The 72,089-nt window shown below is 47.7% G+C and overlaps 1 protein-coding gene across 1 annotated transcript; it reads right to left on the bottom strand.

The window, feature by feature from the left end:
• Positions 1 to 38,625: 38,625 nt before the first annotated feature.
• LOC119382231 (speckle-type POZ protein) lies at positions 38,626 to 39,855 on the bottom strand. Its single transcript, XM_037649943.1, has one exon. The coding sequence runs from the start codon at positions 39,853 to 39,855 to the stop codon at positions 38,626 to 38,628; it is 1,230 nt and encodes a 409-aa protein (XP_037505871.1).
• Positions 39,856 to 72,089: the final 32,234 nt, after the last annotated feature.

Genomic DNA, 72,089 nt, shown 5'->3' with positions numbered 1-72,089 from the left:
GTATAACACCTTAATTTGTTCTGAAAAATGTACAGCATGCATAACACCACCACATGGCCGGGAGGATTTCCCTATAAAGCATGGTTATGGCCAGTGTACACAAAAATAAAATAAAAATTAAAATAAAATAATTAAAAAAGAAAACAAACAAATAAGAATTGTGTTGAGCTACAGTTTATCGGACCAATGCAGATGCTGGGCATTTTATTAGCGAACAAGTAGTTTGCTCGTGCGTAGTTTCCCTCGGGAAACTACACACGAGGAGCCGAGTTTTCAACGACTCGGACATTTGAGGGCAATTCCGAGCAAAATGTCCAACGTCGTTGCAGTGGTAGCACCGGAGCATCGGTGAAGCGTCGTGGAGCCGTGCAGCAGCAGAATTCCGGGCCATAGACGCCAGTCCGAGAAGACTGGCGTCCAGTACGGATCGTCAGCTCCTTGCGAGCGTTCTTGTAACTCCGCCTCAAGAGCGAAGGTAAGAGCTGATGGCACGTCTATCGGACGAGCGAGGCTACAAAGAGCTGAACGTTTCTGTTATCAATGGCGTCAGTGAAGGCGTTACCAGCAATAAGGTCCATGGTTTCGGTAGGCCAGCCCGACAAGGCCTTTCGGGACAGGCTGTCGACGTGAGCAACGAGTTCGTGAAGGTCGCGCCGAGCTTGGCGGGCGTGTTTAAGTTGTGTGAGATAGAGTTGAAGAAGATGACGGTCACCAAATCGGGTTTCCAGTGCTGGCACCGGAGCTCCATAGTTTGAGCAGATGACTTGTGAAATGTAATCAAGGTATTCAGCCGCAGCAGCGCGGAGTTGCACAGTGAGCACCTGAGCTTTGTGTTGAAATGTCCAGCCGTTTAACCCTTTGTGTGTTTGCCTCTACTTTTCACATGATCATTTAAAAACCGGTTGTTGCATTTCATATAAGCTACAAAGAAATCATAAAACAAATTTGATCAAAATCAAACCATTAGTTTAACGAAAAAAAAGAGGGTCATATATGTCCCATACATGGCCCACTAGCGGCCCGCTTCGGGCTAGGAAACTATCACGACCTATTGGACCTCAATAAAGTTATTCCATCCATCCATCCATATATGTCCCACTGACTCATGAGAGTGTTTTCAAAAAGTGGGAAAACACTATCCCACTGTCTCATGAAGGCACCATCTCAAGAACGCATCAACGGGTATTTGGGATGGAAACGGCCGAAGCAAGTGGCACACGGTATCACTTCTCAAGTAGTGCTAAGGAAAGTTGCGCGGACCTCATTTTCAGTAGTAGAACACCACCTGCACCCGCGCCTCTTGTGAGCCTTCATAACGCCGTGGTCTTTTCCTGTAAAGCTTACTTTCACCGCATGCACAAGCCAATTTTTTGTCCATTTGCCTGTCCTTGCTTTGGCATCGAAATTTTCGAGTACGGCTGTTGTCCCTGAATATGTGCCTACATTTCAAGGGTATTTCAAGTATTTCCACGCACGAATATTCGCAAATACGCTGAGGGATGAGCGTGGGAATTTCGCAGGGAATTGTGTTTCGATGCGTTTATCGGTCAAGTTATTGCGCAAATTTACAAAAACACGTGATAACTAGAAGCTAAAATTGCCTCTCTGAGAAACCAGCAAAAAAGGAAATTATCCGGCATTTAGATTGGTAGGTTCTTTCTATCTGAAGAGGAGGAAAATTCAGAAGCTATCGTAAAATATTTGTCGAAATTCAACGGCATTTTAACACTACTTGCGCCCATGGAAACTGTGGTAAAAAATTGTTCTTGCGGAACAGCTAACGCAACTAACAGAAGAAGATGCTGTCAATGAGCTACGACGACGCCTCCGAAACCATCCAGTTCTTGCACACTTCGACGACGAAGCGGACACAGGCATTCACACGGACGCAAGTAATTTGGGACTCGGCATCGTGCTGGTTCAGTGGCAAAACGGAGAGGAACGAGTGGTCTCCATATGCTAGCCGCACTCTTTCGAGGACTGAAGCGAACTACTCGGCGACGGAAAAAGAATGTCTGGCAGTAATATGGGCCATAAGAAAATTCCGATAGTACTTATAAGGTAGTCCGTTCCGAGCAGTGAGCGACCATCACTCGTTGTGCTGGCTAGCAAGCCTAAAGGACTCTTCTGGGCGACTTGCTAGATGGAGCCTGAGGTTGCAAGAATACGACATAGCAGTCGTGTGCATGTCTGGTAGCAAGCCAAACGATGCCGATTGCCTGTCACACGCACCGGTCGAATCTGCACCTGTGGAAGATGGAGACGACTTTCCGCTTCTTGCAGCCGTCAATACAACCGACATGGCTAAATATCAACGATCTGACGCCGAGTTACTTTCACTCATCAGGCGCCTGGAAGGACAACCGGTGCGTGTTGCACGAGTTTTTTCGCGGGGTCTGAATTCTTACATGATGAGAAACAACGTCCTGTACAATATAAACTTCGAGCACAGCAGGGAGAAATTCCTACTCGTCGTTCCTTCGCCCTTGGCATCCGAAATGCTCGAAGCCGGCCACGATGACCCATCAGCAGGACACCTCGGAGTGAGTAGAACACTCGTCAAAGTTATTGGACGCTGTACAGCATTGTGTGAGGACATGCCGGGATTGCGAGAGACGCAAAACGCCTCCATTAAAACCCACAGGCCTCCTACAGCCAATAGAACCTCCAGAAGCCCCATTTGAACAAGTAGGAATGGATCTACTTGGCCCATTTCCAACATCGTCATTAGGTAAACAATGGATAGTAGTAGCGACGGATTATTTAACCCGATGTGCCGAGAGGCCTCTCTCAACAGCCATAGAAGTAGCTGAATTCTTCGTCACTAACATAGTACTATGCCATGGTGCCCCAAAGGTTGTTTTCACGGATCGAATAACTGCATTGACAGCCGATTTGACGCAGTCCAATATAAAACTTACTCACACATGTCATAGGAAAACAACTGTTTATCACCCTCAAACGAATGGGCTAACCGAGCGACTCAACAGAACGCTGACTGATATGTTGTCCATTCACGTCGACTTGGAGCACCGTAGATGGGACGAGATACTGCCGTATGCCACATTCGCTTACAATAGTGCTTTGCAGGATACTACTAAGGTGACGCCATTCAAGCTTGTGTATGGTCGAATAGTTACCACGCCCTTAGATGCAATGCTGCTTCTAAGTGACAATGAAGAGCACAAGCCTGAAATCAGCGAGTTCACTCAGAGAGCCGAAGAAACACGGCCGTTGGCACGACACCGCAATAAACAGCATTGATGGAAACCGATACAACCTGTAGCGGATAGATGTCGATTACACATTTGGCGACAGAGTTTCGATATGGACTCCCATACAGACGCCTGGCCTATCCGAAAAGCTTTTGTGTCGTTTTTTCAGCCCTTATCGAGTCCTACGTCGAATTTGCTCCTTAAACTAAGAGGTTACAGAGGAAGGGCAAGTCTGCTCATCAAGATGCCGACGTCGCACAGAAACAGTGCATGTGGTCGGATGAAGCGATGCTATGACAGGCAATGAACATTGTACTATACAGCTCTAGTCAGCACAAATGTTACTTTCCCCAATGGAGATCACGCATCGGACCTTGTCAACAACATTGCCGCTGTACGAATCGGGAAGACGCATTTTGGGAGGAGAGATAATGACGCAAGACACGCATCATGTTCAAAATACGCGCGCAGGTTCATGCGACCTGCAAGAAAACAACGGCCCGATGATAAAACAAGAAAAGGCCGTGACAGCATGCACCTTCTCAGCGCGTGAAGCGATTACAAAGTGACGCCCGCTCTAAGACTGTTCTAAGATTGATTATTCTTGGTCTCCTGCAAGGAACTCTACCAACATCTCTCGTTTAATTTTCGGGCACAAGTTAGCCCATAATAAAAAGTTATTCTCAACCTGCCTGAATTGTGCGTTACATTTTGTATTCCCTGCCTTACGCTACTAGGAAGATGAGCGCCATGATCCGTGCAAGAAGCGTACCTGAATCCAGACCAAGGTAATCAGCCTGACGCAATCGACCAGCTCCGTGATGGGACCGCGCGACACCAGGGCGACCACGCTGTCGACGATCAGGTAGGCAGCGACACCGACCCAGTACTTCAGGCACACAGCCGTCTGCAGCGCTTGTTTCTCCTCCAGGCTCTTGTACGAGTAGTACAGGGGCGCCATGAGACCGATTGCCAGAACGAAGCTCCTACAGAAGCTCAGTCGCATTTTTCCTTCTCTCTCTGCTCTTGTACAGCTGCTTAAATTTTATGGCTCATACCCGCTACCGCAAAGGTGTTGCGGACGAGTGGGGTGACAAAGACGAGAATACATGCACGAGCGCTTGTTTTTGCAGGTGCTACTTGGAAACAAGGAGTCTACATTCATGGAATGCTACCAACTCGCTGCTTTACTTCATCTGCTGTGCAAGATATGCCACCCGTTTGGTGATTAAGGCAAATTAGTGTAAAAATTGAGTTGCACTTGCAAATTTACAAAAGAATGTTAAATTGAATGGCAGAGATGCAATCGATTGGGCGGTAAAGGGGAGCGAAATGCGTCAGCATGACATCGGACTTGTTAGCTTCGAAGGTCTTATTTTAAAGCGAAGCTTTCTAGGCTATCGTCTCCGGGTTCTTTTTTTCTTTTTCTTTCTTTTCTTGATTATCGTTCCTGTCGCTATCTCAAGGTTCAGTTCGGCTGCGATTACCTTCGATAAAGTAGGCGGGTATTGGCTCCAAAGTATTCAGACCTTGCAGTCAAACGAATCCAACAAACATTTAAGCGAAGGAAAGTGAAGGAGACATGTCCTTTACAGCGAAAGCTGTTATGGGGTCACAACAACAGCCGAATTTTGCTGCGTAGTTGTCCGGCGCCGCCGGTGTCCGTACCCGCTATCACGCAAAATGAGAAAAAACGAAATGAGAAAAAATATTCACGATGGGATGCAATTTGAACCCGGACCCTCCTGCGTGCGTTACAAGCTACCACTCTAGCGGCGCCAGCACGACGTCGGCGACGGGAATGACAGGAGGTTAGGCTGTTCTGTACCAAAGCAGGAACAGTTAAAGGGTCCGAAGCGTGTTTGGAAAACTAGCTCTAATCTAGCGGTATTGCAGCACTAGGAATCTAGGAAGTACTAAACTTGCAGCAAACTAACAAACGTACATGTAAAATTGCGCAATCATCTTACAAGAGACAAGTATCACAATATTACAAACAATGGAAGATGTTAACACAGGCTGTACATCTAGATTAACAGCGCACATGAATCGAGTCAACAGTAGTCAAAGATCTGAAAGTTCAAAGGTATAAACAGCGGAAGGCATACGTGAGATGGCCGAAAGCGTTGAGTCCCCGATGACTGGAAGCGAGGTCTCGCAGAGAGGTCGGGCATGACTGCGAGGTGGGCGGAGTTGCAACACTGATGTTTCCGGGAGCTAATGCTCGAAGGCGATCTCAGGCAGGTTGAGCTAACTTGAGATTGAAGTTCCGGTGCTTACGCTGGCGACATTAATTACGCTTCTCAACTAGACAAACGGCTATGTTTAGGGGCACAGCCAGTTCAGAGCTACACTAAATAAAATCACCGACAATTTCGATACTGCCTAATGCGAATTCTGAGCGCAGGTTCATGTTGGGGCGACGCCAACTGTGTTTGAAGTTTTGGCTATCCGCAGTTGCAGCAATGTAGCATTCGTTACATATTGCCACAGGAACTGGTAGCGCTCGAGTGCTACGCACACCACTCTGTGTATTGCAGGCGTCGCGAACCAAGCGAAACGCCGACAGCATTCGAGTGCTACGCACCCCGCTCTTCATTGTAGGCGTCGCGGACCAAGCGAATCACCGACAGTGCACCGAACACAAGCCAGCCCCTTGCGTTCGTCCTGTAGTTGTTCCTCAGACGCTTGGCGCAACCGACTTCAGGGGATAGGCTATGAATCGGAGCTGCTGCTCTAAAGACAGGCTAGGCAGGGAGTTAGAAATCTTGAGCCTCTGGCAACATTACCAATCGAAATCAAGAACAATGAAGGGCATTCTATCTCGATAGTGGATACTGTTAAAACACTAGCGCTGTTAGTTAACGCCAAAGGTTGCAACTCGGAAGCACTGAATAAGCGTAATGCTCAGGTACAAAATATACTCAGGCTTATTGCCAGAGTTGCAAACAGAAGGAGGGGGCTCAAGGACAATAACCTACTCAGAACCTTCCAGGCCTTCTTCATCAGCCATGTCACCTACATAGCAACGTTTCTCAATCGGGGTAAAGTAAGAAGAATAAGAGTGATACACTTATCAGACCTGGCCTCGAAAGGCTACTCATACTCAAATTACCGCTGTCTGCCAGCACGGAGCCGCTCTTAGAGTTTGGTCTTCATAACGCGGATGACGAACGAGCTAATCGAGGCGCACCTAGCTGCGCAGGTCACCAGGCTCTCATCAACCAAGCCTGGAAATATGATTCTAGATGAAGCAAGAATCCTTCCCAGACAAGCACCGCTTGACAGATTTCCTTATGAAGAGAAGCTAACGAAGGAATAACGGTAGAACCCGTACCGCGAAATATCCATTCAATCTACAACGAGGACCGTCGCAACGCACGTGCCAATGCTATCCTTAACCCTTTCACCCCTGGATTTTTTATTTTGGTGGGAGACCTTTTCCGTGCGTGTTTTCCTAATAGTTAGGACCTCAGAAGATCAAAAACGAGAAATTGAGCCAGTGGTGCAAGTTTTATGGATTAATAAACACGGAGTCAAATTAGGTCATCAGGGCTCAGTGGTTGTGAAATGAGGAAAATGGCTTCTTTTTTCCTGCTGCTCACTAGGGTACACAAAATGTGAACCAACGCCTTACTTCTCATTGTGATACTCCTGAAACAGCTTCTGTACGACGTCCCGAAAATGGCGCTTACACGCTTCAGCTGACCCGCCTCGGTATCACGCATGACTCCAGCCAAGCTCCTTCTTCTTGTGGCGGCCAGCTCCGCAAACATGCTACAACTTTGATGTCACTTGCAGGGGGGGGGGGAGGAATCACTGAAGAAATATTCTCCCATGAATGGTTTCATTTCCAAGGTGCTAGGGGAAACATTGTGTGGTTGCGTCAATTGACACCACCAGGGCCGACAGGGATAGAAAGATGACCACCCCTCCCCAAGCCGGGGTTCTCTTTGTTGACACTGCGAAATATGGCAGGGAGAACAGTTTTGTAATATGAGTTGTCGATGCGCGTGGAAAATTGGTGAGTGCAGCATCCATTTGCACGAACAACGCTCAGGTGGCGGAAGAGACTGCGATAGCCTTGGCCATGTATACATGTTCCCAAGGTTCGCACGACTATCTACTCCAACTCACACATGACGGTCAGGTCTTTTTCGGCCGGACTAATATCGGAACAAGCAGCAAGGATTGTTCATAGCACCGAGGATTGTTCATAGCACCTAGATTGCAGCGAGGATCTTTTCACTGCACCGCGAGCAAGGGGAAGGGAGGGCACCACATTTCGTGCTTCCCGGCTCATGTAGAGGGAGTGATTAATCTGGCGGGGTATAATCCCAATGAGCGGGCTCATTGTCTTGTGCGAGGTTTCACACACCGCGCTTCCGACGACCCAGCTCTTCTCCTGGATTGTAGCCCTACAGACCCGTTACGTTCATTCCACGAGATTACCTCGCATTACAGGTTAAGGAGAATGACCTTCCCTCCCCCTAGTACTAACTTGAATATGGCTCAGTCGGTCATGCTCAGGTTATTACAGACGCGAACGTATCCCACCCCTAGAGCCCTTAATCGTCTTGATCCTGACTTTCCGCAGTCCTGCTCTAAATGCGGACACGATTCCTGCTCGCTTGATCATATGCTCTGTCTGTGCCCATTCTATGTGGGCTCCGGTCTGCACAATAAGCTGAAGTGGGATGAAGCTCTTCGAAGTTCGGACATCGCTCTTCAACTACAGGCTGCCCAGAGGGCCCGGGCCGTCGTCGAGAGTCACCGTCTCCCGGTTCCGTCCTGGGTAGAGCCACCGACTTGATGGGGAGCCCCAGGCGTCCCTTCATCCTCTTCCTCAGGACTATTAAATAAAGTTCTTGCCACTGTCACTGCTGAATACTAGCGCTTGTCCAGTACTTCTTTGTCCTCGTTTGGTTCCGCGCTCTGCTACAAGCCAGCCGTTGCGCACGCGCCAGCCCTACATGCGTACGAGCTTCGACTGAGGGGCCGGCGCGCGTGACGGAGGAAGAAAACGAGGTTAGAGGCCAGTGGCTCGTAATATCGACCGACTCCGCGTTCTCTCTCTTTCATCTTCGTTCGTTCTATCGGCTACGCCACCTGCGCCAATGGCGACGCCGCTCAGCGCAGGAACGGGCGCCTAGCTGCTCTGTAAAAACTACTAGAAGGGGTATTTGTTCATCCGCTTCTACACCACGTTGTGCAAGCAACAAGACTCCGTAGCAGCGTGATATCCGGCATATAGATAGCCCTTCGTGTCCCCAGATTCTCTTCCAGGGGAACAAGGGACCTCGAGATGAATCCAATGCCTAGTCATGAGGCCAACATCACGCGCATGCTTCGTTCACACCAACACCGTCAATACTTACTTGCTCCGCCGCGCTTGATCTATGAGCGGTGCAGCATCATGACTCTGAAAGACGCTGTAGGACCAGCTCAGTCTACACTGCTTCGCCCGAACAAGTGCAAAGTAAAGAGGGGAGCCTCCGCACTATGCGCTTGTGAAGAAGGCGAGCCATAGTGATCCTTGATACCATGAAGAAATGGGGTAGCTGTGATTGGTAACTGTCTCTCAGGTAGACAGTTACTCGCCCGCCTGGGTCACCCAGGTCGCCCTGCACCTCTGTAAAAGCAGAGGCCTTCCGTGCCAGTTCAAATAGCTCGTGTACTTCGCGTACATCCCCTACCACGTAACATGCACCCTGAGCGCTACACCGCTATTCAGCGGGCACGGGTGAGATACCTAAATCAGGCGAAGTTGAGGAGGATAGGGTCTATTACGCGGACGCGGCTTGCACGGCAAACGAACACACTGCGGTGGTGGTTAGCGGCACTCATGAGATAGTAAGTGCTGTTTCGACCTCCTCCGCATTGTCAGCCGCCGACTTGAGCGATATCCTGGCGGTTACCTTCCAACACACGTTGAGCTTCGCCGCGGAAACATACTACATATTAACCGATTCGCAAGTGGCATGTGGGGCTTTCCTAACAGGTCGCGGCATTCTCAAAAGCTCACTTCTATTCTCTTACGGACATCAAAAGTTGTTTCAAGCATCAGCCACGTCATACACCTGCCATGGACGCCTGGCCATGTCTCAATGTCGGGTAAAGAACGCTCTCATGCGGCGTCTCGAGAACTCACCCTTCGAGGAGCACCACGCAGTGAGTCGTCTAACGCAGAGCTAGGATACGCACTTCTCACATATCACGAGGTCACACAGCATTACACACGCCAATGACAGCGATACCGACCCCCAGCAGTGCCCTTTACATGAGAGGATGCTGTCGCACATCGGCGGCTGCAGGCCAGAATTTTCCCAAATCTCCACATCACGCATAGCCGACATACCCAACTCGCTATATCGACGCCTGTCCAGGATGTGGCGCCACCCCCACAACCTTTCAGGTCACTGTAGAGTGCACCTCTGCCTATTTCCGTGCCCTCCCACTAATCCTTCGGTCCACGCGTTCCTCATAGCAGTGGGAAGACGACCTTCGCGACGGCACCCGTGAGGTCCGTCGGGCGCTCGTACGGCGGGCCCGGGCTAAAGCAGAGGTTGTCATAGGAGCCCCGCAATAGAGATCCCCCCCGTTTTCTTTGCACTTAGTAAAGAATTGTTTTGATCATCATCATCATCCGGAGTGAGGACGCTTCAAGCCTAACTGAAAGGGGAAGGGGATGGGCAACGAACAGAATAGGAGAAAAATCCGGCAGATCACACGCACTCTGGGAATCGATGTAATGCAAAGCAGCTAACAGAGAGCTGCATACATCGCCTTGTTTGCCTTTGAGACAAATGAAGTCATTCATGTCATGACATCTATTTCACTGTATATCGCATGTTTGTCATGCATTCATGCAGGCACAATCTTTAATATAATGAAACCTATATTCTGGTATATGCAATGCATGTCCTGTCGTTTATGTTCGTCATACAGTGACACCATGCAATACCAGTTTTGGTGTAGGTCAAGCTAGCGAAAAGGCCGCGAGCGCACCATGAGCATGACAAGTAGATAAATCACGCCCTACACGGCCGGCAGGTCATGATTTTCATGCTACCACCTGTCATGTATGCTCGTCGTACAGTCGCGTCACGCAATACTAATTTTCGTTTGTATCAAGCTAGCGAAACGGCTGCAAGCGAATCATGAGCGTGGTATGTAAATCATGTTCTACTTGACATACATGTCATGAGTTCAAGTTCTACCTGCGATTTATGTTCTTCGTACAGTCACGCCACGCAATACCAAATTTGGTGCATGTCAAGATAGCGAAACGACCGCAAGCGCACCATGAGCAGGGCCTGTATGTCATAGCGCACATGACACGCATGTCATGATTTCATGTTACGACCTCTCATTTATGGTTGCCGTAGAGAAATGCTTCGTCGTACCAATTTCGGTATATACCCATTAATTAAAAAGTCGCGAGCGCTCGGAGACCATGTCATGTAAATCATGATCTATATGGCATGACTCTCATAGTTGGCACGATAGGACCTGTCGCTCATGTTGGTCAGACAATCTTGTCAAGCCATACCAATTTTGGTATTTATCAAGTTAACGAAACGGCCGCAAGAGCAGAAAGGTTACGACCTATCATGATACGACCTATCATTTACGTTCGCCATACAGTCATGTTGTTCCATACCAATTGTGTATACGTCCCATTAACGAAACGGCCAGGAGAGCACGAAGTCGTAGGCGGCTACATAGATAGATAGATAGATAGATAGATAGATAGATAGATAGATAGATAGATAGATAGATAGATAGATAGATAGATAGATAGATAGATAGATAGATAGATAGATAGATAGATAGATAGATAGATAGATAGATAGATAGATAGATACTCTCGAAGTTGCAGAAGTTCGCTAAGAAATGCTCCGCATTTAAAAAGCCTCGCTGTTCCCAGGCGCTTAGCCGTGCTCCCTATTGGGCTGCAGAAATCAGCGCCCTATTATTTGCTTCCACAGAACCACTACCAGCACTTGCTGTGGCACGCGGCCTCACAGAGGCCGAACTCGCGGAGCAGCTCGCCTCTGCCTTTGCGTCACCGACTGCTCTGCGCGCATGCCCTCCGCCCGGAGCGGCTACCGGCGAGGGGCGACGACAGCGGAGACCCGCGTTGAGGCACTGGAATGGGTAGCCTCTCTGGCGCGCCTTGCTGCCTGCCCAGGCGTCAGCAGCCGCATGGGTACCAAATATGTGCCTCCAAGAAAGTGCCAGGTGCCCATAGAATTGGCGTAATAGAATTCCCTTCTAAAGCGGAAGGATTTGGTTGCGCTCAGAAATGCGTTAGGACCAATTGGATGCCTCTATGGTACTTAAATATAAGTGGAGCAGACGAAGCGCCGCGCCAAGCAAGGGCGCCTTGAATTCCTACGTAGATTCCAAGAGCTGCCACTTTATTCACTTCAAGCTTCCTTCCCTTGCACAACGTCACCCCCACTACCGTCATGTCACTGCTGGGTCAGGCCTAATGAATGATGCAATACTTCTAGTCCGTCACGTGACTTCCTGGTAAACATGAGCTCAGGATATTGGCAAGTACCCATTTCAGACGTCGACTGGTCGAACACACCCTCTGTTACGCCCGACTGATGATACCGAATTTAACGCGATACCTGTGGAACTTCTTAATGCTCCCGCAGCTTTTGAGCGTTCTACGAAGAGAGAGAGAGAGAATAAACATCGTTATTGGATGCAGATCTGCACCACTTGAAGTCATTCAGGAAGGAATACTAACTAGAGGCACTGACGTCACATTCGTGAAGCCTCAACATCGCAAACACTCGCATCGCCTCTTAGGGAAGGCGCAGTTAAAAATTTCGCGATTTCCGCCGCGTCGTTTGCAAACGCATGAGCGCATCGAGCGAGTCGCGAAACTTTTGCAGCCTTTTTTTTTCGCCGTGCAAGCAGCTCAGTCGAATCACGCATGCTGCTCCTTCTGTGTGTTCTTTAGGAAAGCTACGCAATGCCCATCTGTTGCGTATACGTTGTGCGAATCGCGTGCACTACGGAAAGTACCGGGTGTCACTTTTTATGTGTAGGTACGTTCGCTTCATTGCTGAACACTGATGCATGTTATTTGCATGCGAAGCTCTCGGATGTGCGCTCTGTTGCTTCTTACTCATTGCGTCAGCTCAGAACGCATATATACTTTTGTTTTCAGCGTCTGACGCGTCATACATAACATGCGCCTAAGGCATCGTACCATGTTTTTAGAGGCTGTGTCGTTCATAGGCAAGGGAAGTAAACTTTTACAGCGAAAACTGTTATGAGATCACAACAAGGGCCGTTTTTGGCGCCGTAGTTGTCCGCCGCCGCCGGTGTCCGTAACCGCTATCGCTATAAATAAGAAAAAAAAACGAAATAAGAAAATTGCCAGGATGGAACGAGGTTCGAACCTGGGCCCTCTGCATGGGAGCCCAGTGTCTACTTCGGAGCCATGACGCTGCTTGAAACTGCATTGCAAAAAGACCGTATGCAGGTTTATGTCGCGAAGGAGCCACAATAACACATGTAATGTAGCGTGGTACAAGAGTGAAATAACAACCAAGCGTCACATAACGCGAATTTTGTATCCAGGCGTCGCACAATGCGAATTGCGCAACGAGTGGGTTGTTGAATGCTTCCAACCCATGACAAAGGGCTCTCCCATAATTCTTCACCGTCATCAGCCGCAGCATCAACAAAGTGCACAGAATGCCTTAGAGGTGTTTAGCGGGTACCACGATTCTCTGCAGAATGACGAAAAATGAAATAGTGGCTGCTTCCCTACTTCAAAAAATTATGATCATTCATAGCGTGGTGGGTTCCTCGCAAGTGCACATCTATAGGTTGCCAAGGAAGTCCATAAGGCTCCCATGATGCATTTCCTCAGGGTCGCAATAAAGTTCTTTCCCTGTCTCTCTCTTTCTCACGTTCACCTATGTGATATAGCGCGGTGGAAGAGTAAAATAACGACCGGGCGTCACACGATGTGAATTGCGGGTCGTTCAAAGCTTCTAACCCATTACGAATGGCTCAGCCATTATTCTTCATCGTCATCAACCGTCGCATCAACAAACTGCACGCAATGCCTTACATGTGGTAGCTCGTTTTTCCGCAGAATGACGAATAATGTCGTGGTGGGTGCTTCCCAATTTCACAAAAATTATGATTTGTGGCGTAGTGGGTACGTTGCTAGTGTACTTGTATTAGTATCCACAAGAGAGTTTATAATGGACTCTAGAAATGCCGCTCTTCGAGCTTTCGCTCGAAGGCGCAGGCCTGGCATTTTTCTTGTCGTTGTCGGACTATGTGATGTATGTATTGTGCGGTGTGCGCTCACTGCGGGCTTGTAGTTCTGTGCGCACTGTAATTACAAACCTTACGTGCACGATCTCGTATACAACACAGTGGTGTCCTCTTTTCGACGTGAAGTGACGTCAACTACTAGGATAGCGTTGCGCCGAATAGCTACTACGCTCACTTCATATATACGCGCAAAGAACCGCTAATCGGCCACTATAACGGGAAATCGGACTACGACAAAGGAAAAGAAAGGCCTAACGCCGAGCAGAACGCGTAAGTCGCTGCTAGGCGAGTTCGAATACGATGATGCAGGGGCTGAATGTTTTAGGGGCGAAGCTCCTTAAGGCGGCACCCGTTCGTCCCTCGTAGTCGTAGTCGTAGTGAGTAACCAGTCTTACGCTTTGACCTCCAAGGTGGTGCCGGTGGGAGATTTTTCCTGTGCGTTGTTGAAGAATAAAAAAATCCCAGCGTTAGCTAAAAGCCGACTTCTTCTGTCTCTCATTCCCATTAGCAGCCATTCTTTACCTCCAAGGTAGTGCCTGGTGAGATTTCTCCTGTGCGTGATTAAACAATAAAAATTTTGCTCAAAACGCCGTTGATTGATGAAATAAACCAACGAAAGACGCCAGATGTTTTGTAAAAGCAAAACGAAAGAACGCCAGATGTTTCTAAAGCAAAACGAAAAGACGCCAACTGCTTAACGAAAGACGCGAGATGTTTTCTAAAGCAATGGTTTTCTAAACAATGAAAATTCACAGCGTACATGTAAAATTAAAGTGAGCTGCAAGTCGTCATAACTCATCGAACCTTTAGTAGAAACGCGCCCGATCTCACGTCGGTGATGATGTACTGGGCAGAATTCACGGAAGATTCACGGTTTACCGATGAACCTCCGCAGCTTCGCCCACTCATCATCATTCACTCCGTGGATATGCTGTAATTTTTTTGATTACGGCACGTACCGGTACTTCTTGTAATGTTCCACAAAAACGCTCCACGAAGAATTTCAGCACGCAACGCTCGGGCCTGCCATGCACGAACATCCTGGTAAACGTCAGCTTGCAACATTTTACTGCATGCAAACCGCGCAATACGCGCTAAGTTTACGCCGGGACGACAAATCTGCGGAGAAGCGAACCAGCGCTCCGTGTGTTTGTATTCTCCCTTTTGTCCGATGCCGTCGTCGCGCCTTACACTTCAAATATACTGAACCAACGCGCCCAGTCTGCCATTCTTACAGCGTGGAGAGCACGCCGCGGGGCGTCTCTCCACCACACTTTTCGCAGTGCATTGGGATACAATAGGGCCTCTCCTGAGTTTTCCTTCATCCATGACTCGAAGTGTAACACGTGCTTATTACATGCAGAACAAGTTGTTTTTCCTTGGGGCCTCAACTCACATGCTCAACGGCCTTGATCCGATTTTGACGTGTTCAGACGTCAGCCTATCATGGAAACCACAGAACTACCGATTCGCAGCATGACAGCTCATAATGCCAGGTTACACCGTGTCCAAGGACGGAATTGTTTTCCGATCCAGCCAAACTTCGTGCTGCCGCCGATTTCCCTGAACCAACGTTATACAGTGAAGTTCGTTTTAGAGCGCCTTCTATCTTCGACTTTGTACTTGCGCTTCATTTAGTCTTCACTGTTGTTCCGGCGAGTAGTTATTGGGCGGCCGTCCCCCATTGATGTGTATCTTCCCATTTCTTCATGCGGCAGCTTCCTCTTTCCAATTCCCGATTACCCTCAATGGGAAAATTAAAATAAAATATATTTTGTTCCAGAAAACAAAAATTGTAATGATCAAATTTACCATATAGGAAGAGCTATTTATTTGCTTTAATTGCTTTCGATTCAAGTATAAATAGGATGTTTCATTGGAGCACCACGTGGTGTAAATAGCACCTCAATGTGGACCAAAATGAGAGTTTTCTGAAATTCGTAATTTTTATCTCGTAACATTTACAAAGCTGAGTGGTCTGAAAATATTTTCAAGGCAAAAATTGGTCGAGATTGAGCAGTGTCGGCACCTAGCGGCGAGCGGACGAAACCCCGTAGTGTGGATGGCTCCTTGCGTCGTATGCTAGCCACACCGTGTCCCCATGTGTGCGTACGTCATGCACGTCCTCAGATTACAGCTTATTCCGTTGTGCTAGCACGGTACAAAATGCATACACAATATACATAGTCATTTCGCCTTACGAGACTTGTATGCACTCTTATAAGCGAGTGCATGCACATGTCTGTATGGCGCTAGGTCTAATCATCGTACCGTCCATTCGCAAAAATCATTTCTATGTGGGTACCACTTTGTCGTTCAAGCACATCACATAGTCCTCTTGGCGTCGTCCTAAACGAAAAAAAGGTGCTAAATGTCGAGGTGGGAATGCAGAATTTCAGCGACACCATCTCGTGAAGTGTGGGCACTTCATAGATCCTTGCGATACCGCAAAGCATGAACTAGCGTCTGCAGAGGCCGGTTGGCGTTAAAAAAGACCTGAAGCCACGCATTTCTTTAGCAGTAGGCGTATTCATGCAAACAGAAAACAGAGTCCACAAAGTGCTACTTCATCTAATTACGCAGAAATACAGGCTCTCTTTTTTTTGTAGCCGCTAGAACAAGAAGTAAATACTTGTCTCCGTCGTGCAACGCTATGTATATTGTGGTATAAGCAAAACGCAATTTAAACACGTGCAAACAAAGCAAGAAAGAACATGGATCAAAGTGCAATACACGAATGTGCTTTACACGAATGTGACCGAAGGCCACTACACCATTGATTGGCAGATTGGTTTTCTCTCGCACGTAAAAGGAACGTTAGCCCTGTTTCGTGCATTAATGTGGCAATGGAGGGCGTATACATCGCCATTAGGCTGCATTGAACGCGGTTTATTCGCCGACCATCAACTCAAACCGCCTAAGGCGAAGCGTCGCCGCGTACATTTGTATACTCGCCGCCGACCGCCAATCCACACAATCGCGGCGACGGTGCTGCCACCTATATAGCCCGATCTCTCGGTGAATACCTTCAGTGGGGTAAGTATTGATTAGTCAGATATTCGTTCATAGCGCAATATTGGAAGGAAAGAAATGCCAGGCCTGCGCGGAAAGCGCAGCACAGTCACAGCGAAAGCTCGAAGAGCGGCATTTTTATGGCCCGTTATAAACTCTCTTGTGGCTACTAATACAAGTACACTAGCAACGTACCCACTACGCCACAAATAATAATTTTTGTGAAGTTGGGAAGCACCCACCACGGTAATATACGTCATTCTGCGGAGAAACGAGCTACCACATGTAAGGCATCACGTGCAGTTTGTTGATGCGACGGTTGATGACGATGAAGAATAATGGCTGAGCCATTCGTAATGGGTTTGAAGCTTTAAACGACCCACAATTCACATCGTATGAAGCCCGGTCATTATTTTACTCTCCCACCACGCTATATCACATAGGTGAACGTTAGTTAGAAAGAGAGAGACAGGGAAAGAACTTTATTGAGACCCTGAGGAAATGCATCATGGGAGCCTTATGGGCTTCCTTGGCAACCTATAGACTATTTTACGGACGTGTGTCGCTGCCGCCATGCTGGGCTGTTAACCTTGCCGTGTTTTATCTTGAAGAACTAATTAAGCGAACAGTGTTACGGTGGGCGTATACACATGAAAGCAGTTGGGTTAGTGCATTCGGCGTTTCCTGACTATCAGTTCGCGTCAGGGGATACAGAAATAAGAAAACATTCGTTTAACAGCGCATGATGGCGGCACCCATATGCCTTAGTAACATGGTCTATTGAAGTGCACCCACTACGCTATAAATGATCATAATTTGTTGAAGTAGGGAAGCAGCCACTATTTCATTTTTCATCATTCTGCAGAGAATTGTGGTACCCGCTAAACACCTCTAAGGCATTCTGTGCACTTTGTTGATGCTGCGGCTGATGACGATGAAGAAAAAATCACAGCATATCCACGGAGTGAATGATGATGAGTGGGCGAAGCTGTGGAGGTTCATCGGTGAACCGTGAATCTTCCGTGAATTCTGCCCAGTACATCACCACCGACGTGAGATCGGGCGCGTTTATACTCAAGGTTCGATGAGTTATGACGACTTGCAGCTCACTTTAATTTTACATGTACGCTGTGAATTTTCATTGTTTAGAAAACCATTGCTTTAGAAAACATCTGGCGTGTTTCGTTAAGCAGCTGGCGTCTTTTCGTTTCGCTTTAGAAACATCTGGCATTCTTTCGTTTTGTTTTTACAAAACATCTGGCGTCTTTCCTTGGTTTATTTCATCAATCAACGGTGTTTTGAACAAAATTTTTATTGTTTAATCACGAACAGGAGAAATCTCAACAGGCACTACCTTGGAGGTAAACAATGGCTGCTAATGGGAATGAGAGACAGAAGAAGTCGGCTTTTAGCTAACACTTACACTTCTACTTCTACTAACGTTTCCTATTGGAACATGCCAATGGCTGCTAATGGGGAATGAGAGACAGAAGAATTCGGCTTTTAGTCAAGGCGCACGCTGCGAAATTTTTATTGTTCAACAACGCACAGGAAAAATCTCCCACCGGCACCACCTTGGAGGTCAAAGCGTAAGACTGGTTACGCACTACGACTACTACGACTACGACTACTAGGGACGAACGGGTGCCGCCTTAAGGAGCTTCGCCCCTAAAAACGCCAGGCCTGCGCTGAAACCGCGGGAGCCGATCCCCCGTAGTGGGTTGAGCTATTCCCTTAAGGAACCAACCAACCAACCAACCAACCGCAGCACAGTCACAGCGAAAGCTAGAATAGCGGCGTTTCTAAAGCACTGTTGTAAGCTCTCTTGGGGCTACTAATACAAGTACACTAGCAAGGTACCCACTACGCCATAAATCACAATTTTTGTGAAGTTCGGAAGCACCTACTAAGCCATTCTCCGTCATTCTGCGGAGAAGCGAGGCACCAGCTACACGTCTGTAAGCATTATGTGCACTTTCATAATGATTTTTAAGGCGCAAAGCAGGACAAACACAAGAAAGGGCACGGGACGGAGCGCCACTAACAACTGAAGTTTATTCGCAGAAATTCACAAATAAATATATGTCATCCTCAGCGCGTGCGCAGAAAGTTGTATTGCGATCAATGGGGGCGGGATAAAGCATGTTCAATGAACTTTTTCTCTGATTTGTACAATACTATAGACGTGTCGCTGACGCACATGTCACCTTTTTTATCGATAAAAAATGCTTCCATTAATTCTCTGGCAGTTTGGTCTGAGCTTTTAGCGATAACCCGCACGTCAGTAAATCGCGGTCCGCAAGAGCTTAACGGGCACTGCCTAATGTGCTTAGGCAAATTGGGGCCCTGTTTATTTTGCTCTACATTTCGTTCGTGCTCCCTGATTCGCTCATTTAGGCATCTGCCGGTTTGTCCAATATAGGAGCAGCCGCACGCAAGAGGAATCTCGTACACTACCCCTATATTGGACAAACCGGCAGATGCCAAATGAGCGAATCAGGGAGCACGAACGAAATGTAGAGCAAAATAAAGAGGGCCCCAATTTACCTAAGCACATTAGGCAGTGCCCGTTAAGTTCTTGTGGACCGCGATTTACTGACGTGCGGGTTATCGCTAAAAGCTCAGACCAAACTGCCAGAGAATTAATGGAAGCATTTTTTATCGATAAAAAAGGTGACATGTGCGTCAGCGACACGTCCATAGTATTGTACAAATCAGAGAAAAAGTTCATTGAACATGCTTTATCCCGCCCCCATTGATGGCAATACAACTTTCTGCGCACGCGCTCAGGACGACATATATTTATTTGTGAATTTCTGCGAATAAACTTCAGTTGTTAGTGGCGCTCCGTCCCGTGTCCTTTCTTGTGTTTGTCCTGCTTTGCGCCTTAAAAATCATTATGAACGTTCACCAACTTGCCCAACAAAAAGTTCTCCTAAACCATATGTGCACTTTGTTGATGCGACGACTGATGACGATGAAGAAATATGGATCAACCCTTTGTAATGGGTTGGAAGCTTTAAACGGCTCACCAGTTACGTAATTTGCATTAGGTGGCGTCCGGCCGCTATGTCCCTCTCCCGCCATGCTGCATAACATACGTTGACGCGGGAGAGAAGGGGGGGGGGGGGGCGAAGAACTTTACTGAGACCCCGAAGAAATGGATCATGCGCTTATGGGCTTCCTTGGCAACTAATACAAGTGCGCTTGCGAGGAACCCACTATGCTATAAATCATTGTAATTTTTGAGAAGTAGGAAAGCAGGCATTATGCCATTTTTCGTCATTCCACGGAGAGCCGTGGTACCAGCTAAACGCATGTAAGGCATTATGCGCTTTGTTGATGCTGTGCCTGATGACGATGAAGCATTATGGCGGAGCCCTTTGTAATGGGTTGGAAGCATTCAACAATCCACTCTTTGCGCAATTCGCATTGTGTGACGCCTGGTTACAAAATTCGCGTTATGTGACGCTTGGTTGTTATTTCGCTCTTCTACCACGCTACATTACATGTGTTAATTAATGTGGTTCCTTCGCGACATGAAGCCTGCATACGGTCTTTTTGCAACGCAGTTTCAAGCACCGGCATGGCCCGAGGTAGAACACTGGGATTCCACGCAGAGGTCTCAGGTTCAAACCTCGTTCCATCCTGGAAGTTTTTTCTTATTTCGTTTTTTTCTTCTTATTTAGAGCGATATTGGTTACGGACACCGGCGGTGGCGGCGGCGGACAACTACGGCGCCAAAAACAGCCCTTGTTGTGATCTCATAACAGCTTTCGCTGTAAAAATCGTAGCTTGCACGGGAGGCGCAATGCTAAAGAGGCTCAATGCTCCGAATATCCGAGGCGTCAAAATTTTGGGCAAAAGCCATCTTCAAGTTCTTTCTTGGATTGTGAAATGAGGTTTTTGCGTGGTCTACTGTAATCTACAGAGCGTGACAGTGTGTTTAGCGTTGTTACCACATGAGGGAATGAGCATTTATATTGACTGCGATGACGAAAAATAGTTAGTCGAAAGTTCGCGCTCGTTATATGCTGCGCATATGCTGCGAAAGTTTGCGCAGCATATGGCATATGTAATGATTCTTTCGCCTGACCACTACCACCAAGCCCCTTCTGATGCCCCCGCATCAAGTGAGTGGTATGATAGGCAAACATTATTTGTACACACTTACGTAGAAGAAAATCTGTCTTCTCATGCGATATGTGTGCGGGATAGACATGTGGGCCGGACCCAAAACCACCGGCGGCGGCGCGGCGCGCGGGGGGAGGGGGGTAAGGGGGAGGGCGAAGCCGTGATTGCGATAAGTACACGCCGTAATGTCACATGAACGAGGGCTAGCACCTATCTCTTTTTGCGCCGATTCCACTTAACTATAAAAAACGCTGATGTATGGCAGTACGGCCGCTCCCGGGAGAGAAGCGGTTTTCGGTCAGTTTGTCGAATCAGTGGTCCGAGCGCGAAGCAGTGAGATCACAGCGCTCACAGCGCGTAGAAGGTATACGAGCCGTTCGCTGGGGGATGTCTCCCGAAATAGCGCGCGTACCAGCGCTCTCGACCGCGCCCTTATAGTCAAAGGTCATAGTTGCTACTCGAGTTACGCAGTCCCTCTCCCCAGACGTCCCTTTCCTGCTCCTTCGCCCAGCAAGCGACGGGCAGGGCGTTTCCTTCTGCTTGAGGAGCGATCCACGGCAGGCCTCGCACGCGGGTTGATGTTATTCCGTGTGACGGAGATGGCCAGCTTGTTTCATCTCTGCTTTAGCCATGTTCCTTGCCAACGCTTGCGAGCTTTTACTCGCGTGTAGAACATACAATGCGCGGAGCGATGTTATCGATTTAGAGTTTATACGGAACATGACGGCGACGGTGAAAACCTGTCCTGAGTGTCCATACAATTGCTAACGCAATAAAAAATATACTAATAGCCGTTGAAGTGGGGTCGCCTTTTTCCTGGAAAGCTGCATCGTCTCCGCTGTAAAGAGCGCGTCCGTTGGAAGAATCACATAATCTTGCGCCTTTTCCATTGGTTTGGTTCTCGCGTTCAATACCCTTCTTACAGGGGACATCTCCTCGCCACCTATTTCTTCATAAAGCACGCGTACAATATCAGCACTAAGCGTTAAGCCTATCATGATTTCGCGCTGCTCGGCTACAGTCTGTTATCTCTGCATGCGCGGTCGCAAACGCACAAAATAGAGCGAAATCAGTTATTCCCGCACGATAGTCGTAAAGCAAGAGCGCGTGGGCGGCTGCATAGCAAGGCAGTATGGGAGATAATTGACAACTGTTTTTTCTTGTATATGGACCAGTCGAGAGTATGTCCCCTGATGATGTCACGTGAATCACTGTTCTGGCATCAAGAAGTGCACCAAAAGACAACAAACGCCAAGAGAGAATAACGCGCTCGTTGTTTTTGTGTCTTGTAGTATTAACAGGGGCTGTTAGCGGCCCTTTAAAAAACCAGGGCGTGCAAACACGGACACAGCAGAGTAGTCAAGACACCGGAAACGCCGCTAACAACTGAAAAATCACACAGCGGCGGAACCGAAGGTAGACGCAAATATTTATCTGCGCATTCCCACGTAAGAGGCCATACCTATCAATCAAGTGCGAGTAATTGTCTACGTGAGAGATAGCTGTTCCCTCTCTCGATTTTTCTCTTATGTCCTTGTTTCCACGTCATGTCTTCTTAACATGAATACCTACCAACTAGTTCAGCTATATTCTAAGTTTGCCATTATCTTTATTTCTTTATCGATTTTCTCGAGTAAGAATGAAAGGAAAAAGTGTACTAACGCACCGAGATATATATATATATATATATATATATATATATATATATATATATATATATATATATATATATATATATATATATACACAATATTAATGAGAACTAACAGACAATAATGCCAAGGAAAGTATAGGGGATGTTTTTAGTAATAAATGTAAGGTAACTGTGAAGAAAGAAAAGTGGACGAAAAGATAGCTTGCCGCGGGCAGGGACCGAACCTGCGACCTTCGAATAACGCGTCCGATGCTCTACCAACTGAGCTACCGCGGCGGCCATCCCCCCGTCCACTTTATAGGGTATATGTGCACATTTAAACGTGGGAGCGTATACCTTTTCTGTTTTATTTATTTATGCACAGTTTACTAGCTCCCAGATTCCAAGGATATGCTATCCAGCGAGTTGGGTCGCCGCCCTTTAAGGCCGGAGGACGCGGCAGCGTTAATGTCAGGCAATACTCGTGATATTTCTGGAGAAGAAAAAGATACCACTACTACTTCTGGGGAAATGTCCATGCCGAAATGCCGAAATGTCCGCCGTCCCTTTCGGCAGAGCGCATTCAGTGATTCGAAAAAGCGGTGAGCCGTGATGTCACCTCGCTCTTGGCCACATCGCTGCCCCGAACCAGCCAGCAGCGTAAGAAGAGAGTGGACGAAATGCACAGATACAGGAACTTTTCAAGTCTGAATTTGCATATAAATGTGTCTCAGATGTTTGAGAACGATGCAGGGAATGCGTACCGACCTTACAGCTGCGTTAGACGAGCGACCGCATTAAACCTAAATCGATGGCTAACACGATCAAAAGACATGTCCACCGAAACTCGGATCTCTGAGGGCTGCGTTCGTTACATTGAAGCGCATTCCGTCCCTATCATTTGTGTCGAGAGTGTTTGAAAGCTTCGTAATGTCATGATGGCGCAGCAGAACAAGAACCGGAAACAGGGGACAGTTCATTACATGGACAGTTCATGGACAGTTCATTACATGGACAGTTCATTACATGGACACATCGAGAAGAGCTCCTCCGGCGAATTCCTGTATTTGATTTTCAGATTCCTCATTCGAATATAAAGAAAAAAAAATTACACGATCTCCCGCTAAAGGGGACCATGAGGCGATACGAAGCCGGAGCACATGCACGATCGCGTTCCGTTCGCGTTCGTTGCGCGTGCCACCGACCTCGGTCAGATTGTTATCGAACCAAAGTCGGTCGCACGCGTTGCAGCTGTGCCCGAAGCTCCGGTGAAGGAATTCGCGCTGGAACCGGGCGTCGGCACCGTCGAAGCCCGGGCGTTGAAGTTGTCTAGCGAGGCGTTCTGCACGGACGTTGGACTCGCTTCGTCTGTCCACAGCCGAGGCGTTGGCTCGACGCTGACGCTTGGTTTCGACGTCGGCGTTCCGTACGGCGGGGTTTGCTTGCCCGCGCTGCCGTTGCGTTTCGGCATGTCGAGCCCGCGTTTCATCTGTCGCAGTTTCCCGCCGACGTTGCTGTTTGCGCTGCGCTTCCTTAGCTCGGAGCTCAAGGTGCGCTTGCCGACGTTTACGTTGCGCTTCGGCGCGTCGAGCCTTCCGCTGCTCCGCGATCTCGGCGTTAAGGTATTACTGCAACTGGTAACGACGCTGACGTTGGAACTCACGACTCCGGCGCAGTGACTGAGCGTGTGTACGATCTAACGCGAGCCTTTTATCTAAACGAGGAGAGAGAGGGGGAGGGAGGAGAGTGGGAGTGGAGAGGTGGTGTGTGGAGAGGCCTTGCGCATGCGCAGCATGGGTTTTCACGCCGCACACCGTTTGAGCTGCGCCACAAGATGCTTCGCATCTAAAGGACTAACGGCGGCGCGCCGCAATTATTGCGCGGCGGCGGCGTGGTCTATCTTGGGGCTTCGGCGGCGGCGCGAGTGGCGTGACCAAAAAATGATGGCTGATCCCTCCGTCATAGGAATTGGTAAACACGAAAGTGAAACGTGCCGTCACAGAAGTAGTTGATTGTTTATAGTGCATTGGTATATGAGAGATTCTACAATGTCTCCTGTTGTTTGGCAGATATAGCGCCGCTTGACGTGTATGAACTCACGTTGACGCCTAGTGGCACATCTCCGTACCGACGACTAACTAACGCCCATGATCATGATTTAAACCTTGCAGTAACTGAAGTAGTCAAGATACACGTGGATACCGCATATACTGAATCCCGCGCAAATATGGCATCAACAAGCACATGATAAACACCGATACTCGATATGCACTGCTTCAAAGCGTCGTGGAATGCGAAGAGAAACGCTACGCGCGTCGTGTTTTCCGTCTAGCCTGGCCGTTAATTCTCACATTGCGAGCGGCCAACGCGGTGCGACAGCCAAGGTAGTATTCTAGTGCACTCTAGCCAAGGCATGCTATCCAGGGGAGCGTCGGAGAGCTATTTTTCGGTACGGATGGATGCTATGAGAGAGGCCTGTGCTAAAGCCCACCACGTCGCGGTATGTTAAAGCGTTGACGAAAGTACACTTCTATTGGAAACGCGCCGATTGAGGCGGTCGTAGCAACGGCGCGTTTTTTTAAAATGCAAATGAATTTCATAGTCGGGCTATTCAGGCGTCGATGTCCGCGCGCCTCTCCCGCTCTCACTTCCTCTCCCATAGCAACAGCTGTGGGAGCGCACGCTTATCCTCGCACCTAGCAACCGGAACAGGTGGTGCGGGCGGAGTAGCGGAGAGTGAGTGGAGAGGAGGAGCGCGCTCTGGCGTGTGAGAGCGTTCCCATCGCGGGAGCTCGGCGGAGCTCCTGCTTGTGTGGAGAGAGTGTAGGATAGGGTAGGTGCAGTTAGAGTACACTCTAGTGCAGTGCTTCGCCGCTCCTTCTCTCGCCGTTCGCTCTCCTCCCTGCGCCACCGCCTCAATGCAGTGCGTTCGAAACGCGTTTGTAGCGTTTGTGCTGCCTTGGCACAGCCTGAATACAGCGCGTTCTAAACGCGTTTGTGCTGAATTGAAGGCGGTGGCAACATCTCTGAGGTGATTACGAACGCACGTAGGAAGCGTTCGTTGAAAGAGGCGCCCGAAAGGAAGACACTTGAGCGCGTCGACGTGTCCAGCTTTACGGCAATAAAATTACTACGCCGTGTACTCTCGGCGCAAGAAATGCATTCGCATTTCCTCACGATTCCCTTCGGGGAGGTGGGGGTATTTTTTCGATCCTGCTGGCACACATGTCACCGCCCCGTTATAAAAGGGACGCTCATAGCATCCATCCATCCATCCATCCATCCATCCATCCATCCATCCATCCATCCATCCATCCATCCATCCATCCATCCATCCATCCATCCAATAGCAGTGTGAGAGGAAAGTGTGAAAGATAAAATGCACGTTCATGTGGCCTACGTTATGTGTTTGGCGGTAGCTCAGTGGGCTCAACGTCCGCCAGCCATCGTCACGGACCGATAGGCCATGGGTTCGACTCCCGTCAGTAGACCTTTTTCTTATGCGTAGGTTTTTTAACACGAAAGTGTTTTATGCCGGGGTCCACCACGGCTCCGCTGACGTATTTCCGTCACGGATATGACGTTGTAAAATATAAAGACTAACAGTGGGCAAAGAAAAAAAACCAGAAGAAGAAAGTTCCGTCACCGGGAATCGAACTCACGACCGCTCTTTCCGGAGCGCGCAGCGCGAAACGATTCGGCCACGGACGGCACGTTCTTCACAATGCTAACGGCGAGCTATTTATATACACCGTTTGCGGATGGCTGTACTCAGAAATTTGTGTTAGTGTGTCTTCGTTATCACTAACGAGATGGCGCGACGGGCTCGAAGAGCGTAGAAGAGCGCGCTTGAAAGGTCGTCGCAGTTGCGACGAGCGCCCGCGTCTACAGGGCGTGGTCGCCTGTACTCAGAGATCTGTGTTACAGTGTTTTCGTTATCACTGGCGAGCTGGCGCGACGGGCTCGAAGAGCGTAGAAGAGCGCTCTTGAAAGGTTGTCGCCGCTGCGACGAGCGACCGCGTCTACAGGGCGAGGTCGCTTGTGCGGGCGCTTAGCTCGTGATCGCGGTGGTTTGTACGTCTCGCGTTGAGAGCACGAAGGTCGCTTGGCCCACTGCAGCGGCTGCTTTTGCGAAAGGAGCGCGGTGCTCACGCAGAAATAAGTTACAGATGTGACAGTTAGTTCGCTCTCATCCAGGGCCCGTATTCTCAAAAGGCGACAATCGCAAAAGTATCGCCTTTGGTGCGCGCTGATTGGCTATTGAGCAAACCGGAAAAGTTAGGGCGCCATTTGGTAATTCCGCCGACGTCAATGTTGCGTCATGGTGCTCGACGGTGCTCTCGACATATTTGCAATAAACGAAGGCACCGTTATCCGTCGGTTCGTGGTGAAGTCTAGCATTTCAGTGACGTAGGCGGTAGCTTCTAGTATTCAATCCTCGGTGGATATACGCAGCATTCTTTACGCTGAAGCTTTCATCGAGCATTACCTTGGGGTGTTATCAGCACTCGTTCTATGCCAGCGCGTCTTTTTTCGTGGTTTGAACGTCCCAGGAACATGAACCGTGCGTTGCTCGCGTGGCTTATCGCGAGCCGGCAACATGTTGAGATCTTGAGACGATGTCGCTGCGGCGGCACGCTACAGCTGAACTCTCCGAGTACGCCGTGTTAAACTCTCAACGAAAATACGTTTCACGCAAAGTTGCATTCTTTAAATATTATACTGTGCATTAACTAATCGAACAAAAAAACGTTGAAAGCACCTTCAACACGTCTTATACTTCAAGTAGCCACAGCCAAGCCGGCCAAGCCTGGCCACTGCGTAGAAGCAGCAGCACACGCTCGAAAACGCCGCACTCGGTTTGCTCTGCACTCGTACGGTGCGCTCACTCCTGTGTTGTAAGACATTCGTATACCAACGGCCAGTTGCAACAATGACGTCACAGGCAAGTGTTTTTTTCACTTATTGAACGCATCAAATTCTACGTCACCAAACGCGATACTATCGCCTTTTGCGATCGTTTGAGAATACGGGCCCTGTGTATGTTCATTCCGTGCGTCCTTTCTGCTTGAGCAGCGCGTTGCAAGTTTCGAGTTGCTTGCCGTTATTCGCGTGACATTACAATTTGTTACTGTAGCATTCATTCCATCGCCCTTGGGGCGAAAGAATGCGTAACAAACGCTCAACTACGTCTGTGAAGACACGTTTCACTTTCGTGTTATACCGATTCCTATGACAGAGGGATCATCCATGTTTTTCTTTGCCATTTGGTGGCATTCATTTTGCTGACGTATTGGTGGACCCAGGCATAACACACTTGCGTGTTAAAACAGTCGGCGGCGGCGGCGGGGCGCGGCGGCGCACCCCTCTAGTGCGGGAGCACATGCCACCAGGCGCTGCGCTGTTGGGAGGAATACTCACGCGATGAATACTCGGGGATGAGACGCCTCCGTTCAATTTAATTTGTGCTGCAGACAGGCTTCTTAGAATAAAGCACTGGACTACTCGAAGCTTAGTTTCTGGAATGCGCCGATTCGGTAAAGCTTCCTTCTGCGTTGGCTGCCGTGGTAAAGTGACATTAGAATTTATGCCTTGCTGGAGAAGTGTCAAATGTCTTAGATTTGCACTCGTTGTTCGATTAACCTAACGTAGTGTTATAGTTTTAACAGCGAAACTGTTTAGCAGATTGTTGCTTGCGAGTCGTTCGCAGAAAAGTATCATTGCACTACCGGGGATGTGCCACTGTGCGGCTACCTGTGAACGAGTACACCGAGAGAGAGAGAGAGACAGGAGATAAAGATTCTGGTCCAAGAAAATTCTTCACGAGGCGGGATTCGAACCCGCGTACCCTCGATCCGAAGGCGGTTGTCCTAGCCACTGGGCTATCCAGGAACGCTAGCAGAGCATAGCATAGCCTTGTATTGTATAGTGTAGCAAGGGGGTGGGAAAGGGAAGTGAGCGTGAGGAGGAGAGTTGTGATGGCGAGGAGGAGGGAAAAAACGAGAGGAGAAAGTAAAGCACAGCACAGAAAGGTGAGAAAGAGAAATACAGAGGAAGAAATGCAGAAAGAAAAAGAAAGAGAGACAGAGAACATCAATGAGAGAGAGAGAGAAAGAAGTAGAGAGAGAAAAAAATTACACCATCTCCCACTAAAGGGAACCATGTGGAGATGCGAAGCAGCGCATGGGTCGACTTAAAGTTCCGTGATTGCTGAGAGAGTGTAAGGAGGAGAGGCCACAGCGTCTTACCCAGCCCCTTACACAGGCCTGAACGCGCTAGCGTGTGCCAGCGCGTTCTGACTATGATACAATGCATTGGTTCATCGCGCGTCTGCAGAATCTCGTTCCGCGACGCCATCACATGATTGTTGAGAGAGTGTAAGGGGGAGAGGCCATAGCGTCTTACCCAGCCCCTTACACAGGCTCGAACGCGCTAGCGCGTTGCTGTATTGCCCTGTCCACAACACTAAGAAATATGTCAGTGAGGATTGGCGCTACACTTGATCCAATGCAGACCCCCGATTTCTGCACATAAAGTTCTTCCCCGACACCCACAGCGGTGGAGTCCAAATATAAAGCTATAAGTTCCAGAAACCATTCAACCGACACATTGCTTCTCCGAACAAACTCAGCCTCATCATTAAATTCTGTGATGCAGGCCTTGACGCTGCGTAGAACCGCTTTTTGCGGCAGGGAATAGAACAGGTCCTCCACATCAATGCTGGCCGCGGCACAGCATCCAGGGTTCTCTTCATTTAAGAACGTAACCAGCATGCGTGAATCCGGGATCCTGAATGGATCCTTCACCTCTAGTCGTGCTAAGTGTTCCTGGAGGAATCCAGATATCACGCGCAGCCACGTGCATCTTTCAGAGACTATAGCTCTAAGAGGGATCTGAGACTTGTGCGTCTTCACGGCGTAAAAAACTTCAAGCGTCATCTTTGGGGACTACTTTACGTCTTTGGTGACGTCCTTAAGGCCTACGTCCTCTAGGTAGTCCAAAGCCCGCTGTCTCAGATCTTTCGTGCTTCTGTCTATTCTTCTGAAATTCTCTGCTATTGCTTGTTTGTTTTCATAGCATACATGTCATCCGTCATGACCACAAAGTACCCTTCTTTGTCTGAAATTAATACCCTCAGATCACTTCTAACGAAGTAATCAACAAGTTGGCGCTGACTCACTTGATCTTGGCGGCTTCTTTTTGTCCGTGCCACTGCTTCAACACATTCATCGGACGCAGTGAGCCTTTTGTCTTCTGAAACTTCTTGGAGACTGCCCTCGAAAAAACAAACTTATCGACGGGTGACGGGGACAACTCAAAGGCAAACTTGGGCCCCTTCCGAAGGTTCTTCATGTGTTTTTCCGGTATGTCAAGGTTCCCCAGAACAAGAACATTTTCATTCCGTCCAGGTTGTTTTTTCTTCCTTCTCGGTAGGCTCCGAATTATTTCCTTCCACACGAATTCCGTTGTCTGGTCGCTCATCTTGCACCACGTCCTGAAATGTTCGTTACCACGTTCTTCCCCTTGCTGTGTAAAAGACGCGATCTGTAAGCAGTCTTCGAAGTGCCTCGCATTGCGCCACCACTCTGAAGTGAGGATGGTGCACACCCGCTTTGCATCTCCTGTAGACGGTTGCATTGGTCCGAAGGCTGCCCATGGTCCAGGGGGAACGGTGCCCTGTTTCTTGAACCGCGTTGCAGTTGTTTGCGCTACAAACGCAGACAGCGATGAGTGGCACGAAGGTTGCTGGAATTGACAGACTGGGAATAAAACACGGAAAGATGCCCTCGGTACTAGAAATATGTGTAACAAGCGTAGAAAGCTGGGCGAGTTGGTAAGGTTTCATATTCTTGCAAACTGCGCGGCAGACGGGACACAAAGAAGGAACGAAAGAGACAGACGAGCGTAGACTCACAACTGATTTTATTGTAAACGTAGTCGACCTATATAGTGTACAGGAAAAGACGTGTCACAGTCAAAGTTTATCAGCGTACTGCAACGCCACACCAAAAACCCACACAAAAAATTCTAAAAGGTGCACGTGCAAGGCCACGTAAGTCAACAGTAGCAAGTAGAACTGAGATATGCGTACTCCTTATCCGACAGGCTCGCAACTCACAACTTACACACATTAAACATCGCATTAATATGCTGAAATATAGCTAAGCGTTTTCGGAATCGCCGGAAAGTGTCTCGTTCTGAACACAATTCAGGAAGGCTGCCCACCACTCACACAGACCGAGGCTAATTATAGCAGCAGGCAAGATGAATTCATATGAGTATAAAATATATCTTCCGTTGTAGTGTAACGATGTTGAGATGCTTCTGCGCGCAAACAGTTCTGCGAACGCAGCTTTGCTGAGAGAGGGGGAGAGAGATAAGCAAACAGCGAACTCTGGTAGTGTGGGCTTCTTCGCCATCCGAGTTTATTTTGCGCTGTACAAGACAATCGAAGATTAACTAAGACCAACTGGCTGTCAATTCAGGCTCCTTAGTCCAGAAAACCGGGGACCTTGGCGATCTTCTTGGTCCGGTAGAACAAGTTACGAGGAACGTTTGAAGGCTGGGCTTCTCAATGTGCTGGAGTCCACTGACTTCGCATTTACGCAAGCCGCCGCGATCACTGAAAGCAACAGGCAAAGCGGGTTGATTGGAGACTAAAGCGGAGACCTTGTTTAGCTCTTCCAGTTTGGCCTCAATAAAGCACCATGCGCTTATGCACTCTCATCGACCCACAGCAGCTTGCATATAGAGCAGCGGTGATGCTATTCCTTTTCGATGAAAGAAAATGCATATCCTGAGACAGGAACAGCGTTTTCTCGGTCCATAAAGTGTTTACTGGTCCCTAACCCCCGTATTTGTGTCGTCGATGATATAAATTTCAGGCCAGCTAAAGCAGAATAAAAACATGACAGAGTGTTCTAACACTTTAGTGCCCTTGCTCAGCCGTAGCCACTTTAAGGATGCTGGAGCGCAAGGCGCGAAAGCGTCGCATAGGCGGCCTGCACCGCAAAGATCCTACAGTGCATGGTCGTGAGAAGCGGAAGACAATTTTCACAGCAGAAGCGTAACACAAATTTCTTTATTTAATGAGGTGATTGAGGTGTTGAAAGAAAACTTTGCCACAGTGGTTCGTTTCCCAGTCTGCAGGCGACAATCACCACTGTCGAAAGTGGGGGGGGAGGGGGGTCTGCGCAGCGCTTGCCCCTCCCTCCCGGCAGATACGCGTATGGCGTAAGGAAAGAGCCGAAACTCTACTAGAGACCCGTGTACAGCTGTCGAACAAGAACATCGGTATGAATACCGAAGAAATGATCCGCTTGTTTCGCCATGCTGACCCCGATATATGCGAGGTGAACATTCCATTCCTGATGCTGGGAGTTAAGCAAGAACTGTTTGCCAGACTTGCACGCAACCCATCAAAGATAGTCATGGAATTCGTTTCGGAGGCCACAACGGTCGATAAGGCACTTTAAATGCGCGCCAGATATTCAAACCGGCGCATTTCCACGATGTCTAAACGTCTACTAAACGACCTGATTGTTGGTAACATCGATATTTTGTCCTGCTGTTCTGATGTTATCCATGATTCTTTCTCTTTTGTGTCACACTCGAGCCGAGTAATCCATCGTCAGTGGGTGGTTCGCCTTGAATTGAAGAAAGTGAAGACCGCCTGGAAATGCCTTGAAATCCCGACCGCTGGAGGCCATCTAACATTGCTGTTGCAAGCGAACAGTCCTTCATTTATGTTATGGAGTTCATTGACGAGTTTTCTTTTTATGTTGCATGATATGTATAATGTATATCTAGTATAGTATGCAACCTGCTAGAAAAACTGTATTGTCACTCTGCTGCTCCTGTATATTTTTTGTTTGTTTTCTAGAGCTTTTGGGGCTGGTCAAGCAGTTATGAGCCGCTTTTTCCCCATTCGCCCTCTGCTACTCTGTGTTGGTTTTGTGGTAAATCATGCGTACATACTGTAGTGAACTCAGACACAGAGACAGCACCCGTTCCTGGGCCGGCTGTTCTATTCTCCACCTCTTCTTCCCCTGCTTCTACCCGCTCTACAGCCCACGCGCCAGAGCCCCGGTGTCGTTCTTGGTCATCACACTCGGCCATGACTGCGAGCGTGGTGGGCTGCCACAGTGTCTCTGGTGGGTGGCACTGACTGTCTGGGAGTGGCCGTACTCGGCCACGCTGAAACTTCACTAGGAAATTTGCCAAAGATAATTTCGGCGGCCGGCACTGGCTATGTCGCTGTGGTCGTTCGCTATGCCGCTGTAGACACTGGGGCTTGACTTGAACCTTTGCGGAACGACATGGACTGTGTCGCGGTTATCTGCAACTTCGGCCACGCTGCGATCTTGCAGTGAAATCTGTCTCATTCTCCCTTGGTGGACCTAGTTGGCAGTTTCGGGGTGGTTGAAGTTTTCTGACATGATGCGGCTTGGCGAGGAGTTTTCTCGGCGACGGTTCTGGCGGGCGGTTCTGACTGTATCGGCATGGTCGCACGTCCATCGCGCAACGCGGGCCTTTGCGCCACATTTTGGACAACATGGTTGGAAATAGCGTATCTGGTGACGCAATATGCAGCACCGAACGCGGCCGCCTGCGCATTTTCCAGCTGGTCGAGGGACGTTTGGGTGTCCTACAAGACGTCTGCATCAACGTGGGGTCAGGTATCTGCGGTGACCTGCGACGTGGCTTGTGCTTTTGCAGCGTTGTCACTTTGGAGCTCCCTGACGTTCTCAAGCTTGCAAGTCTTGAAGCCACGTTCGGTGCATTCGGGACGTCCTCGTCAGCAGCCGTTCCAGGAGCCTTGTGCTGCGTGGGCAGGTCCTCGATGAGAATGGTCTGAGACGTGTCAGAGAGCTTGGTGTTGTCCGGGGAAACGTGTCTTGGCAAGTTGCTAACGCTCTCACGTTCGGCCAATGAATGTGTCGCACGTAGATCCGCTTCCGTCTGGGCAGAGAGGACGTTGGCAGAATCCGCGGACAGGTATGTCTTATCAGGTGGTGGTACGTCCAGAACGACGTGGGCTGGTGCCTCGAAGTACTCAGGTGATGGCCAGCATGGGGGCAGCTTTTCTGATCGATAGGGATGCGAAATGCTCTCGGCCATTGGCGGGGATGTTCTGGCGTCCGATACCGAGGCAGAGTCCTTGACCTGCGGAGGAGGAGCAGGGCTGCTCCGGTAAGCGTCAATATCTACGACGCGCACCGTCGATGGACTGCCAGCCAACACTGCAGCCTCAAGGTAGTGGCCCTCCAGAACTCCGCCCTCGGTGGAGGTCTTGGACGCACCGAAGGTACCGGGCATCAGGCCGAAAGCAGCAATCAGGTCTGCACTCCATCCTGCCCAGGACTGCTGCCTCACGCCTTCGTACCTGTGCCACGCCGCGGCACCTTCTCGAAGGCGGTCTACCGCCATGAACCATTTCTGCGCCTCCGTCCAGGCTTCTCGAGCTCTTAGGGCGTTGACGGTCGCCACCCATTTTTCGGCGTCGTCGTGGAAGCCGTGGAACTCCGGTAGTACGAAGGTAGCCTGGGGTGGTGATACGGCAGGCGCGAAACGGTAGAGTGTGTGCGCGAAGTCACCAAGTTGGATAGAGAGCTGGCTGAGGCTAGACCGGAGCTCTCTACGTTGCTCAGGTGAGCTGGCCTCGAGGTCTAGCGAGGTGGCTACATCCAACATGGCGTTGATGGCTGTCAGTGCCGGAATGATGGGAGGAAACAGCGCAGAGCTCGACGCTGTCAAGGCGTTGGTGGTGACGCGAATTCGCGCAATGGTACGCCGCAGGTGCGCGGCGCTCTCCGGTGGCTCGCGTACGGAGCCAGTAATGCCCGACCAGTAGGCGGTGGTGGCTGGGCCCACGACGGCGGGCTGCTGGTCCGGAGGAGCTCGTACCGCATCCCAAAGCGGCTCAGGTGCCGATGGAGCCCTGAATGAGAGGGTGTCGCCACGGGAAGCGTGAGCGGCATTCCCGGGCAACGGTAGGCCGTGCATTGTCGTGGCGGCGCCGACGTAAGCGTGCCCTTGAGCCACCGGGGAGGCCTGGACACCGTCCTGGGATTGTTTGATGGGTAGCTGTAGCAGTGGTCGGGCCATGGCGTCCATGACCGAGGAAGCGTGGACGGCGTTCCTAGGATGGAGAGCCGCGCTGCCGACGACGCGCGATGACAGGTGGCTTCAGGTGCAAGGTTCGGCTTGCGTTGTAGGCTGGGCCATTGTAGTGAACTCAGACACAGAGACAGCACCCGTTTGCTTGCTTGCTTGATCCTTTCCTACTGGCTCTTACCCACAAAGGGGGATTGGCCGTGAAACCGGCGGTAAACATTACATGGAAATTTAGAATTTAGACAAGAGTAATTGAATTAATCGGACTACAAGCGAGAATTGAAAATAAAATAAGAATCTTTGGGTTATGTGCCAATAGAACGAGGAAAGAACCTTAATATCGAAAATAATCAATTAGAGAAAAGAATTATAAAATACCAAATTACAATAGGAAATAACTTAATAAGGAACTCTTCTTGTGTCTCGAAGAAATTCGCAGACAGCTATGCAAACGTTCCTGTTGCTGTGGCCCAGAGAAGACGCCCCAAGGGAAAGAATATTTGCAGAATCTAGAGGAATGTTCAAATTTCTGAATAAATATTCGAAATGTTTTTTCCTGTGACTGGAGAAACGACGGCAATGTATTAAAAAGTGATCAATGTTTTCAGGCTCTTGACATAAAAAGCAAAGAGGCGACGGAACCAGACCAGCCCTGTGTAAATAAAAATTTAGAGGAGGAATACGGCATCGAAGTTTAGTAAGGACCACCTCCAATTTACGAGAGGGACACCATTTATTGTTCCAAGGAAAAGAAAGGTGACCATATTCTTGCTGTGGTAATCTTGCTTTCATGGAATCCTGATGTAATGCGTTCCTGGGCCGGCTGTTCTATTCTGCACCTCTTCTTCCCCTACTTCTACCCGCTCTACAGCCCACGCGCCAGAGCCCCGGTGTCGTTTTGGTCATCACAATACATACTTACAGGGAGGTTCAAGCGCTGCAATCCCACCACCTACGCGAGATCATCAGAGCGATCGCTTGGGAGGCATTCTCGGTGCCTCAAGTGGACCCGCGCCCGCCACCGACGCGATACGGCCCGCTTGCTTACCAGCGTTATGCGCCAAAGAAAACCGAGGTTTGGCGCGCCCCAGACAACCACCACTGCGAGAAAGCCGGTCACACCTACCGCCACTGCCAGTACTGCGAGATGCGACTACGCGGCTTCGCCTTCAACGCACCGCGTCCACTGCGTGGTGTGCCGATTACCTGGTCGCCCGTGAATGGAGATCTCGACGTCTGTCGCGTTCACCATCACCAGGACGACGCTACTTCTTATGGCTACGCCTGCATACAGCGGCCCTCCCGGGGCCGTTCTGCGAGCCAATATCTGGAAAACTAAGGGCAGCAAGCGATGGACGTGCGGTTGCTGTACCACGATACACCGAAGATCCTCCGCCGCCGACGACGCCACCGCGACAAAATCTTAAGAACACGCCGCAGGCCAAACGGAGCCCTGACGACGATGCTTCACGGTTCTGACTACTCCACGTAGATCACGGCCGACGTAGCCGTGATCTGACACCGCGGCCTAACCACAATGCAAGGCGACGAACTAGCGAGCTCGACGTTCTTATCGACGGCCACAACGTCACCGTTCTCGTCGACACCCGTGCCGACTAATCCGTCGTCAGTGGGCCGTTCGCCTCGAAGTTGAAGTTAAGACCGCCTGGAAAGGCCTTGAAATCCAGACCGCTGGAGGCCATCTAATACCACCGTCGGGAGTAACCATCCATATTCGGACTAACATGCGAGGGAAACTTACTAAAAATATTATGCGAGCTTCGTAATCTTGCAACAGCAGCATTGCTCCAGGGATGCCATACTTGGCATGCATTTCTTAGAACTACGGCGCCGTAATCGACTTCACAACCAAGTCGACAATTATTATATAACAGAAGCGCAAAAAGGACAAGGACAAGAACTGCGGACATGCCTACTAGCGCGAAAAACACACGAAGGACGAAGTAAAGATGGCAGACAGGACGCAGCGCTAAGTTCCGCAGTTAATATGCACCAACTAGCCGAACTAGCGTCTCTAAGGACGAGAAAGTGCACAACACGAGTGCTTACTCACGCTTACTCACGAACGCTTACTCAAGCTTCTAGTTGTGAGTAAGCGTTCGTGTTGTGCTCTTTCTTGTCCTCTTTGCGCTGTTATTATATAAGAATGAATCAGCACGAACTAGCTCGCCTTTCCGTTTTGCTTCAACTTTAGACTATCACGAGACAAAGTGACACCGCCGGCTACCCTTATCACCGTGCCTTGAACGTGCTCGAGGGTGAAGTCACTATTCCGCCTAGTTTCAGCGTCATAATTCCCGTCGGCACCAAAAAATCTGAAGGCATCGAAGGCATCATCAAGAGCAGTCAGCGTTTGCTGCTAGGCCGTAGCATTTGCATTCCAAGAGGCATTGCACAGTTGCATGAAGGAAAAGGAAGCGCGTTGCTAACGAACTTCAGCTATGAATGCAGACACCTGAGTTGGGGCACGATGTTTGCATACATTGAAGACATCGTGGCCATCAGGGCTGCGTTTGTCCCTTCCGATTCTGAGAAAGCTACAACGATGACCCCTGTCGCGACAGAGAAGAGGCCGACACCCGTGTTGCCCTGGTTGAATACTTCTTCCTTCTTTTATTGCGTGCTCGCGAGCAGCCCCGCCTTACGCCCGCTTCTTCGCGCGTATTGTGCGCGGCATGACGTTTCCCGCCAACGTTTTCCCGCGGTAGATTCAACAACCCCAATACCTCAACTATCCTTGAACGTCAACCGAAGTCTTTCCGCTCGCCAGCAGCAACAGCTCCGATGCCTTCTGCAGCAATACAAGAAGCGTTTCTCGTCGTCGTGAAAGGTTTGACAAACGCCACTTGCTAAGCACCGCATCATGACGCAAAAAATTGCTCTACCTTATGGTTCCAGCTATCATATTTATTGCCATGGCTCACTACGTCGTCGTCACTTTAAAATAATGAACCCTCTTTGCACCCCTCCGGCTGTCTACACCGCAGGTAAGTGCCGGTAAAACGAAGCTGTTATATAACTCCCTATTGAGTGATAGCGGTAATCTACCGTTCAAGATTTTAGAATGCTTGCCGAATGTTCTCCATCCCATCCTTAATCTTCTAGTTACTTCAGTCTCATGGCTTGATTTCGCGGTTACTACCTGTCCTAAGAAAACGTATTCTTTTACAAATTCCTGCGCCTCGCTGCCTAGTGCAAAGGGTTGCTCTCGCCGGCAACTGTAGAACATTGCTTTAGTTTTCTGCGTATTAATTTTCAGATCTACACTCCTGCTTTCCTTGTCCAATTACGCAATCATGACTTGCAGATCGTACCCTGAGTGACTGAGCAAGGCAATGCCATCAGTGAATCGCAGGTTACTAAGGTACTCTCCATTAACTCTTATTCCTAACTGTTCTCAATGCAGGCCTCCGAAAACCTCATGTATGCACGCAGTGAATAGAAATGGAGAGATCGCGTCCCTCCTGCTATCACCCTTCTTTATTGATATTTTATCGGTTTCTTTATGGAGGGCTATGCTGGCTGTGGAGCCGCTGTGGATTTCGTCCAGTATTTTTATGCATGGTTTGTTTACACCCTGATTCCCTAGTACCTGCATGAGTGCCGAGATTTCGACCGAGTAAAATGCTTTCTCGTAATTTATAAAAGCTATAGATAAGAGTGCGTTGTATCCGCGCATTTCTTTATCAACTCATTGGTAGTGTGCATATGGTGTATTGTCGAGCAGCCGGTGCGAAATCCTGTTTGGTCCTTTGGTTGATCGATTTAAAAATGTGTAAATGGTAACATCATAATTCGAAAGTAACATGATAAGAACATTGCAGTAGATTCGCTCGCAAGAAGAAATGATGCTCGACGCCGTAAAGCAGGTATGCAATACACTGCAGCATCTGTAAGTCTTTTCCTTCCCTGTATTTACTCAGTGTAGAAAAATAAATGCCTCCAAGAATTGCAAGACAACGTGCGACATTCTATTTCCAATGCACCGCTGCAATAACCATTCCAGAAATTTAGCGCTCGCTTGCTATGACAGTCCTTCTGTTAAAGTATACGTACACATTGGCCTAACGTCCTTTATTATGGGTTCTGATACGCACTTCTGCGCAAATTACTTCTGGCACGGGGCTACTGCTGGCAAATTTGGCGGACACGTAGACGAAGTCAGCTGTGGCCAGTTTACAAGCTCCTGGAGCGCTTCGCGGGAGGCTGGGTTTTGTTGGTCAGCGATGGCGAAATTTCTTCAAGCAGTTCGGCGTGACTCTTGCAGAGGGTATCCCATCCGGGAGTCTCCACTACAGCGTTGATGTTCGAGCGGATGAAGTCGAGGGCGGAGCTGCGCAGCGTGACGGCGTTGCACTGTTCAGCTAAAATAAGCGTGTCCGCCGCCGACTCTGCGGATAGGAGGAAGATTAAAGCCAGCTGGCACGCTTCCTTTAGAACGTTTATGTCGTACAAGCTGGCCGCTTTCAGGAGAGCCTTGGGTTTCACAAGAGGGTCTGGCACGCGCCCGGTGTAGAGGAAACTCAGGATAACGGCGAAAACTTCCGGCTCGACGTCCTTCACGATTACCTCTCGGGGTGCAGCTTCCTCTAATGGATGCTCGAGCATAAGTCGAAAAGCCAGTGACCGCGCCGCCAGGATGCCTCTATGGGCCTGGAATGTTTCGTCGCCCACCTTAAATGTCACGTCCGCATAATTTTTGCTTTCTAAGAGCCATTCGAGATCCTGAGACAAACGGCACTCGAGAGGCGTGGTCGAAGCAATCGCGCTGCTCGTACCAGGCGTGCAGGTAGAACTCTCCAAGGCAGTTATTTCGCACTTAACCGTTAGTGTGTCATTGGGCAGAAGGTTCCCTGCATTCTGCTTCAGAGACATCCTGCCGACGAATTTTGCAAATCCCCAGTTGTCGCCGCGGCGCGAAAAGGTTCGCGTTCTAGTCTGCCGGGTGTTGGTCTCATCCTTTCTAACGTCGACAATGGAGAACCTTGCCTTGGCGGAGACACACCTGGTGTTGTAGGACACGAGATACAGGGCCACGTAATCTTCGCAGCTTTCACTGACACCCCTCGGATAGAGCCGGAGGCGCCACGTGGTGGGCTTGTACTCACCCGCTGAAAATGTTGAACTGAGCAGTGCTTGCGCCGTGGACTGGCGGCAGAGGCTGAAATTTGTGATTGTCCACAGGAAGGATATCTTCACCATCTTTTGGTCAGTAAAGCAGGACCTCTGCTCGACGGGATTGGTGATCACGCTCTTTCCAAGCCGGGACGGCACCGGGACGTCTCCAGAATCCATGGAAGATGTAGCCCTCTCAGAAGTCGCGCCCGCCACGGCTTGAGGGGTGTCTTCGTTGGACGCCCCTAGACTGCGGTACTCATCGTGACAATGACAATGATGATGATCCATCCAAGGCACTGGCACATGCCCACAACAGGTGAAAAAGGCCGTGGCAATTATGATGTGGATAATAGTTATCCTAGTGATAGAAAAAACTGAGCTAGATTATCACATTAGCCGAGACATCTACCAGGTGAAGAGAGAAAATAAACAGTTGCACGCGTTGAACTCAGAGATCATTGCCGCGTGAAGTTTGAGAGTAGAGCGCTTTAAAGCAGTACTGAAACAAATTTTAAATGTTTTCGGGTTGTGGCTCTCTAATAAAAACGCGGATCTCGAGAACCCTTAAAACAGTGCGGAAGTGCTTGGGAATGCATTCAGAACATTTTTAACACCGCTAACTTAAAAAAGCAATGTTTGTTTCGGTATCGAGGGGGTGGCTTCACAGCGACGTGTCAACCTAAGTCTGACGTCACTGGAAGACTGCAACTCGCGGCGTACAAGCAATAGCTGTAAATTTTCTCTCAGTCGCACGTAGTTCCCGTAAACGACGAGTTGTCGTGATAATGTTCATTGCGGTGGGGCGGGCTTGCAGTTGCTGGGCGACGAAAACTTTAAAATCAAAGTAAAACATTTTAAACGTGTTGTCTGGATCCGGTGTTTGGAGAGCGTTGATGGTGCACAACATGGAAACAAACAAAATGTGCCTTTGAAGTGCCTCAAAATCGTGCAAGTACTCCTTTGAGCTTTTGGTTGCGCCGGGTAGTGCGAACAGCAATTATCATCATAATGAACCTGCTCGCGCTTGCTTCGTCCTTTTCAACTTCTGTTTCGCTCCCGCAGCACCTGCGTCGATTTCTCCGGCGTGGCCTGTAATAACCCTGGTGGGTGAGAGGAGAGAACGAGTACACAGCGAGAGAGAGAAAGAAACAAGGAGAGAAAACGAAAGATATAAAGAAAGAGAAAATTATGGCGCAAGAAGATTTCTGATAAGACGGCGGGATTCTAAGCCGCGTGCCCACAATCCGAAGGCGAGCGTCTTAACCGCTCCACTATAGAGGCACGCTAGCAAAGCATAGCATAGACTTGTATAATATAGCAAGGTGGCAAGAAATAGATGTGAAGGTGAGGAGAGAAGGAAGGGGAGAGATTAAAGATAGCATATAGAGAGAGAAAGGTAAAAATCCCGCCATCTCCCTTTAAAAGGAACCCTGAGTAGTATGCGAAGCAGCCGTGAGTTCACTTACATTTCTGTAAATGTTTTATTTTCTTCATCACTCTTCGTGGTCCTTCTATTCGAGGTTGCCCTGATGTTGTTACTCGTCATATATGACTTTAAGCTCAGGAAAACGTTTTCCCTTGAGTATAACGGACTTATGGTCCCTAAAGTATAAAGTTAATGGCTCTTGCTGCAAAGGTTGCAGCTTGAAGTTTGAGAATGCGATGTCAACGCGCCCGTTTCGCTTCGGCTTCGCGAGCCCGCCACACCGGATCGGCTGGGGCACTGGCTACGTCGACGCGACGTGGGGGAGACAGGCATCGCTCATAAGCTGCTTCGCACCTAAGGGTACCTTGCAGGATTTATGGCGTAGTGGGTACCTTGCATGCATGACGATGATTTATGACATAGTGTGTACCTTGCATGATTTATGGCGTAGTGGGTACCTTGCATGAATGACAATGATTTATGGCGAAGTGGGTACATTGCATGATTTATGGCGTAGTTGGTACTTTGCATGATTTATACCAGAGCACGCGCCGCAGTGGAGCGAGCGCTCTATCGCGCGTCCATATGTTAGGCAAACATTCCTTTCTGCACACCATGCGCGTGCTCTCCGCTCGTGCGAGAACTTCGTTCTCTTCTTTCTTCCATACACCTAGTGGCACGCGGTGCACTGGTCACGCCGGGAGGACAGGCGTCGTTTATAAGCTGCTTCGCATCTAAAAAAACAGAAAGAAAAAGTGAGATAGAGACAGATATAGGGAGAGAAATATAGACAGCAAAAGGAAGCGATAAATAGAGAGAGAAAAAAAGAAGGGCAAGAAGGAAAAAGATAGAAAGAGCGAGAAAGACAAAGAAGTATATATAGAGAAAGAAAAAATAGAAATAAACAAAGAAAGAACGACATCGAATAAACAGAGAGATGAAAGCAGAGGAAAGAAAGACAGGAAGAAAGAAACGGAAAAATAAAAAGAAACAAATAAGGCAGCCCAGCTCCGCACTCCCTTGAGGCTTGGCTCCACTAGTGCGAAGCGACACGTAATAAATAGTCGTATGACAAAAATCAGATAACATCTGGTCACGTGACTAAATTCACGTAACATCCAGTCTTGTGTATAAAACTACGTAGCATGTAGCTAGCCAGGTGACTTGAATCGAGTACCTACTCGCATGGCTAAAGATCATGTAGCATCACGCAAGATATAGTCACCTGAGATGTCCTCCCCATAAAGCACGTAATAACAAGCCACGTGATATGTTCCTACCAAAAATCCCGTAAAGCTCGTCACGTGACATGTACATTCAAATTTATGCATACTTAGTGCTATTAGCAAAAAGTTAGCCTCTAAGCAAAAGCTTGGCAGTACATCAAAACTTAGCTAGGTCAAACACTAGCTCCGCGGATGGTTCCAGCCTTGCGCCGTTAGTACAAACAAGCTGCGCATTGTTATCTCTGGGCTAGCTGGTGCTTTGCGTATGGGAAATAGGGAATAATGGTGAGAATGCTAGCACCAGCACCTTGCTTCTATCGCTCTCATTTGTCCCATCGGTGAGTCTCTATCAGCCCTTTGCATTCTTGCAGATGTAGATGTCCTTTAAGGTGAAAGATATCCCTCGTGAAATGCGAAGTGACCGTCGGCGTACGTGGCGCCAGCACAAAGAGTACAAATCATGCTTCGCCAAAATTTGGGAAGTAATCACGATGTCACCACATGACATCATCGCTTGGTCAAGAATGGGCGAATCCCGTAGGAAGTACAACGCCACGTGTCGAGCAGAAATCTTTAAGGGGCGGGAGAGGTTCATTACGATCGGCTGAGACGATGGCTTTCGCCTAAGAGTAGTCATAGGCTGAATGCATGAGGGACCGTGTGAAGCTTCGTTGATGTCTTTACCATAATTGTATCAGTGATCAGAACGAACACCATAGCGGCATGTACGATGGCCTTTCAGTGTACGGATTTGAGTGCTTCACTGATTTTCACTGCAGTGTTAGAAGCGGGGTTTGCGCTGCTTTGGACCGAGGTTTTACTGCAGCGCTGTTATGGCCGAGGTTTGCTGTGTGTCGCAGATAGAAAGTTATCATGATGAAGCGGCACACGCTCTCTTCATCATCTTCTTCATTGTCGTCGTCTTCATCCTCTTCTGCTTCGCTCACAGAACACGTGCGCCGACTTTTCCGGCGTGGGCTCCAATAACTCTGATGGGTGAGAGGGCGAGTACACTGAGAGAGAAGGAAGGAAGAAAGACGGAGAGAAAAAATAAGATACAAAGAGTACTACTTGGCGAGATGGGATTCAAGCCCGTGTACCCACGACCCGAAGGCGAGCGTACAGCAAGGGGTGGGAAAAGGAAGCAACGTAGCCTTGTATGAGGGAATGAAGTTTACGTCTAAGGGCTTGTTTTTTTTACTTTGTTAGAAACATTGATAATGAGAACTAAGAGACAATAATGCCTAGGAAAGTATAGGGGATGTTATTTGTAGTAATTCGGGTGTAAATGTAAAGAAAGTAAAGTGGACGAAGAGATAACTTGCCGCCGGCAGCAGCCGAACATGCGACCTTCGAATAACGCGTCCGATGCTCTACCAACTGATCTACAGCGGTGGTCATCCCCCCGTCCACTTTATGGGGCATATATGTGCATTTTTAAAGTGTTGGGAGTGTTAGTTAGCGCCGCTAGTATGACGGCAAGTGTGGAACACTATTTTTATGCCTGCTGGCGTCACGAAGCACGTGGTCTTTTTACGGGCTGGCAGCTGACCAATAATCCCTCGCATGCTACATGTAAGCTATGAAGTCTGCCAGAACGAGATCCTCGCTATGAATGAAAAGAAGATTACTTTTAGGCGCTCGTTTTTTTTTCTTTGTTATACACAATATTAATGCGAACTAACAGACGACAATGCCAAGTAATGTATAGGGATGTTATTTGCAGTAATTACTACAACAGCATCCCCCAATTACTACATATAACATCCCCTATACTTTCCTTGGCATTATCTTTTGTTAGTTGTCATTAATATAGCATTTTATAGTATAGCAAGGATGAGAGATGTGATTAGGAGGGGAGAACGAGTAAATAGAGAGATAGAAAGAGACAGAAAGAAAGGGAAGAAAGAGAGAAAGAGATTGAATGCAAGAGAACCACTACAGGGAGATAGAGAGATAAAAAAAGAGAGAAATAGAGAGAAAAACTGGTAGGAAGAAACAGGCAAAAAAGAGATAGAAAAATAAAGATGGCTGATCCCTCCGCCAGAGGAATCGGTTTAACGGGAAAGTGAAACGTGCACTCACAGAAGTAGTTGACTGTTTATAGTGCATTGGTATATCAGAGCTTGTATAATGCCTATTGTTGTTTGGCAGATATTGGCCTCGAGGAGTTACGGAGTCGCCCTCTATCGGACGCGCCTTGATTGCGTGCTAGGCCGGATACCGCCGGCGCGCTCCCCATAGGTTTTGCTGTCGGCGCTCTACAAAAACACCTCGCGGAAGGCCTCCAGGGCATTTCTGTTAGTACTTTCGAAATGAACTGTGTTCTTTACTGTCAAAATAATCATTTTCGACGAACTGAAAGCACAAGATAGTCTACAGTCGCTGTCTCTTTGCAGAAAACCGAGCACCCGCTTCACGCTGTCACCGCGTTGCAGACCCCTGAACCGGCTTCTTGCGTGAAAGGTAGTCACTCGCTGAGTGCAAACTATGTGAAATATCTCGTTAGAGTAGACTGCCTGTATAACCAAACGGAGCATAACAGAAAGAAGCCCCAAGCCAGCGATCGCACGGGTTCGCGACGACTGACGGTGCCTCTGCATGTATGAGCGTCTGCATGTATGTTCGTACTGATGGTTTCGCTTTTGCTACGAGCGCGTTTTGGCACCGCGCTGTGAACTTTGGCCGCAAAATATGAGAATTTGTGAGTAAACAAACAACTACTGTTGCGGACGCTATCAGAGCAGTTCAAAAACAATTTCCTTACAACTGCGGCTTCGGTGCGCATGGCAACTTTGTGATCTGCCGTCCCGACGATTCAGTGTTTTTCTTTTTCGGTCTAAATTCGGGTACGTTTCAATTTCATTTGACAAGTTGTCTGGCACTGTGTATTGATCGGTCTTCTCAGCGGGCAAATACCGCTGCTTCTGTTTCTTTATTCAGCACATTCGTTTCGTTCGGTGCTCACACAAAACGTGAGCAAATGCGACGCCTTTTTTTAATGCTCCTTAATTATCGTTCCGTTTGCATTCCAGTGAACTTGCCGCTCTCTGTCATCAACAAATTCATAGACCAAAGCTTCACCACTTCGAGATTGCTGGTGGAAGGAGAACCAGTCTACGAGACCGAGCATGTAGCAGCATGCGACGCCTAGGAAAAGAAAGAAAATACAGTAACGTTTGCCGGACTTGTTCTGCAAACGTCGGCTGTGAACTAGGATCCACATGAACTAGGATCCACATGACCAAAATACATGGGGTTGGCCGCACGTGGAATGTTCCCTCGTGTCGACGCTTACGCTGATCCCTTCGTCACTGCACTGACATCTCGGCCGACGTCGGTGACGTCATTTCACGTGACTGAGGGCGTCCCTATAAGAACAGCGCCTCGACTGTGCTTCGACAGTGGGCCTTGCAGCAGCAGCGGCAACAACATGCTCAGAAATCCGTTCCACTTTATACTTCAGGTGGCAACCATCCTACTGGGCTTCATCGATGCGAGCCGGTGCTGCGTTGTAGAGGGATCGACTAGCGTGATCCTGCTGCGCAGTCTTCAGCCGCACATCGACGCACGTGGAATGTTCCCTCGTGTCGACGCTTACGCTGATCCCTTCGTCACTGCACTGACATCTCGGCCGACGTCGGTGACGTCATTTCACGTGACTGAGGGCGTCCCTATAAGAACAGCGCCTCGACTGTGCTTCGACAGTGGGCCTTGCAGCAGCAGCGGCAACAACATGCTCAGAAATCCGTTCCACTTTATACTTCAGGTGGCAACCATCCTACTGGGCTTCATCGATGCGAGCCGGTGCTGCGTTGTAGAGGGATCGACTAGCGTGATCCTGCTGCGCAGTCTTCAGCCGCACATCGACGCACGTGGAATGTTCCCTCGTGTCGACGCTTACGCTGATCCCTTCGTCACTGCACTGACATCTCGGCCGACGTCGGTGACGTCATTTCACGTGACTGAGGGCGTCCCTATAAGAACAGCGCCTCGACTGTGCTTCGACAGTGGGCCTTGCAGCAGCAGCGGCAACAACATGCTCAGAAATCCGTTCCACTTTATACTTCAGGTTGGTGTTTATCTCCCTGATAAGTGCTACCGTAGTGATGACCGCTTTTTGCTGTTGCTGCCTTGCCCACTGTGCCTGAAATGTTTTTTTGGTTGCGTGAGTGATTTGACGAAAGATCTTCTAGTTTGCGGGGATATAGAATCAAATCCTGGCCCTACGGAAAAAGAAATGCTGCGGGATTTGTTAGCAGGCCAGGGTAAAATGCAGTCTGCTATTGATGCTATCACGGTATCCCAAGCTGACATTGAGCGAAAAATGTCTACTCTAGCAGACCGAGTTGATGGCATTGAAAAACAGCTGTCGACAATGAACGCATTGTCAGGAACAGTAAAAGAACTTGAGGCAAATAATGTGAAATTGTCAAAACAGCTGGCAACACTTGAAGGAAAAATTGATGAGCTTGAAAACAGAGGACGCAGGAATAACTTGATAATATACGGCCTAACTGAGATACGCACCGAGACTACGGAAACACTGGCAAAGATAGTAAGCGACGAAGTTTTCCAACACAAGCTTGGGGTATCAGTCAATGGCATTGAAAGAATCCACAGACTAGGTCAAAAGGCCGAGAACAAAGTACGACCGGTTATAATAAAATTCTTGGATCATCGCGTAAAGGTGTCTATCCTGAAGGCAGCCTATAAATTAAAAAACAGTGACCTATCCGTATCTGAAGACTTTTCAAGGTGAGTTAGAGATATCAGGAGGCAATTATGGCAAACATCAACTGTCGAAAGGGCCAAAGGCGCGAAAGTCAAGCTCTGGTACGACAACCTAATTATTGATGGAGTAACGTATGGGTGGGACGACATTAAGAAATCCCGTTACCGAATTAAGAACAAAATTAGAAACTGACAAAGCAGCCCACATGACACCTCGCTTAAAATTCTCAATATTAATTGCCGAAGTGTAGTAAATAAGGCTGTTGAGTTAGAAGGAGTTCTGCTCTCACAGAATCCTGACATAGCTTTCCTAACTGAAACGTGGTTAACAGATTCGATCTATGACAGCGAAGTGTTTCCACCGGGTTTCAGTGCATATAGAAGGGATCGTAGCTCAAAAGGAGGTGGCGTATGTATTCTGTTTAAAAAGGGGATAGAATTAATTAAAATGCCAGATGTGCCTAATGCTGAATGTATCTTTTGTAGGGTCAATCATGGTAACACTAGGTATGTATTGGGTGCTTTATACAGATCCCCTGGTTCTTCAGTCGATAATATTGATGAGCTAAAAAAATATATGGCAACTTATGTAAAGCCGGGTGACCGAATAATCTTGGCAGGTGACTTCAATCTGCCAAATGTTGATTGGCCAACAATGACTCACATTAGTCACTGCGATGCTTCCGCAGATACCATGATAGACATTGCTTTTCAACATGATTTATCACAGGTAGTTGAAAGTTACACAAGGATTCAAGGCAGCTCTAAATCAATTCTAGATCTTGTCTTTGTTTCTGGAAATATAGCCCATGATTGCGCTTGTGACGTTGTCCCCGGTATTTCTGATCACCTTGCTGTAGTACTAACCGTGTCAAATGTTTCTGTCTGTGAAAAACCCAAGGTGACTACTTTTTATAACTTTTATAAAGCCGATGATGAGTCGATACTGGATATTCTTTCTTTTCATTTTGATGATTTTGCCAATAGTGATGATAGTGTATCTGATCTTTGGATTAAATTTACGGGCATTGTAAGGAAAAGCATTGAGCGTTATGTGCCAACCACATGTAAAAAGGCTAGAACCAAGAACCCGTGGATAACTAGGGAGACATTGAAATTGAGAAGGAAGGTAAAACGATTAAAAAAGAAAAGTAAAACTCGTTGTGCTGATTTGGGTTGTCAAGAGAGAATTGCAGAATTGACATCTCAAATTAGACTTAAGGTCATTTCAGATAAACAACGTTACTTTGGTGAGTCATTACCTAGCTTCATTACGACATCGCCAGAGAAGTTTTGGAGAACAATTTCTCCTAAGTCCAATGAATGCGAAATATTTGATGACCATGGCACAGAGATAAGAGATCCAGAATCAATCGCGAACCTTTTTAATGAACAATTCAGATCTGTTTACACTGAAGACAATGGTACCTTGCCAACTTTTGATGTCTCCTTACCTCCCATGCCTGATGTTGCTATCTCGGAAAGGGGTATCCTAAACATGTTACTGAAACTGGATACGAAAAAATCACCTGGCCCTGATTGCATTCCCAATGCCTTTCTGAAAAGGTATGCTGAATGGGCATCAAAGTATTTGCACGTACTGTTCTGTAAATCATTACTCGATGGTGAACTACCGCATGATTGGGTAACTGCCCGAATTAAACCAATACATAAAAAAGGAAACAAGAACCAGGTTGGTAACTATAGACCAATTTCATTAACTTCAACATCTTGCAAAATATTAGAACATATTATTCACAATCATATCGTAGAGTTTCTCAACAAACACAATTTCCTAACTAGACATCAGCACGGATTTAGAAAAGGCTTTTCAACCTGCACTCAGCTAGTTGAAACCGTACATGATTTTGCGAAAGCTATTAACCACGGCAATCAAATAGATGCAATTTTTATGGACTTTGCCAAAGCCTTCGATAAGGTTTCCCACAAAAAATTACTTTTTAAATTAGAGAAAGTACTTAAAAAAAAAGTTAATGGGCTGGCTTTCTTTTTACCTGACTAAACGACAACAACTTGTTTCCTTCCGCGATTGTAACTCAAAATATGTAACGGTTGATTCTGGCGTTCCCCAGCTCAGTCCTAGGACCTCTACTATTTCTTTTGTTCATTAATGATATTGTAGAACAAATTCCTGTTAAAGTAAAACTTTACGCAGATGACTGTGTTTTGTACTCAGAGGTTCATAGCACATCCGATCAACTTCTGTTAAATCAGGCATTTCAAAAAGTAGCCTCCTGGTGCGAGGAATGGCAGATGGTCATTAACTTTGATAAAACTGTTTTTATGCGAATTACACACAAGAAAAGTCCTTTGCATTTCAGATACAACGCTAACAACATTTTTTTGTCTGAAGTCACTAATTATAAGTACTTGGGGCTTTACATATCGAATGATCTCTGCTGGAACAAACACATTACACACATAACGACGAATGCAACTTACAAACTGTTTTTTCTACGTCGTTCACTCAAGCTATCCACTCCTTCTGTCCGCCTTTTAGCGTACAAATCAATTGTTTTACCAATATTAGATTACGCCGTCATTATATGGGATCCGTTTACTAAGACTAATATTAATAAATTAGAAAAAGTGCAAAAACGAGCAGCGCGTTTTATTTACAATAATTTTTCAAGGACTTCTGTTACGGACCTATTAACCAGAGCTCAACTTTCACCTTTATCATTAAGATACCGTAACTCAAGGCTTAAGTTTTTGTATCAACTGATTAACGGCCATTATCAAGTAGACATAGCTGATATTTTTTCTTTTTCTTCTGGCTACTCTACCAGGCAGAGACATGACCTTACCATAACCCCCTTTCCCACACGCAATAATTGCTTTAAGTATTCATTCTTTCCTCGCACCATAGTCGAGTGGAATAAATTAACTAATGCAATTGTTTCAGCACCCTCATTAGCATTGTTTTCATCGAAATTAGAAAGTGCACTAATCAGTTGAAACGTAGTACATACTACTGTACATGATTGTTAAATCTATTCTTGTATTTTTTATTGTATGTTTTTGCCCGTTGAAGTATTTTTTTTTGAAGTATTTTTTCCCTGTATTCATTGTATAACATGTATATACTATATGTCATTGTACCTGCCAATTGTTCATAACTAACTTGATGTACCACCCTGTTAAAATCACCAATTGGTGATTGCAGTATCTGTAAATAAAGAAATAAATAAACTTGAAATAGCGGTGAATAAAATAGAAGGTATTGCAGCAACCAGCAGCCGCAAAACAGGAGAGTAATTATTTGGCGTGTACCCCAGCAATTTTGGCAGCAGTGTCGTGTGTAACGCCAACAGGGTGGCATCTTTCCCACGTAAATAAATGAGGCTCCAAGAAAATACATGGGGTTGGCCGGTGGGCCGATCATCGGTGGGCCGATCACGGAGGCAATGCAAAATTTATGTAGCTTATGAAGCAATGCATGCCTCATCAAATGGGAAGGTTGCCCGTCGGCGTCCCGCGTCGGCGGCGTCAACACGAGTGATGCAAAAAATAATCGTTACGTGATTGTGTCACCATATGACGTCATCATGACGTCACAGATCGCCAAAATATGTAGCGTCATTATGACGTCACATGATGACGTATTCACACGTCATTGTCGCTTTGCATTGCCTCCGTGATCGGTCACGGAGGCCGTGCAAAACCGCGTTAGGTGCAGAACGCTTTTGGAGGGGGGCGCGGGCGAATCAGTACATCTACTGACAAGAAGATGGCTTTCGCCTTCTATATAGTCATCTTTAACGAATGCATAAGGGACCCTGTGCGTTTTTTAATTTAACGTATCTAAAGAAAGACTTGCGCATCTGCAGCCGATTTTGTGGACGCTGAGCACGGGGCCGACGATCAAGAGGTCGCATTGGAGGGTTCTGAGATGGCATCGCACGTGGTAAAAGGTAGCGCTTTTACCATTGAAGAAGAACGGCTATTTGGGCTAGTTGGTTAAAATGCATATTGAAAGGGTTTGCAGCGCAAGCACGGTAGTGCTGAAGGAAAGGTTTTTAAAAGCGAGGAACGGAAAGCAAAGAGGGACGGAAAGCAAAGGGCGCTCGTGTCGTCCCTCTTTGCTTTCCGTTCCTCCCTTTTAAAAACCTTTCCTTCAGCACTACCGTGCTTGCGCTGCAAACCCTTTCAATATGCTTTTACCATCCTGTGGCAGGTAAGCATCATTTGCCGGCGGGAAGCGCGCGCGAGCCATCGTCTCAGTGCGCGCTGTCTGCTACTCACCGAACATCGCAGCCCCGACGCAGTAACAAAAGTCTTCGTCGCGGAAGTGCTTGTTGCACACAAGACTCGTGGCGGATGGCTACTTGCCGGTTCTTAGCTTTACAACCCATGCTTCACGCTGTTTCTTGTGCCGCGGTTACCAGTGCAGGCTGACACTGGGCTCCTTTGCGTAAGCGCGGCACTGCGGCACCGAGCCCCATGTTGGAGCCCCATGTTCGTCGCCTTCGGAGGCAGTCACACTATTACAATGGTTTCAGTTGAGTAGAAAATGAGAGAAAAGTTCCGAATTTGAACAGACCGCAGCGCATGTGGGACTTGAAACTCGTTTTCAAAGCACGCGGCAGTGCGCCACAAGCAGCCGACGCGGCCGCTGAGACCACGTGATCCTGCCAAGTACGTCCCGCCGACGGTGGCGCCGGCGTTTCCAGTGGTGGGCCTCGAGGCCAATAGCACCGCTTGATGTGGACGCGCACACGTGGATGCCTGGTGGCGCACCTCCGTACTGACGACTAACGCCCATGATCATGATTTAACCCTTGTGGTAGCTGAAGTTAACATATACCTGGACATAGACATGTGCGCCACCGCGCCGCGCCGCCGCCGCCGCCTGTTTTTGCTCACGCCGCTCGCACCGCCGCTGAAGCCCCGAGAATGAGGACGCCGCCGGCGGCGCCGCGTAATAATTGCGGCGCGCCACCGTTCGTGTTTTCTTTTAACATGAACGGGGAATCTCAACAACATAAAAGACACCACTTCCCCGGGCAGTTCATAGAAGTAATATAATGACTGGGGAGATATTCTCGATGTGTCGTCCTAGTAGACTATGCAGTTCGGCTGCTGCTGATTGGCTAGAGTTCGGCGAGCAGGGAACCCTCTGTTTCCGGTTCTTCTTCGGCAACCTAATTTTGACGTCACGCAGCTTTCACAACTCTCGAGAGAATTGAGAGGGACGGAATGCGCTTCAAAGCAACGAACGCAGCCCCCGAGATCCGCTTTTGGGAGGACATCTCGGAGGCCGTGCGTAAACTCAAGTCACGTTAGCCACCGAATTAAGTTTAATGCGGCCGCCCCTCTAACGCACCCGTGAAGGTGGTCGGTACGCATTCCCTGCATCGTTCTCAAACATCCGGGACACATTAATATGCAAGTTCTGACTGGACAAGTTCCTGTTTCTGTACAGTTCGTTCCCATTCTTCTTACGATGGAAATGTGCTGGCGGGTTCGGTGCGTCGACGTCGTCAAGAGCGACGTGACATCACGGCTCACCGATTTTTCGAAAAACTGAATGCGCTGTGTACATCTGTGTACATCTCCTTTAGATGGACACATCGAGAACAGCTCTCCGGAAGTTGTATCTTTCTCTCCTCCAGAAGCCCCACGAGTATTGACTGATCTCTACGCTGCGGCGTCCTCCAGCCTTAAAGGTTCGGTGACCCAACTCGCTGGATACCATATTCGTGGAGTCTTGGACCTAGTACACTGTGCGTAGATAAATAAAATAGATAAGTAGTATATAACAATGCGTTAGTACACTTTTTTCCTCTCATTTTTACTCGAGCGAGTCGGCAAAAAATATAGAAGCAAATGCAATGAAAAACTTCAAATAACAGATAGCTGAGCTAGTTCGTAGGGTATAATTGCTAAACACGGGCACAAGAGAGAAGTCAAGATAGTGAATAGTCATCTCTGACGTAGACTACCGCGCGCACCTGATTGATAGGTATCGCCTCTTGCCTGGGAATGCGCAGATAAGTATTTGTGTCTACCTTCCTTGCCGTCGCTGTACGGTTTTTCAGTTGTTAGGGGCGTTTGTGGTGTCTTGACTACTCTCCTGTGTCCGTGTTTGCACGCCCTGTCTCGGCCCCAAAACAGCCTCTGAATATACAAAATCGAGCGCGTTATTCTCTCTTGGCCTTTCTTGTCTTTGTTGCGCACTTCGTGACGCCAAAACGGTTATCCACGTGACATCATTAGGGCACATACTCCCGATTGGTCCATATACGAGAAATATCTGTTGTGAATTGTCTGCCATCCTGTTCTCACATGCGGTCGCCTACCCGTTCTTCCTTGTTTCGCGTCACTAATGTGCGCAATCTATTGATTTCGCTCCATTTTGTGCGTTTCCGACTGCGCGAGCGGAGATAACGATGTAGTCGACAAGCGCGAAATCCTGATAGGTTCAACGCTTAGTGCTGACATTGCACGCGTGCTTTATGAAGAGATATCTGACGAGGAGGTATCGCCGGCAAGAAGGGTAGTGAACACTCGAAAGAAACCAATGGGAAAGGCGTCGGATTATTTTATTCTTCCAACGGACGAACTCTTTACAATAGAGACGATGCAGCTCCCGAGAAAAAAGGTGAACCCGCTTCCACACTTTTTGTATATTTTTTATTGCGATAACAATTATATTTACAGTGACCAGGTCTTCACCTTCGCCGTCATGTTCCGTATGAAGTCCGAATCGATAACACCGCTCCGCGCGTCGCATGTTGTACCCGCGAGGAAAAGCTCGCGAGCGCTGGCGAGGAGCACGGCTGAAGCAGAGATGAAACAAGCTAGCCATCCCCATCGCACGGAGGGCGCATTCGAAAGCATCACCCCGCGTGCGAGTCCTGCCGTCGCTTGCGCCTCAACCAGAAAGAAAACGCTCCCGCCATCTTTCGCTGGGCGAAGGAGCATGGAGGAACGCCGCGGTAGGGGGGCTACGTGGCTCGAGCAACGGTGAACTTTTACTATAAGGACGCGGTAGCGCGCGCTCGCACGCCCGCTATCTCGGTAGACATCAGCAAACGGCTCCTATACCCTTCTACGTGCTGTGAGGTCACCGTTACATGCTGTGACCACTGATACAACAAACTGCACGAAAACCGCCTCTCCGCCGGGAGCGCCCGTATTCCCAAACAGCAGTATTTTGTTGAGTTACGCGAGATCGGACCGAAAAGATTTAGCTGCTAGCCTTAGTTCGTATGGCATTACGACACGTTGCTATCGCAGTCACTGCTTCGCCTTTTCGGTTAAACAGATGTTTACCAAAATTCAAGGGACAAATTCCCCCCCCCCCCCCCCCCCCCAGCGGCGCGGGGCGGCATTCTAGGAATGCCGCGCCGTGCAAGCTCCGCCGCCGGAGGTGGAAACATCGGCGCGCCGCCGCCGGCGACATTGGGACCGGCGCACAGGTCTACCTGCAACCGCATATGGTGAATCCCGCGCAAAGATCGCATCAACAAGTACGAAGCAAACAATGATACTCGATATGCACTCCTTCAAACCATCGTTAAAGGCGAAGAGAAACGCAACGTTCATCGTGTCTTCCTTCTAGCATTGTCGTTAATACTTACAGGGCGCGCGGGGAACGTGGTGGAAGAGCCAGCCAAGCGTCGCATAGCTTAACATCGTGGTTTAGCGCTAAAAAAGACAGACACGTGTGAGAGACGGACAGGAAGCGCCTGTTCTGTCTCTCAGATGTGTCTGTCTTTTTTTAGCGCTAAGCCACGATGTTAAGTACTCACCAACTCGCCCAAGAAGTCCTTATTAAGTCAGATAGCTATTTTCAAATATGAATGGGCGCTATGAGCGAGGCTTGGGCTTAAGCCACCACCTCGCGGTGTGCTAAAGCGTCGAAGAAAATACACTTCTACTATTGGAAATGCACCGAATCGGACGCTCGTAGCAACGGCGCATTGCCGGAGCTAATTGCGGAGGCCAGGATTTACTTTTTTTCTTTACCGCTTTCTGACAGCCGCACCACCCTGTGAACCGAAAGCACTGCAAGAGGAAAGTGTGAAAGAAAAGAGGCGCGCTCGCGTAGCCTCCTTTATGTGTTTGGCGGTAGCACAGTGGGCTAAACGCGCGTCAGCCATCGTCGCGCACCGAGAGGTCGTGGGTGCGACTCCTGTCAACGGACTTTTTTCTACTTATTTTGCTTTTCCATCTGATTGAGTTCATTTTGCTGACGTACTTACGTGACGGAAATACGTCATGCAAGTCAGATGAGTGAAGTGCGCGTTTGAAGTGTGCGCTCAATAAAACTTTTTGTTGGGCTAGTTGGTTATTCGACATAGTGTAGGATGATCAGCGCAACCTTGACTCCCGCAAACACTCACAAACACTCACTCATCCACCCGAGGAACACACACGACCTCGGGTGGATGAGTGAGTGTTTGTGTGAGTGTTTGCGGGAGTCAAGGTTGCGCTGATCATCCTACACTATGAAGTGTGTGCCTTTGAAAAGTGCGCGTCATAAAGAGAAAGACGACAAGGAGTGCGCGCGCGGAGATGAGCACAGTGCCGAATGGAAGACGACGACGACGACGAATACCTTCAAGAGGGCGCGAGGCGCAAGGATTCGACGTTGAAGTGGCCCATTAGGGAGAGAGAGAGAAAGCTCTGTAATGAAAAACAGAGTATTCTGCCGGCGTATATAAAGGCGCCTACGTGCTACTCTGTATAGGGGAGCGGATTGAGGACAGAAAGGCCCTAGGAGGAGGAGGGCAGGAAAGAAGGGAAAAAAAAGACAATATGGTCGTGGTATGTACCTGTCACAAAGTAATGATGCTGATGTAAGTTAAGTTACAGTTTATCAATTCGGTTAATGTCCTCGAGGAAGCTGAACAGAAATTTTAAAATCTGACGTTGCTTAGAAGGAGAAGACGTAGGTCCAAGTATATTCCCGAGATCTAGCGGTTCTTGGGAAGTTGAGCATATTCTACTTTGGAGACAAGTTCTTTCTTCTCTGTATGCCTGGCAATCTAATAAAATTTGTTCTATTGATTCTAGAGCACCACAGTTTTCACAGTATGGTTCAGTGGTCAAACCAAGGCGGGACATGTAGCTATTGGTGAATACTGTGTTGACGCGAAGTCGACGATAGAGTGTCTCAAGCTGACGGGGAAGGTGATGCGGTAGTCTTGTTTTTAAGTCAGGGTCTATGGAGTGGAGAAAGAGGTCTCGAGGAGAAAGATTCCGTAATTTCACCCTCTCTCGGAGGGCGTTCTTCATTGCCATTGCTGATGCATCTGAATTAGTGAAGTATGTTCGCAGGATTTTCCTTAAATACATACCTCTACGTGCAGCAAGATCCGCTTTTTCATTTCCGTATGTGCCGCAGTGTCCGGGAAATCGCAGTGTGCCGCAGTGTCCACTGAAACATGACAGTGGGACCACACACACTGTGGCCATGTGGTGGGTGTAACCAATGTCTCGGGTCACCGGATGTTGTTTACAAGTGGCGTTGATGTTGTTTATGCTCTGTAGGGCTGCCTTAGAATCCATTAACCCTTTCAGCCCTGGATTTTTTATTTTGGTCGGGGACATTTTTTGTGTTTGTTTTCCTAATAGTTATGACCTCAGAAGACCACAAACCAAAAATTGAGCCAGTGGTGCAATTATTAATGGATTTACAGACATGACATCAAATTAGGTCATCAGGGCTCAGCGGTTGTGCAATGAGAAAAATGGGATCTTTTTTCCCGCTATTCACTAGAGTACACAAAATGTGAACCACGTCTCATTTTTCAATGTGATACTCATTGAAACAGCTTCGGTACGTCGACCCGAAAATTGCGCTTAGCCGCCTCAGCTGACCCGCCACGGCGTCACCCATGACTTCGGTCAAGCTTTTTCTTCTTTCTGGGTCCCAGCTCCGCAAGCATGTCACCATTTTGGTGTCAAACGCAGTGGGGATCATTGAAGAAGTATTCCCCCAAGGATGGCCAGTTTTGGTTTCATTTCCGAGGTCCTAGGGGAAATGCTGTGTCATGGTGTCAATTGACACCGCCAGGGCCGAAAGGGTTAAAACGACCCATCGTCCAGGAGGTTGCCGCTGGATGTAAAGAATAGCTTCCTTTATTGCGTACAGTTCAGCTGGCGTGTTTGTTTTTATTTATTTATTTATGAAACCCTCAGGGTACATTTGTACATTGTAGAGGGGGGGGGGGGTCGGAAATACAGGTCAACAGCAAAATAAACACAGGATTACTTAAACATAATAAAGTGGAGATAACAATACTACATAATAGTAAATATCACACAAAAAGTATACTTTATTAAGAGACAATGGAAATCAATACACAAAGAATACACTAAAGAGCCAATCTACACCAATATACTTTGTACATACACGTTTGCACCATACACGTTTGTACAATTCACGATTCCAAGTTTACTAATACTGCATTCTTAAAACGAATAGGGTCGGTGATGGTTACTAATGATGCAGGTAGATTATTCCAATCGATTGAGGTCTTAGGGATAAATGACTGTGAACATTCTATGGTGTTGTGACGAGGTACGTTGACTCTATGCACGTGATCATGGCGAGCTGAATGGTACGGTGCCGGATGGATTCATAGTGAGCGAAGGAATGCGTTGTGGTAATAGATTTTATGAAATAATGAAATGCGCGATTCCTTTCTGCGAAGAGAGAGCAATGGGATATGGAGCATACTCTTTATTAGTGTAACACTAGCAATGCGATGATAGTTAGCCAGGAGGAAGCGAGCAGCGCCATTTCGCAGTGATTCGATTTCATTAATTATTGTGATATGATGAGGATCCCAAATGGATGAGGCGTATTCCAGTTTGGGGCGGACGTATGTTATATATAGCAGTCGTTTTAATGGGACAGGCGCAAGCGAAAAATTTCTTTTCAAATATCCTAATGAGTGGTCAGCTTTTGATGTCACCTATTGTATGTGCTGCAGGTCGTTCGTTATATGAACGCCTAGATAACGGTAGCTTTTATTGGATTGAAGGGGACAGTTATTTAATGCATAAGTAGGGCAGGTTGTGTTAGAACGAGAAATGCGCATCGATTTACATTTATTAATGTTGAGCTCCATGCACCAAGTGATGCTCCACGTATATATGTTATATAGGTCGGATTGAAGGGTCAGAAGCATGTCAGAAGCATCATTAATTCTATGTCAGAAGCATCATTAATTTTACGATATATAACACAGTCGTCCGCGAATAAGCAAACTTTTGAGGAAATGTTATCGCGTATGTCGGTAATATATATTAAAAATAAAAGAGGACCTAGAACAGACCCTTGAGGAACACCTGAATCAACTGGAGTCGTGTTAGACGTGGAGTCATTAGCTACAACAAATTGAGAACGAGAAGAAAGGAAAGATTGGATCCAGCGAAGTGCTCCCGGGTCAATGTTTAGTGTGCTTTGTCTGTGTAGAAGCAATACATGTTTAACTCTGTCAAATGATTTCAAAAAGTCTAGAAAGATGCAATCAGTGAAAAAACCGTTATCGAGATACACGTGTAAGTCATTAGTAAAAGTTACCAGTTGAGTCTCACAGGAAAGGGATTTCCGAAAGCCGTGTTGGCACTTTGAGAAAAAGTTGTTTTCTTCCAGAAATCTAACAAGGTTAGAAAATATGATGTGCTCCATTATTTTACATGGTATCGAGGTTAGCGATATGGGCCTGTAGTTAGATGGATCATGAGTTTCGCCAGATTTGGGAATCGGAATAATTTTCGCTGTTTTCCAGTAAAGAGGTAAACCTGAAGACATGTATGATTGTGAAAAAAATGCTCTTTAAGATAATCGAGGAATACTCACTGGTATTTTTTAGATACTTTGCCGTGATTCCATCGATTCCGCAAGAAGACGTAAGTTTGAGGCTATCTAATATTTTTCTTATGCCGGTGGGGTTGAAAATTATCGGATCCATAGATAAAAAGTTGCAGCGTGATAGCTTGGAAGTACTAGATCATGTCTTGCAGGTGTGAAAGCCTTTATGAACGCATTATTCAGAATAGTAGCGCAGTGGTGTTGCGGTATGGGCTCGCCGGTAGGCCAACTGAGTGATATGGTGTTCGATTCGGCAGGTTTTATTATATTCCAGGAGCTTTTGGGATCATTGATGAGCATGGTCGGGAAGGTGGTATTGAAAAATGAAAATTTAGTATCCTTTCTTGCAGATGCGTAGGTCGAGGCAGCTTCTTTGTAAGCTGTCCATGTAGCTTCGTTTTGTACCCGCTTAGCTGTGCGAAAGATACGTTTTTTCGGTTAGATAGACGTTTCAAGGATTTAGTATACCATGGCGCATTGTTATTTGAGAAAACACGCCTCGTTAGAATACACTGGTTGACAAGATCGTGAATTATTTCTTTAAACATATTCCAGTTGGTGTCCAGTGAGCGCTCAGCGGCATCAGGCAGGAAGTTATCAAGAAAAACACCAAGTTCAAGGTTGATAGCGGTGAAATTGGCTTTTTTTGTAGTCACGAATGGATTTTAAGCTGTTGTGGGACGGAGAAATTGAAAGGCTAATGGTAAACTGCAAGAGGTCATGATCACTCAGGCCGGGCGAGTGTGTACCATGGGATGTAATATCTGTTGATGACGTTAAAACGAGATCTAAAAAGGATGATGTGGTGTTTGTTACGCGTGCAGGTGAAGTAACAACTTGGAGTAAGCTAGAGTCTGCGCATATGTCGATAAAACGTTTCGATTCTGCGGAAGCTGGATTTAATGAGGGACACGTGCCTGACCACAAAATGTTGGGGAAATTAACATCTCCCATAAATAGAATTGGTGCATCTGGAAAACGAGTGTTTATTTGACATAAACAATCCTACATGCTGTCACAAAATGTCGCGGCTGAGGAAGGTGCTCGGTAACAAGAACCAATGACAACCTTTTGAAAATTTACAGAAACACAGCACCATACACATTCAATGTCACAAGTTATAGACACAGGAAAATAATCTAAACATTCATTAACAGCAATTAATACGCCACCACCTAGTCATTTAGCGCGGTCGGTACGATAAACATTATACTTATTATTACAGTGGAATAACTCGGAGTTTGTAACCTGATTCGTCAACCAAGTCTCGGTTAGTGCAATTATATCTGCATCACAGTCATTTATTAGGCCGCATAGAAGATCTATTTTAGGTAAGACACTACGAATATTAGTGAACAGAACCGGTAGTATAGATATTATCGGATCCACGTCCCTACCCTTCGCGTTATCCTATGTGGGTGCTCTTGATATATTGCGCCGGGGTCGTAAGACCCGTACAGATGCCGCGGTGTCATTAGTGGTACTTGATGGCTTCATTTCATACACCTTTTGTTCGTTGGCGTCATAGCCATAGCATTTCCCATCAATTAATAGCTTTTTGTACCTTAACTTACATGGCAGATTCAGATGTTTTCCGTGTTCGATAAGGGTTTTTCTGGCATGACGTGTAGCGGGACAGAAGTCTTCACTGACAGAGATGTTGCCTTCTTTTAGCCGTGCACGCTTGGATAGGATTTCTTTGGTTTTATTGGCAGTGAAATTGACAATTATCGGGCGTGATTTTCCTTGGAAAAACGGACCGAGATGGTGCGCCCGTGATATGTCATCACTATGTACGCTTAGGGTTAGAGTGGTATTTAATATTTCTAATATTTTTTGCTCAGATTGATCAGCAGACTCAGTGGCAATATCCGTTACACCATAAAGAAGTAGATTATTCCTACGAGAACGATCTTCTGCATCATCCAATTGGGAGCTTAGGGCTGCAGCGTCTTTTGTGATGCCTCCAACCGGCTCAACCACGTCACCGAGTTCATGCTGCCATTTTTCAAGATTACCGGTATGAGTTTCTACGGTTGCAAGTCTTGTTTTAATTTCAGAAATCGCACCAGCCACTGATTCCTGATGTGTTTTTTAGCCCAGTAAGAGTGCCGAGCATTTCTTTTTGTTGTCTTCCGTTCTTTTAGTTGTTTGATTCAAGTCGTGTAATGTTCTCAGAACTTCTATTAGCGTATCCGATGGTTGTTCTTTCGGGGTCCCGGAATTGCTTTCAGCATCGCCGCACAAAAGTAATGGCAAAGAACAAAAAGGAGCAAGCACTGCTTCTGGGCATGGAAGAACGATTATAAATTGATCGACAGATTTTAGTTTTTGATATATAAAGGCAACTGACCTGTGGAATGAACAAAAAGATGTATGAGGCCATGATCCGTGTCGTGCATCTCTGCCCACTGAAGACTACGTTCCAAGCGCCGACTTTAAGTTGATTCGCCATCGGCGCAGATGATGACGTCGTAGATGCGCAGTGCATATCAAGCGATCGGCGATCCGTGACGCGCCCTTCCCGCCAGGTGAGGGCAGCAGTGTAGGAAAACAAGGTAGCTGGGAAGCCTTCCGCCGTCACAGCCCAGTCGCTTGTTGTTAGTCGTTTAAGACGGTGAGGGAAACATTGGTCGCTTGAAGATATGTATAAACCACATGACGAACTATGGGCAGAGCAAGACCCGCCGGTAAAGATGCGAGCCGAACTGGAGTATTTCTTGGCGATGTATTCTAGGGTGATTTGCAAAATCTCAGCTTGTGGCATATACATTTTCGTGTTGATACCGGGGATGTGCGAACAGACATGCATAGATGACAGCGTCCAAGATGGAAAATTCAAGGGCATGAGCTGACGCATCATTGCAGAAATGGGGGCAGCGATTTCTCGGACTGCTAGTCCAAAGCTTGAGTTAGCGCTTTTAGCAATGCGGCCAAGGAAGTGTTTTCCATCCTGGGTGGTGTGTCGGAGATGAATGCGCAAGACCTCTTGCCTACTGAGGACGTCAAGACGTAAACATCTTGGTGCCGCTACCATTCCGACACACGATGATCTTTTTGGTAGGCCAAAGCATATTCGTAGAGAGTTGTTACGTGCGGCATCAAGTTTCGTTTTGCTGGTCAAACATATTCGCTATAGTACCGGAAGGCTGTAGCGCAAGATACCGTCGACGTAAGCTTTGTACAGAAGTATCATCGAGTGGTAGTCCCTACCAAATCGTGCTCCTGCCAAGTAGTGGAGTACTTCTGAGATGTCAGAAATCCTTGCACAAAGTTTCTTCCCCTGTGGTGACCAAGACCGGCTTCTGTCAATGGTTACGCCAAGAAACCTCTCGCATCGCACATAAGGAAGAGAGCGTCCACTAACTATTAATGGGTACTTTTTCATGCTCTTTCGAGAGAAAGCGATGACGACGCTCTTTTCTGGAGATAGGTGCAGACGTCTTTGTGTCATTTTGAGAAGCTTTTAGCGCAAACTAGGACAGGGACACAGAGGGAGGGAACAACACCAGCGCTACTATGAACTGAAGGCTTTATTAGGCCAGAAGAAAACATATATACTCGGACTACGTCACTCGCGGCACGTGCGCACGGTTAACGGTGCCAATAAAAGCACTATCTCCCCGTATCTACTGTTAACCCCTTTCCTTTAGGAGCGAAACTTCTTTGTTAGGTTTCGCTCCTAAAGGAAAGGGGTTAACAGTAGATACGGGGAGATAGTGCTTTTATTTGCACCGTTGACCGTGCGCACGTGCCGCGAGTGATAGTCCGAGTATATATGTTTTATTCTGGTCTAATAAAGCCTTCAGTTGATAGTAGCGCTGGTGTTGTTCCCTCCCTCTGTGTCCCTGTCCTAATTTGCGCTACAAGCTTCTCAAAATGAATATGTACCAATTAGCTCGACTTTCAGTCTTCCTCTTTGTGTCAAATAGAGGGAGGTGTTTGCGAGCGCTTTCTGCAACCTCTGCTGAGTGACATAACGAGAAGATGATGCGCTCCGTATGCAGATATCGTCTGCGTTTATTGTGATGTGGACACCACGTGGTAACTGTTTCTTGAGATGAATAAGAACGAGGTTGAACAATAAAGGGCTAAGCACCACACCTTGTGGTACACCCTTCTTTATAGCGTAGTATGCAGTATGGCCTTCTGTGGTGCTCATGAATAGTTGTCGCCGTTGCGAATAGTCCGCAATCCATGTGTATACTCTTCCTCCAAGACCGATGGCAACCAGGGCTTCGAGTATTGCACTGTGGGACACAGGGTCGAATGCAGCCTTGATGTCCAGCAAAATGGTAATTGGTATGTGTCCCTGGGTAAGTTCTTCTTGAATTGATGAGATGAAGGCTATAACATTGTCAATAGCTGATCGGTGTTGCCTAAATCTATTCATTTCTTGAGGGTAAACTTTCCAGCTTTCTAGTAACCATGTTAATATCTTGTGTACCATTTTCTCAATGAGTTTTCCGATGCAACCTAAACGAGCTATAGGTCTGAAAGAGGCGTAGCTCATTGGCTATTTGCCTGGTTTCATGACTGGGATCATTTTCGCCAGCTTCGATTCAGTACGAACTTCTGCATTTATCGAAGAATCATTGTATAATTCCAGCAGCCGAAGAAGAGAGTTTTGGGATAAATGTGTGATAGCTTTATAAGTAATTCCGTCATGGCCTGGAGAGGAGCGTTTGTTACAATCAATGATAGCTGTCCTCAGTTCCTCCAGGAAAAATGGAGAGAGAGAGAGAGAGAAAGGTTAAGTGAAAGGCACGAAGGTTAACCAGAAGTTTTTTGGTTTGCTACCCTGCACTGATGAAGGGGTAAGGGGGATAGAAAGGTAAGGAAGGAAAAAGGATTTAAAAAATTGGCCGCGTATCTTGCGTGCTTCGCTGCAAATGTCGTCTAAAGACCATAGAAGAGGCGCTGCGTGAGATATGGACGCCATCTGGCAATACGTCGGGAAACATGAGGGCTGTGGTGCGGGCTGGTAGTCCCTGCGCAGCAGCAGGCGAAGACCGGCGGTGACGCCAGCCAGCCCGAACACGCGGTTTGGCGCGAAGCGCTGAAGCAGAAGAAACGTCCGCAGTCAACGAGTACTCTCCACACACTCTTTTATTTACACGTCGCCTGGGTAAAACAGGAATGCCAGAGCGGCGCCCCACGGCATTCGTACAGTGCAATACAGAACCGAAACCGAAACACAACAATGAGCTCGTGCAGAGGGCACGGAGGAAGGCAAGTTTCAGCGCAGTCGCATTTTCAGCGCATCTTAAGAAACTAGGGTCTTTAGAATTACGTATGTATGCGTTTTCTATTAAAGGAACACACCACCTAATACTTACCTAGTGATGTTGCGCCTCAGATATGCGTAATGTTTGCTTTTTGACCGACAATGTACACAAGTATGAACCTAGTCAGCCGTTCAAGATGGCTGGCCCTTGGGCAAGTGGTTCAACTTTGGCCGAGTGGCTGAATCGAGTGACGTGCCGACAAACAGAAAGACAGACCAAAATTTATCCGTTTAAGTATCCCAAGAAAGACTATCGTCTTTAAAAACGCACACACACTCAAGCACGGGAGCATCATAGTCGTTTAGCGAGGTCGGTTGAACGCAGAAACTTCAGCAGCGCCTTCGTCGCTTTCTGGTTGGAAGCTAGAACGTTCCGGCACTCCAATATTAATCGTTCAGAAAGCGGCTGGTCATCGAGGCGTGCTAGCGTTGCTGAGAGCTGTTGTCTTTGGGAGCTGTAGTGAGGACAATGACACAGGACGTGCGCAATGGTTTACTCGCTGCCACAGTGAGCATATGCAGCACTGTCTGCCATTCCGATTCGGTAAGCAGAGCTGTTCGAGAAAGACACTCTAAGCAACAGGCGGCAGAGGACTGTTGTTTCGGATCAGGATAGTCCGGATGGAATTTGAAATTGGAGTGACGGATCCAGACGGTGAAGGCGGGTATGCAGAAAACCGGACGTATTCCACATTGAAAGCGTTAGACCACGTGCGAGAGAGTGAATCGTTGATACTGCATCGGTCCATGATAATAGAATGTCTTCCTGCGCGCCACCTTCATGAGCATTCTTTGCAGAATTATTGGCATGTTTGTTGCCGTCGATGCCACAGTGGCCTGATTCAACTAGAGTCGCCACTGAAATGGGGCATATTACAGACTCGAAGTCAGCCCTGCAGTGTCTGTCGTCAGCTTTACGTCGTGGTGCACAAGACCAACTAGTATTGGAAATAAGACAAACCTATCAGCACGTAAGGGAAAACGGAGTATCCAGAGCTGGTATAGTCGAACGTGTTGCATTAGTGTTAAGACTGTTGGTCCTTGGCGGCAGTCCTGCGCCTCCAGACAGACGCCTATAATATTCGTTGGCAACAGCCTTGAGAGGCATTTGTTCATGAAGTGAGAGTGCTGTTAACGGGTGAAGCTGTTGGGGCTCTCTGCGGATTCTTTTGATTACACGCCAGATTTTGGCTAATGGTTTTCGGACGTCCAGATTTCCACAAAAATTCCTCCATCTTTGCCTCATCAGCTTGGTTCAGTAGCGACGGATATGTCTCTGTGCACACAGGCAAGCACGCAGATCTTCGCTGTTTTTAGTCATTAGCCTTTTCCTACCGCTCGCCTTCGTATCGCAACTAGTCTGTGAGATTCTTCATCATTGGCTGGCATATCACAGTGCTTGCGTGTCGTACGTGTGCTTTCTCTCAGGCAGTAGGAAATTGTAGGAATGATCTCAGCGCTCCTGGTTGCGGCTGTGATTCCTCTATTTACTGCTTCCGTGTACGCTTCCCAGTCAACGGAGTTTTGTATTCTTCCGGTGACACCTGAGCACCAAGAGCTGATATCAGAATTGGATAGTGATCACTACCTCGCGTTTCCAAGTCACTGCACCAACTGAACAGCCTTGTAGTGTTCATTGATACAAATGATAGGTCAATGCAACTAGAGACCCTTGGATTCTTCAAGTAACACTACCATCATTCTGCGGTTCAATGGAATACGTTGCTAAAAGCTCCGTAAGTTTGGCTCCACGTGTGCATTTGTGCGAACTACCCAAAATTTCGTTATGAGTGTTGAAGTCACCGCATATACTATGCGGCGCGGAAGTTTTCGTTATCAAGCGTTATATTCTAGAAACAACGAATGGCGAATTTTGTTGAAGGTATACACCTATGACTGTGAACCTTTGGGAGGCTAACATTGTAGTTACACACACGTATTAGTTTCTGTCATGTGGTGCGACTTCAATCTCTGAAGCAGGAATGTCGATTCGAATGCCAACTAGGAGTCGGCTGATACCCTTCTGCCGACGTGAATGATAAAAATAGTAGCCATTCATGCGAAATTGTTCACCAACACGGGACCCGGAGATCACCATAAAAGGGAAGCGGTACGCTCGCACAAGGCATCAGAGGTCCATTAGCTTCGAGCGCAAACCGCGAGCGTTCCACTGAAATATTGTCCATGTTCGGAGGTGTTTGTTAATGCAAACTGCTAGTGAGGACATTGTCGGTGAAGCCATCGTTGCCGCGTCGATGAGTCGTAGCGCTGCGGCGCATACGTCGGCGTCACTAAGTGCTCCAACGCCAAAACAGCTTAGACCTCAGGAAGACTCTTAGAGGAAGGAGTAGCTCGAAGAAGAGCCTTAATAGCTGCAAACATCATAGGGATAAGTAGACTTGATATTTCGCTGGCCACTGATGAGTCTACCTGTTTTTATGGCTGGTGCTAGGCGTCTGTGGATTCTTAGGTGTGTGCTGGCGCTTGCCTGCGCTTGATATAACTCGGGGCTTTGCTTGTAGGGTCGTCAGAGACGATTCTTCTGCAAGATGACCTTTTATGACCGATGCAAAGGTCTTTTTGGATGACATTCCTGGAAGCGTCGTATCTTTTTGCCGTGGTTTAATACTTGTAAATACTAAATCCGGGTTTGGTGGCGGTTCACTCCGTCCAGGTGCTGTTCCCTGAATTTGTTCCAAGTGACGTGCCACAGTTGCTGCTTTCTTTTTAACGCACCCTCCGTATGAGGCCGGGTGGGAACCTCCACAGTTAGCACAGAGGCCCTGACTTGCACTCCTTATGTGTATGAGCACCAGCACATATCCTGCACCTGATAGCGCCGTTGCAATGTTTTACAATATGGCCGTGTCGTTGGCATTTAAAACGCTGCGTTGCTGATCCAATGTATTCCAGTACGGGATAGCTGCAGAACCCAAGAACAATTCGCTTTGGTATAGGAGAGTCTCTTGAAAACTCGAGAATTACAGAGCGCCGCCTAAACTCTGCTACTCCGCCTTCATCACAAGGGACGTGGGAGACTTCTCTTCTAGCAGAGATGACACCTTGTGCTTGTAAGTACCGCTGAAGCTCTTCATCCGAATATCCGAGGGGAACGTCCTGGATTTTCCCATACGTGGCTGAGTAGGAGTAAGGAACTCGTGCTTCAACAGGCACACCAGCTAATTCCGAGATGGCGAGCAGGCGATTAGCAGCAGGAAGTGTCGACACAGTCACCATAAGGCTACTATCCTTGTTGAGCCGATGACGGATAACTTTCTCTTGTGCGCACGCAACTACCGCTGATGCCAAAATGTTCGAGTTCACCTTCCAGAAACTTCCTTCAGGTGACAATGGCCTGAGCACAACAGGTATCCCAGCTCCTCTATTCTTCTTGTAATTCACAACCATGAATGACACTTGGTCCATGTCTTGGTCCATGACGCTTGGTTCATGACTCAGGACAGGCCCTATCGTATCCCAATGCATTGCGAAAAGTGTGGCGGAAGTGACGTCAAATTTTTGGGACAATAAAACAGCAGACACCCCGCGGCATGCTTTCCGCGCTGGTTCACTTCTGCGCAGATTCGTGATCCCGGCATAAACATAGCGCGTATTGTGCGGTTTGCATGCACTAAAATATTGCAAACAGACGTTTACCAGGCTGTTCATGCATGGCAGGCCCGAGCGCTGCGTGCTGAAATTCTTCGTGGACCGTTTTTGTGCAACTGCTGTACAGAAAGTACCGGTAGGTAATGTAATAAAAAGCATTCAGCCCCTGCATCATCGTATTCGCACTCGCCTGGCAGTGACTTACGCGTTCTGCTGGGCGTTAGGCCTGTCTTTTCCTTTTTTGTAGCCCGATTTCCTGATGTATTGGCCAATTAGCTGTTCTTTGAGCGTAGTAGCTATTCGGCGCAACGTCAATAGTAGTTGACGTAACTTCACGCCGAAAAGAGGCCACCGCTGTATTGTATATGGAATCGTGCAGGTAAAGTTTGTAAACCCTGTGCGCGCACAAGTACTAGCACGCAGCGAGCGAACACCGCACAATGCATGCAACACGTAGTCCGATAACAACAAGAAAACTTTATTGCCCTTCCGTACGAACGACACAGCCTGTCAAAACGCAATACGATGCCTTCGGCGCATCTTATGTTGGGCGCGTAAGACGCCAAAAACAAAAGTTCACGTGCGTTCAGAGTTAACACGAGCAAGAAGCAACAGAGTGCACATCCGAGAGCTTCGCATGCAAATACCATGCGTTAGTGATCAGCAAGTCCGCAGTTCATGCTATTTCTACCGGGTACACCGAAAAGCTGGGCATTGTGTAGCTTTCCTAAATAATACACAGAAGGAGCAGCGTGCGTGAATCGATGGCTCCGCTTGCACGGTGGAAAAAAAAGAAAAATACTGCAAAAGTTTCGCGACTCGCTCAATGCGCGCATGCGCTTGCAAACAACGTTACAAATCGCGAAATGTTCAGCTGCTCCTTCGCTATGAGGTGATGCCGGTGTTTGCGATGTCAAGGCTTCACGAATTTCACGTCAGGGCCTCTCCTTAGTATTCCTTTCTCCATGGTTCGGAGCCTCCGTGCGAGAAGACCAGAGCAATGGTGCGTGAACTCCAGCCCAAGGCTCCCGCAGCAGCCTGGCTACCGGCCGGAGCTGTGCGTCCAGTTGCCTGGCCATATTTCTACTGGCTTCTCGGCGTGTCGCTCAGTAGCCACCGTTTCTTCTTCGTAGCCAGCCAGCCAGCCAGCCAGCCAGCTAGCCTGTGCTCACTGCCCGAGCCGGAGCCACCGCATTCCGGTTTCGTAAACGTCGCCGAGCTCTCAACGACAGGGTGATCATCATGATGATGATCATCATCAGCCTGGCTAGCCAACTGCAGGGCAAAGACCTCTCCCATGTTCCGCCTATCAACCCGGTCCTGTGCTTTCTGCTGCCACGTTATACCTACAAACTTAATCTCATCTGCCCACCTAATTTTCTGTCTCCCCCTTACGCGTTTGCCATCTCTTGGAATCCAGTCAGTTACCCTTAATGACCACCGGTTATACTGCCGACGTGCTGTGCCCGGCCCATATCAATTTCTTCTTCTTGATTTCAACTATGATATCCTTAACCTCCGTTTCTTCCCTGACTCATTCTGCTCTCTTCCTGTCTCTTAAGGTTACACCTATCATTTTCCTTTTCATCGCTCGCTGCGTCGTCCTCAATTTAAGTTGAACCCTCTTTGTAAGTCTCCAGGTTTCTGCTCCGTAGGTAAGTACAAGTAAGATGCAGCTGTTATATACCTTCCTCTTGAGGGATCGTGGTAGACTACCATATATGATTTGATAATGCTTGCTGAATGAGCTCTATCCCATCCTTATTCTTCTAGTTATTTCACTCTCACGGTTCGGCTCCACGGTTACTACCCGTCCTAAGTAGACGTACTCCTTTACAACTTCCAGTGTCTCGCCACCTATCGCAAAGCGCTGTTCTCAGCCAAGATTGTTCACATTACTTTAGTTTTATGCATATTAATTTTCAGACCTACTTTTGTACTTTCCGTATCCAGTTCAGTAATCATGAGCTGTAATTCGTCTCTTGCGTTACTCATCAATGCAATGTCATAAGCGAATCGCAGGTTCCTGAGATTCTCTCCATTAACTATTATTCCTTATTCTTCGCAATCTCGGGCCCTGAAAACCTCCTGTAAGCACGCGGTGAATAGCATTAGAGAGATCGTGTCTCCCTGCCGTACGCCCTTCTTTATTGGGATTATGTCACTTTCTTTATGGAGGACTATAGTGGCTGTGGATCCGCTATAGATTTCTTCCATTATGTTTATAAGCTTCGTCGATGCCCTGATTTCGCAGTGCCTGCATGGCTGCTGATGTTTCCACCGAATCAAATGCCTTCTCGTAATCTATTAAGGCTGTGTATAGGGGTTGGTTGTATTCCGCGCATTTCTCTATCCCCTGATTGATAGTATGAATATGGTCTATTGTTGAGAAGCCTGTACGAGATCCTGCCTGGTCCTTTGGTTGAATGAACGCGTATTAATTCTGTTAGCAATTACTTTTGTAAATAGCTTGTAGACAACGGACAGTAAGCTGATGGGCCTGTAATGTTTCAGGCCATCGACGTCCCCTTTCTTATGGATCCAGATGATGTTCGCATTCTTCCAAGATTCTGGTATCTTCCCCGTCCAGAGACACATCGTATACAGTCGTATACAGGGTGGCCAGTTTTTCTAACATAATCTCTCCACCGTCTTTGAACAGGTCTGATGTTGCCTGATCCTGACCAGCGGCTTTTCCTCTTTGCGTTCTTTTTAGAGCTTTCATTGCTTCTCCTGTCAATACTGGTGGGATGTCACATTCCTCTGGCCTACTTCTGCTTCTTACGTTATCATCCTGACTGCCTCGGCTGCTGTACAGATCTCTGCAGAACTCTTCCGCTACCTCAACTATTCTATCCATATTAGTTGTGACCTTGCCTTCCTTGTCCCTTAATGCATACATCTGCGTTTTGCCTATGCACAGTTTTGTCTTCATAGCTTTGAGGCTTCTTCCGTTCTTTAGAGCATGCTCAATTCTCTCAATATTACACTTTCTTATGTCGGCTACATTACGCCTATTGATTAACTTCGAAAGCTCCGCCAGCTCTATTTTGTCTGTTGCTTTTGAGGCTTTCATGGCTTGACGTTTCTTATTGAGGTATTTCGTCTCTTGGGATAGCTTACCAGTGTCCTGTCTAACGACTGTACCCCCGACTTCCACTGCACACTAGTGATACAGAACTATCGGTAAATTGACTATCGATAGTATCGATAGTTTTTTTGAAACTATAGATAGTGTAAACAAACTATCGATAGTACTATTATCGACAAATTATCGGTAGTACCATCGGCAATATTACGAGCGATATTACTGCCACGCGTGTTTATTGCTTTGTTTTGATGTATTCGGGTTTCACCAACAAATACTTTTCGCAGCGTTTGACGCAGACCGCGCCGCAAATTTTGAAAAGCTTGGCGATTGTTTGAGATCATTTTGTTAAGATTACGCGCCGGACGCGAATAGTCAAGTTTATTCGAGAGCTTACGCGAGCACCAGCGATAACGCTGGAAGGTTCGATGACTGATATATAAAAGACGAAGCGTTCCACCGATTATCAGATTACTCGACGGCCGGCGACTGTTCTCGCCTCTATCAGTGCGCAGCCTGTATCGCTTGTATTTTGAGTTTGGATTTTCTGGGCCCTAGATTGCCCAAATTAAGTGCTTCGTATTTCCCAGTCATTCTGCAGCGTTTTTCACCCTCACGACCACGTGACAAACTATCCATAGTGGTGCAAGTAATGATGCTGTTGTTAGCTGGCCATATTGCTAAAATATTTGCGATAGCCTACTATCAGCTTCACTTATATTTGTGAGCAATTTTTGGCGAGAGAAATAAATTATAGCCGCAGTGAAAATGGCGGAATACGTCCATCAATATATTCATATTCAAAAGCAACCACTTACACCTTACAATTAACAAACTTAGTTCTTGATAATTCTTTTTTATTTTGAAATCATAAAATGCAATATAAATTTGAAGCCGCGCAGTTCCACCACATGTAACGGCTTCATTTCCGCTACAGCTGAACAGTTTGACTTTATGATCATGTGTCAGCAAAGCATTCTGGTGAACAAGACAAGCATGTCAACTTTCTTGCCCTTCAGCCTGCCCCTCCGGCTCCACTATGTACCATGCGCGTGGGGAACCAAGTTTATGCTGCAATGAGTTCGCGCTGTTGATTTTATACTATCGATAGTACTTACCATCGATAGCGTTATCGATGGTATTTTTTACCATCGATAGTTCGATAGTGACTCCGCTATCGAAAGTATCGATAGGACCATCGATAGTTCTGCATCACTACTGCACACTCCTTAATGATATTAGTCAGATTACCATTCATTGCGTCAACGCTAAGGTCGGGTGATACTGATCACTGATCA

Source organism: Rhipicephalus sanguineus, chromosome 2 (assembly GCF_013339695.2).
Source record: "Rhipicephalus sanguineus isolate Rsan-2018 chromosome 2, BIME_Rsan_1.4, whole genome shotgun sequence".
In the NCBI taxonomy this organism is placed as follows: Eukaryota; Metazoa; Arthropoda; class Arachnida; order Ixodida; family Ixodidae; genus Rhipicephalus; species Rhipicephalus sanguineus.
This window is presented reverse-complemented; position numbering and strand designations above follow the sequence as displayed.

Coding starts and splice junctions, on each gene's coding strand:
- LOC119382231 (XM_037649943.1), bottom strand. CDS start 39,855: ATGGATCATCATCATTGTCATTGTCACGATGAGTACCGCAGTCTAGGG.